This window comes from Stegostoma tigrinum, chromosome X (assembly GCF_030684315.1).
Source record: "Stegostoma tigrinum isolate sSteTig4 chromosome X, sSteTig4.hap1, whole genome shotgun sequence".
NCBI classification, from domain to species: domain Eukaryota; kingdom Metazoa; phylum Chordata; class Chondrichthyes; order Orectolobiformes; family Stegostomatidae; genus Stegostoma; species Stegostoma tigrinum.
Genome location: NC_081404.1, coordinates 12,266,776 through 12,338,864, shown reverse-complemented (window position 1 = coordinate 12,338,864; position 72,089 = coordinate 12,266,776). Strand labels below are relative to the sequence as shown.

The following is a 72,089-nucleotide window of genomic DNA, read 5'->3' as shown; positions in this document are numbered from 1 at the left end:
AACTTTATTCTTGTCAGTTGGCCTAAATCCATTTGTTTTGATTCTTGGATGTTATATAAGTGTTTGCTGTGTTTCTTAACCTATTATCATAGATCTCAGAGATGCCCAAACCAGATTTTATGTCTAAAACGTTGGAAGAGTTGAACATTGGAACATACAAGAACATTGCAGTGGTGAACAAAAACACTCCCATTTATGTGGCTTTGGGAATCTTTGTGGAAAAAAGAGTATCTGCGTTGCCTGTTGTGGATGAATCTGGTAAAATTAAATTCTTATTTTCGTTGGCCATCTCAGCACACTTGGTTGTGCCACTAGCTCACACGAGTAGAGCAGATCACATCAAAGGTTAGCGGTAACTGTCAATCAACACCACAATTTCTCAAGAATAAACAAGTAGGTTTTACTGATGTAGTGAAATTTGGTTTCAATGCCCTTTTTAACTTGTTTCTTTTGTAAATACTTTATTTACAGTTAAACATCACTTGTTGAGTTTGGCTGGTCAGGACAGTAAAACCTGCATCAATATGGATTATCAGTCAAAAGGTGAAAACAGACTGGATGGCCCCAGTGCATTTGACTGCAATTTAGTCAAGTTTATATTTCTCTGCTGGGATAAACAAATCTAGCCTAAATGGATAAATCATAAGAACAGTAACTTTCCTTATGGAAAATCTACATTACACCACTTGAATAGTGAAGACAAGTTCTAGTTCAGAGAGCTTCACTTGCTTACTATTGTGCTAGTGAGTAAAGAGGCCAGATAAATTCTTTCCTCTGTTCAATTTAATTGCACCTAAATATTCTATTTCCAATGTGTTATGTTGACCATGCTCTTGTCTTTCCCTATATCTATAGAGCGAGTCAGGGATATCTATTCTAAATTTGACGTCATTGTAAGTATCTTGCAGCAGCATTTATATATTCAAATAGCCTTCCTTGTTGCTGTGAGACCATTCCCTGATTAATGTTTCTGCTTTAGAACCTTGCTGCAGAAAAGACCTACAACAACCTGGATATTACTGTAACAAAAGCGCTGCTGCACCGCTCTCAGTACTTCGAAGGGGTACTGAAGTGTTACAAGCATGAAACCCTCGAGACGATTATCAACCGTCTTGTGGAGGCAGAGGTACAGGAAAAGGAACTTTTAAAAAGACAACTAATAAATCAGTTACTACTTAAAATGATGGGTTAATGGTATATCGGCCCTGTTCTAAATTGTCTTTTCGTTCACCCACTTGCCGCCTCCCCAGAAAATGCTAATTGTTTTGGAATATAGCCCTGTGACCACTTGACACTTGCAGCTCATCACTCTTCCTGCGTGATTGTAGAAACGGTCATTTGGATAGTGGGTAGTAGTGGAAACCCTGGCTTGTTTCTCACTCCCCCATTCCATCTGGAAGCACTGACAGCAAAATTGGTCACTCGCAACTCCCACAATGCAAACTGGCAATTGAACTTGGGACCTTCCAGGTTTGAATCACTGGGGCAAGCACTGAGCCTTTGCAGTAACCTCCTAAGTGCTGCAGAGAATTTTAAATCGTGCACACCACATCCTCAGCAGCTCTGCTGCCTGCACGTTTTCTTTCTGCAAGAGCTCTTACACTCGAGCGTTTTTGTTTTAACGAGCTAATTCATTATTAAACTGCTACAAGAAAACTGTAAAATTTGGCGCAAATTGAAGCTCGTTGAAGACGACCCGCTGCTTTTGCTGCTGCTGTTGCATTAACCCTTTCCTGCTGGAATCTACAAGCAGGAGCGTCACAAGCATGGTTCCAAATGGAGGTGCTGCTGTGAGGCTTGTGCTTTGACCTTCTGTCCAAAAACTGAAATAGGAAAGCTTTGTCTTTTGTCATGAGTTAATTGCCGTTTTGTGTGTGTTGCAAATGAAGGGTGTCAGCGTGATTGGAAGAAATAACACACAATGGCTGTACTTTATTTAAAGTAAACTGAAAATGGTCCCTCACTATAATATCTGTCAAGCGATAGGACAGATATTCCAGGCATTGGCTTTTCATCAAAACCGATCTGATAAATCACTTTTCATTTTGCAGTTGTTTGGTTTTACTGTGCATTTTTGTCTTGTTATCTGCCTTTAACACACTCTTTAAAATGTAACACACTTGACCAGGCTTTTACTCTTTGGCCCTAGTATCTTTTGGCTTCATATGGAATTTTGACATTTCTGTGAAGTGCATTGAGATATTTTCTCATGTTAAAGGGGATAGGTAAATGCAAGTTGTTTTTGCAGTTTTTGTTTCTTCCTTTTCTGTAAGGAAGTACCCAGTGCACAAAAATAATTAGCTTCTATGATTACATTTCCTTATGTACTTAGCAGTTTTAGTGGATTTATAGGAAATCAAACCTCTGTTTTTTTTTCCCCAATTTTTAATTTGGGTAAGTGAAAGACTGAAACTGTTTAGATGGTGTTTCAATCTCATTTCAACCCCCCCCCCCACCACCCACCTAAAATGTCCCTGAGTACAGGAACAGACAGTCCATAAGGATCCTGTTGATAACGGAATCCCTACGTAAGACAGCACCAGAGGTGGAAAGTCCGTTATTGTTTGAAGCACTGATTAAAAATCAAGTACTCTCTCCACTGTTAGTATTAGGCATAAATATTGCAGTCTCTTTTCCAGATTCTGTTGTGGTAGAAGGGAGATTTATTTTTTGGTTTCTATTTATTTCATTTTCCTTTGTGAAATTTCAGGTTAAATCTTTGAGGCTTTGATGAACTGATAGAGAACGCTTTTGATTTTGTTGGAGTCTTCAACAGAGCAGCCATTCCAGCAGCATAGCAAAAAGAATGCCTTATTAATAATTGAAGTTAAAGCTCATGCATAGGTATCTTTCACCTCATTGAGCAGCAAGTGGTAAAATCTCCAATTTCAAGGCCCCAACATGACAGTAATTTCTTTCTCTTCGAAGATTTGTGATACTGCCTTACACAGATGTATCCATGGGAGGTTACAGCTAGTCAGGAAGCACATCCTTTCCAGCACTGATGAACTGAAAATAAAAACAAAGCAACTTGGTAGCTCCCAAGCTTAGCCATGTTTGTTCCTCCCAGTTTCGACCTGTTGGTTTTCTCCTTGAAAATCTAATATCTGCCCAGTAGCCTCTGCATTGTGGAGGCACACATATGGCTCCTGCCTCCAAAGCACTGCAATGTGTCGCTACCTTGAGGCAATTCAGTGGTGTTGGGGGGGGTGGTGTGGTAGTGGCAGAATAGAGATTGAACTGAACTGTTAAGATTTGGGAAATCTACTTTTATATTTAGTCCAGTGGAAAGAGCTGGTAAACTATTGCTAAAAGCATTAATTTGTCATGAAATTGACTAGTTTTCTTATCTATTTCAGAGATTCTTTACAATAGCTACTTGTTACTTATCAGGTCTTTTCCTGTTTGTAGGTTCATCGGTTGGTGGTAGTTGATGATCATGATGTGGTAAAGGGGATTGTCTCGCTCTCTGATATTCTACAGGCATTGGTGCTAACAGGAGGAGGTATATATTCTCTCTATATTATCCGATTGTTAAATGAAAGCAAGAATGCATTTGTGGCTCTTGATCTCTGAACATAGGTGTATTATCAACCTCTGGAATCGTATTGAGTGTGTCTTCCACCCTGTTGAAGACAGACTCCCCCATACTGAAACCACTCAGTGTGCTCCACTCATTCCTCTCACTGAGGAGCATGGACAGACAGTGCTTGCCCAGATATTGATTGCCGAGGATAATTTTCTTCTTTCAGAAGAAACGTTGTTTGCCTCATGTTTAAGATGTCTTTCTCATTGAGTGGCACAACATAAATCGGTGGTTTCACTTTTGTAAGACCTGTGAAAAGGCACATTCATTTTGGTTCATATTGTTTTTAATGTAATGGAGATATTTGTTAAGCCCTGATCTTGTATGTGTGTGTGTTATATAATAACTGTGGTGGCAGTGACAATTCATGGTATTCGAAGAAAGACGGTTCATAAAGAAATCTTGAGGTGGAACGCATTCATGTGATTTGTTTCATTTAATTTTTTCGAGGATTATATTGATATTGTTGTCTTTGCCATGGTATAATATTGATGTCTAAATAGTTACTGCTATATTAAGTTATATTAACGGATTTGTACAAAACAAAAGTTCTGTCTCGTCATCCTCTATTAAGATCAATTCCGGTGCTGTGGTTAGTTGGCTGTTGAAACACTTCCTCATTTTCTTTCCTGGAATGTGAACCAGTGTACCTGACATTGGTACTTTTTTTCACTGCTTCGCTTTGGTAAAGTTTTAATTAAGACTCCATGGCTCTTAATATACTTAGCATTTAACATGTTGGGCAGTACACAATGACAAAACATGAAGTGTTTCCCTAATTTTCTCTTCAGATAATTCTTCCGAGCTCAGACAGTGAATGATGTCTATCAAGTGCACCTGTAAGATCGTCCCCGCATTGAGTCCTCACCAGCCTGGAAATCTTTTGTCTAAGGATATGCACCCATGGTGGCACAATGTTTTTTCACTGTTGCAACACTTCCATAAAATAGAGAAGGATCCTGGCTACTGCTCACTGTTTCCATTTTGACTGAACTTTGAAATGTTTCTGCACCTTTCTACTTAAAGCCATTGACTTCTGTGCCCACTGAAATGATACTGCAGGTCAGGTCAAAGGAACGGAATCTTTTGTTTTTCTTATCCCATCCTACCTCAGGTGGATAGCTGAGAAGTCTATTAACATGACTGATTATTTCATTATCTGAGCATCAGTTTTTTCTTGTACTTTGATTTAAGTTTGATTATCTGTTCTATTGCTAGATATTGTCCAATTTATATAACTACTCCTGTTATTCAATGCTTGTTTAAGACTCTGAGCGATGCAAACACAGTTACTGAAAAACAGGTTGCATGAATACTGTGTAATTGTCTTTTTGACTGAGGTGTTGGGCAGTCTAGTACCTGATTTGTCAGATACCCGCTTCCAAAAAAAAGCTGTTTTTGATGTATCCTTTCATACTTTGCAATATGTAGCATCATGCACACCAAAAGATTTTAAGTGGTTATCTTTAACAGTTTGGTTTGCACAGTTAAATTATTTTTGCACTTTTGACTAAAACAGTTTGAGAATCTGTGCTTCTCCTTCCTGGAGCCTCCCCCTTTGAACCCAGTTAAGAAACTGCATTTCAATGTAGAGTATTCCTTCCAACAGCAGAATCCCATGAAAATTTCTGCAATGATTTCACTACTTAAAGTCACATGCTATTTAAGGTCGTTTTTAATTTCATTTGGACCTGTTCTGAAATGGGCCTAATAGACAAAATTGAGCTTGGCTTTTCAAAACTACAAACCACTACAAAGAGTGTCCAGCCTAACACCTCCAAAAGTTTTAATACAAAAGCAAATTTGAAATTGGTTGTCATGATGCTTAAATAAATTGTATTTCTTTATTCCTAGGAAAATGATGATTGTAGATGCTATAATTCAGAGCTGGAGTCTCCTCTTTGTCACTGATCCTTTTTTAAAGTCATTTTGTTGCTTGTGGATTTGAGTGTCAGAAATATGTTTTGCTTTTCATTTCTACAAACAAAACCAATTCTGAATGAAGCTTGGTTTTTGATGATAGACTCCTGGAATGCTGGTGCACCAGGTTGAAAGTGTTGTTGATGGTTGGAACATCAGTTTGGAAAATGTTTGCTTTTATTACTTGGATTCTATTTGGACCCAGAGTGCAAACGTGTACAAGCCTCACACTACACCATTTATGAGATGTAGCTTTAATCCACTTGTGTGCAGTGTGTATAGTAGTATTCTGTGCTGATTTTATTTTTCTTTTGATTAGGTGGTAGTTTGCAAATTGGTGGTTGTGGCTGGAATTTTGGACATTCTGATATGGCAACACAGATGTTCCAACAAAGTTGGGTATTTTAGTTTCTTTGTGATGTATTTTGGTAAGTTGCCGATGCCTAAGCAGATAGTCGAGAATTCTGATACAAGATGAAGGCAGAAACCCAAATTGGTTGGACTGATGAGCCAGTGGATTCTGATGATTACAGCTGCAGTTATGAATCAGCTAAATGTAGGATTCATCTGTGCCAAAGGTGCAAGGGAACCTAGTTCTTACAGCTGTACATAGCTTGATGTATGGTGTGCAGTTTTCTCTCTCACCACCAAAGCCCACTGCGCACCCCTTCAAAAAAAAACAAAGCAATATGGTTTCACTCCTCCAAACACTCCGCTGGACTGGGACTCAATCTTGCCATGAGGTAAATTGTACAAAGTTAACTTCGCAATTGTAAGCTGATTGTAATTAATAGGAAAAAAATTATGGATATTTTCTCTGCTGCAGGTGCGAATGTGGGTTGAGTAATGTTGATTGCAGTCATTCTCCTGACACAGTTATATTGTCCTTAAACAGCAATAAATTACTGTAAACATACAATGTGAATGTTGCATCTATATTTTGTTGAGGCGATTGTTGAAAATATCAGAAGGGAAGAAGAACCGCTTTCCTAAAACTGGCCTTTGGTGTAACAAAAAAGCCCCAGGTCCGTCCAATTTTTGTCAATACGTGAGTACTATTTCTTCCCAGTTATCCCCTGCTTTCTACTCCTGACCTCTGAAAATGTTGCCACTTTCTAGAGTGGTGTTGGCAGCCCTTCAGAACTTTGCCCAAGTGACCACTCTTTCAGTGTAAGGTAGTGGTGGGCTTTTAACAGACAAAGCCTTTCCCCTTCCTGCCTAACAGCAATCTGGATGCCTCCACACCCCAAGCACTGCAACAGTTCAAGAAGGCAGCTCAGCACCACTTTCTCCAGAACAATCAGGGACAGGCAGTAAACGCTGGCATCGCCAGCAACAGCCACATCCTGTGCACAAATTTTAAAGAAAAGATGAATCAGTATGAGAGCCCTGAATTTGTCTGTCTCCCTCTCTGAAGAGTGTAAGATCCCTGCTGGGTTTTAACACAGCTTGACTGTTTGTTTGATTCATAAATTTTAAAATTTATAATATGGCCCATTTGTGGCATGATAGAAATGTATCTTGGGAAAGAATATAGTCTCTTTTTTATGTATACCCCAGGCAGATAATCCAGACTGCAGGTTTGACTGCTTAATTCTGAAAAGTCTACACAGCAAGGCTTCTCCAAAGGAAGTTGGCCATGATTGCTGAAACCAGCACATTGTCCGCTGGACTGGACAATCACCAGCAGCAGTTCCACAAGCAACACTGAAAATAATCAGTGTTGGGTTTACAAATGACTGATGACATGTAATTATTGGTACACGCCTTAAATTGGCAGCATTTCACATTGTATTTAACTGTCACGTCTTTGTGATGCTGTCACTAAAGAAGGATAGCCTTTTATAATTGCAGTGTGTCCCAAAATGCTTTATGACTAATTAAGCACTTTTGAAATATCAGTTATAAAATAACCTAGAAAGAGACCCACATCAGACATTGTAGATTTGCCAAATTTCCATGTTGATCTGTTGCTGTTCAGCATTTTATTCCTTGGACACCAAAATGTTTGAACTCTTGAAGGTAGTTGCAGATCAGAAATGAAATGGGGAAAAAAAAATCAATATTTCTAGGTTGAAAGAATTTCTGTTTGCTTCTTGTAATTTGTTTCCCCTCATTTCCTCTCTGTTTTTCGGGCCTTGTGTTGCTGCTGCTTCCCATTGCCACTGGTTCTTGCATTGGCCTCCAGCTGACTGGGCAAGATGAACAAACTTGCCAATCATTGGGTCTAAATCAATGGTGACGCTATTGGTGAATAATGTAAATGTTTTCAAGCTCCATTCAGTGTGGGGTCCAAAGGGACAGCAAGAGAGCACCAAAGTTTAGCAGAAAAGTCCATTGACATGTTTTGAGGGTTGGTGGGAGGGAAGGAAAATCATTTTCTTAATATACCAAGAAAACTCCCTGACATCCTTGTAACATCTGTTTCCTGAAACAAACTTGCCAATCGTGTGCCACTTAAACATTGCTCTGTAGACTGTCTGGAATTCTGTTTTTAAACCATTTTGTGTTTTGGTAAATGGTTTTATATGATGCTGAATGCAGTTTGTTCATTAATGTAAAACAATTGAGTTGCGTTTTAAAAAAGACAATTGTAATGGAATCAATGTGAACTTAAAGTGCAGTGGTTATTTCTTCATAAAGTTGAAATGATATTTATTCCGATCATAGTCCAAACATTTCTCTCGTAGAATAGTCTTTACACTCCTTTTGCATTTCCTTGTGAAGGTTTGAAATCTCACTCGAAGTATTAGTTGTAACGTAGTTAAAGCTAAAATAAAATTCTTTAAAATGTGTCACTTATTTTCTTGATTTTGACTTATCTGTATCCCCTTTGGCTAATAATGCAGTTCATTTTGCTTGATGTCCCTGTTATGATCGAGGTGCCCATTAAAGTTAATTAAAACAAAATCATTCTTCAGATTGCTATCTGAAACTCAGAGGAAATTGAAGTGTCTTTTATTTCTGCAGCTTACTTCTGAATAGCATATGTGTGACTGATTCTTGAATGCTATGTGCATATGGCATTATGAATGTATAGTATTCTCTCAAGTGCTGCACTGGGTTGAACTGTGCACTCAACATTGTGCTAAAACACTAGAGTATCATTTGTTTTTGTTTCTGCACTCCAGTTTAACACTTCCACTTCTGACTGTCACATTGCTGGAGAAACACCACAGAACCAGCAATCCAATATGACTGTTCCATTCTGAAGATATGTTGTACCAGACTCAACATGAGCTCTCTGTCAGTCTCCCTCTCTCTGCCCCCTCTCCTCCTCCTCCTCCTCTTCCCCTCCCCAATGCTGCCAGATCTTGAGTTTCTCTGCTTTGTTTTTTGTTTCACATTTCCAGAATCTGTAGTATCTTGCTTTTCATGCTACAGCAAGCATTGATTTGACACAAAACTGCTAATAGGCACAGGTCTTGGTACAGCAGGAATATTTTTGTGTTCTAAGTGAAGCACTATTGATATAGATTTCATACCAGCTGTCTTGTTGAAATTCCAATGCACTCTGGGCTGACCCTCCGTTGTATCTTCTGTAAGCTTGACATAATTTAATGCTCTGCAGCCCATATCCCAAACTTTCACTAAATCTTATTCACCCATTGCCCCTGTGCTTGAATATTCTTGTGCTCTTTTTCAAATCCTTCTATAATCTTGCCCCTTACCATCTCTGTCTTCCAGCCCTACAATTGTCCAAGATCTTTGCACTCCTCTTATTCTGGCCTCTTGAACATCCCTGATTGTGAGCATTCCTTCAGTTGCCTAGGTCCCAAGGCCCAAGATGCTGTACCTACATCTCTCTGCCTCTACCTCACTTTCTTCCTTTAAGACATTTCTGAAAATGTACTAATTTGACTAAACTTTTAATAATCTGACCTAATATCTTCTCCTTTGAAGCATCTTGTATTAAAAGGTGCTTTTTTTTGGTACATATTAACTAGAAGCAGAAGTAGGCCATTTAGCGCTTCAAGTCTGCTCTGCCATTCAATAAGAATGTAACTGCTTGTGTTCCAAATTTCACCGTCCGATCTCTCCCCCATAACTTTAGATTTTTGTTAGGCAGAGAATCAACCACCACCTTTAAAAACATTTTAATGACCTGTGCACTGTCTTCTGAAGCGCAGACCCAAAGTCTGCCAACCCTCAAAAATTCAAGTTCCCTCATCTCTGTCCCAATTTGGAAAATGGATTTGCCGTGAGAGGGAAAATCCTTTCCAAATCCACCTTGCCAAGACCATTCAGGACTTTTTAAACTTCAAGTAAATTACCACTTCTTCTGCCAACACCACCACCACCACCCAAAAAGCCAACCAACGCATCCTTATAGGACAATCTGCTTGTTCCAGGTATCAACCTAGTAAATCTCCCTTTGAACTAACTCCAACATATTTATATCACCTTTTAAATAAGGTGACCAACACCAGCGCATCATTCAAGATATCTCACCAATGCCCTATATCATGAAGTATAGCATCCCTATTTTTATGTTCAGTTCCTCTCATTAAAAAACAGCGTCCCATTTAGCTGCCTTATTCATGTGTTGTATTTGCAATCCACCTTTTAGTGACTTGTGTACTAGATTCCAGTGCATTTCAGAGTTTTGCAGTTGTTCTCTATTTAAATCATTATTTTTCTTCTACATAATGAGTATGCGATGTTGCATTCTTCCAACTTGGTGTGAATAATGTCAGACAGGGCCTGTTAATTTAAAAATCTCATCAGTTTGGCCTTGTTGCACTTACTGGCCCATTTTTTTTCTTGTTGGCAGCTAAAGAGACACGTTAACGCTCACTTTCCCAGCTTTCCGTAGAGTTCTAGGGTACACCTGATCAGGTCCTGGGGATTTATCCACCGTATGTGTTTTAAGACATCCAGCACCACCACCTTTTGTACTATGGACACTTTTCAAGAAGTCACTGTTTATTTCCCCACATTCTCTATCTTCCATATCCTTCTCCACAGTAAACATCGATGCAAAATACTCGTTTAGTATCTCCCCCGTCTCCTGCAGTTCCACACATAGGTGGCCTTGCTGAGCTTTGAGGGGACCCTATTCTCTCCCTAGTTACTCTTTAGTCCTTTACTGCATTTATAAAATCCCTATGGATTCTCCTTAACCCTGTTTGCCAAAGCTATCACATGTCCCTTTACTCCCTTCCTGATTTCCCTCTTAAGTATACTCCTACTGCTTTATATCCTTCTAAGGATTAATTCGCTCTCTGTCTGCATGCTTCCTTCTTTCTCTTTCATCCACATACTGAAACACAACATTTTCTTATACGCGCTTAGCAAATTCCTCTCTGTCCAAGCCCTTAACATTACACCAGTCCCAGTCTATATTTGGAAAGTTAAAATCCCCTACCACAACCACCCCATTATTCTCATAGATAATGGAGACCTCCTTATAAGTTTGTTTTTCAATTTCCCACTGACTATTGGGGGTCTATAGTACAATACCAATAAGGTGATCATCCCTTTCTTATTTCTCAGTTCACCCAAATAACTTCCCTGACCGTACTCCTCGGAATGTCCTTCCTAAGTACAGCCATAATGTTTTCCCTAATCTTGCCCCCCCAACTTTCTCCTGTCCACCCCCCCCCCCCCCCCCCCATATCCTTTCTGTAGCATCTATGCCTTGGACCATTAAGCTGCCAGTCCTGTCCATTCCTGAGCCACGTCTCTAATTGCTATGATATCCCATGTTCCCAACCATGGCCTCAGTTCACCTGCTTTACCTATTAGGCCTCTTGCATTGAAGTAAATGCAGTTTAATTTATCAGTCCTACCTCATTCTCTGCTTTGTTCCACACAGGTTTCTCCAAGGTCACCTGTGAATCTTGCCTTTTAATTCCTCTCAGATGAACTGCAATGTCCATTCCAAATCAAACAGCAGAAACAGTGGCGGTGCAGATTCACTGCTGGATCAGACAGCAATGTAGGTTTCTTTCTCTGTTTGAATCACTCCCCATGTGGTCACTGCCACTGCCTTTGTCAGTCTTCCTCCTTTTCTAAAGTGCAGTTGTTTTGATCTTTGTTTTGGAACTTTGGAAGAGTAATGCAACAGCTTATAAAACAGTAATTACTGCTCGTAGAATTTGAGGAAATCAACTTCAACACTGAAAATACCTCAAAGGAGCAGCTCTTGCAGCCATAATATTTGCCTGTCCTCCACCTTGAATTCTTTTCTCCCCTCACCCACCCCCCCCCCCAAAAAAAAACCTAGTGGTGATAGAGGGTGTATGTACCAGGGTCGTAAACAGCAAAAAATGAAGAAACCAAGACTTTTTCAATTCTCAATAGAGTGTGACCTGTGTTCCATTCTCACATCAAAGATGACAGCTTTGAAAGTATAAATTTTCAAAAAAAAAATAGTTCATGGGATGTGATTGTGGTTGGTAAGGCCAGCATTTACTGCCTATCCTTTATTGCCTGGAGCACCACCTTGAACCACTTCAGGCCAAATGGTCAGTATATGGAAATTGACGTCCTAAGTTGCATTGAAAACTAACTCCGGTTTGTGTTATTTTTGTTTTCTGCATGTATGTTTTTACTTAACATTAATGTTTCTGAAATGTGTTTTTTGTATGTATCCTTTTGGTTGCTGCAGTAACTGGTAGGTTGCCTAATTTTTTTAATAACTTGTTCCTCATTTAGATTTTATTGTAACTTCTGGTTCTGTGCTGAAGGTACACTTAATGCTGTCTTCAAAGCTGTCAGAATACATTGCAGTGGAAGACAAAAATTGAGCAGCCTTGCATTTCTACTGCAGTCCGATTTAAGCTTTCCTTCCCCATTTATGAACAGAAATTCTGGCTGGCAGGCTGGGCATTCCAGATGACAATGCTGATTTAATAACATGCCTTAACTAGGATTAGATTGTTCCAGTGGGGCTTCACTAACTCTGTAGTGAATAGACTAAAATCCTCATTGTCTATAAAGTGTTACATCTGACAGCCTATGAGATTTTAAAAATGCTGTGTTTATTTCAAATGGTCTAGTATTGCCATTTTGTATGTATTCCCAGTGCTGGGGGCGGCTCAGTGGTTAGCACTGCTGCCTCTCAGCACCAGGGACCCAGGCTCAATTTGACCCTCTGGCAACTGTCCGTGTGAAGTTTGCACATTCTCCCTGTGTCTGCATGGGTTTCCTCCCACTGTCCAAAGATGTGCAAGCAGGGTCGACTAGCCAAAACATTTGTCAACTTATTCCACATGATGTTTTGGGAGGTCAACACCATATTGAAGGAGCAAATAAAACAAATCCCAGACTGACCTTTGTCTCCAGCTGGTTGGTACTGACAGGTTCATAAACATTGAGCTGCGGAAAACTGGCACATGGGCACGAGGACTATATATATTTTTTTAAAAAGAGTCATTGCTGATGTGATAGGCATTGTTATTGAGACTATAACAAAGACCCACGTATGTACGATGTTTATTCCTCTCAGACGGTTGGGAACTGTCTTCCTCAAGAGGTGGTAGAAGCAGAGTCAAAGAATCCCTTCAGTATGGAAGTAGGCCTTTCAGCCCATTAAGTGCACACTGACCCTCTGAAGAGCATCCAATCAGACTCACCCCCTACCCTATCACCCCACATCTCCCATGGCTAGTCGACCCTGCTTGCACATCTTTGGACAGTGGGAGGAAACCCATGCAGACACAGGGAAAATGTGCAAACTTCACACGGACAGTTGCCAGAGGGTCAAATTGAGCCTGGGTCCCTGGTGCTGAGAGGCAGCAGTGCTAACCACTGAGCCGCCCCCAGCACTGGGAATACATACAAAATGGCAATACTAGACCATTTGAAATAAACACAGCATTTTTAAAATCTCATAGGCTGTCAGATTTAATAGCTGTCAGATGTAACACTTTATAGACAATGAGGATTTTAGTCTATTCACTACAGAGTTAGTGAAGCCCCACTGGAACAATCTAATCCTAGTTAAGGCATGTTATTAAATCAGCATTGTCATCTGGAATGCCCAGCCTGCCAGCCAGAATTTCTGTTCATAAATGGGGAAGGAAAGCTTAAATCGGACTGCAGTAGAAATGCAAGGCTGCTCAATTTTTGTCTTCCACTGCAATGTATTCTGACAGCTTTGAAGACAGCATTAAGTATACCTTCAGCACAGAACCTGAAGTTACAATAAAATCTAAATGAGGAACAAGTTATTAAAAAAATTAGGCAACCTACCAGTTACTGCAGCAACCAAAAGGATACAATTGTACAAGAGCAAGCAATACAGACAGAATGGCACATATGTCACAAGAATAGGCTATGCTCCTCCCACAGTCTCATTCATTTAACCCATCAACATTCTGTTCCTTTTTTCTTCTTATCCATCTTTCTCCCTGTCATTTTTTGTTTTGAGGGGTGGGCCATGGACTTCTATAGTCCACCTTTACAGGCAAAGTACTGCAATAGTTTATCATTGCTGACCAGGAAATTGTTCTCCTCACCTACCATCAGGTGCATTGGAAGGGTGATCATCCCATGTGGTCATGTTGTGAACAAAGCTTCTACAGCCAACAAATCCTAGTGTGGGACTCAACTCACTTTGGTCCAGAAGTATGGACTCTACCCCTCCTCCTTCATGTCCTTATCTAATTTCCTGTTTTAATGCATCTGTGGTGTGGGGCGTGCACCTTTTGTTATGATCACAAACTGCCTCAGATGTTACCAGGGGTTTACTGGTTTGGCTTTTCTGTAGCTTTCTAATGGATTAATCACATTGACTTTGATAAATTTGGGGTAGGCCTGTGAGCTCCGCATCTGGTTATTCATGCTTAATTAGGGTCAAAATAAAAATCCCATGTGGAATGTTATCTGGCACTGTGCAAGTCAGAACTGGAATTTTTTTTGTATTGTGTGGAAGCTGATTGAGCTATACCCTATTCTGTGTTACCTGCTAATTAGTTCTCTGCATCATCCACTCACCAAAACACACTCCTCGAGTGGTATAATTTTGGTTCATTCAAAATGTTTAATGCTTCTGGTTAAAATTAATTGAACACTGCTGAAGTTTTGTCAGTACGTCCGTGCAAACACAAGAATGGCTAAGACATTGTCAAATTTCAAATCAGCATTGACCTACCACCTACCTTGAGTCCTCTTGTCCCGCAGAATAAATTGTTGTCATTATTTGAAATTTGGCATTCTTGCATTTGGCCCGATGAGTGGAAAAAGAAAACTCCAGAAATATCATCTCTCTTTTTCAGCAAGATTGAAGCTCTGTACCACAAAGCAATTGTTTAAAATTAACTAATGTAAGTTATATGTTATCTATATTAGGTTTTAAACAAAGATCTATCAACCAGGTTACTTAATAAACAATTAATTGGTTTATTGTCAAAACACATCTTTTGAATAAAGATGCAATAACTGGTGAATATGAACAGTTTGTAATATTGACGTATAAACTTACCTCTAAATATCTGCCAAAGGCACGTACATATGCAAATACTCTCAGCAGGAGAAAAAAAATTCTCTGCAGAGATTGGCTTTCTGAAGAGCAAAACATTGACTAATGGGTTATTTTTGAGGGTGAAATGATAGAGCAAAGGATGCTCTGGAGTCTATTGTTTTGATGTTCTGTGACTTGTGGCCATGTCACTCATTGTGCGCAGTTGTTTCTGGAGTCTTGCAGGCACAGCTTGCTCAGCAACTACAAACTCAAGACGTTACTTCAATTGCTCTTTCAAAACACCAACTAGATTTCACCCTGAACTCAATAAGAGGGTGGTCTTTTCAGAAATGAGATAGATAAGCTGGGCAGCTTGTTCTTTAGCAGGCTTCCCTCCAACTAGACCAGATAAAACCAGCACCTCTCCAAGTCATTCTCTTTAAGACATCCCAACAGGTGTCTATAGGAAAGCAAGATAATAAAATGTGAGGCTGGATGAACATAGCAGGCCAAGCAGCATCTCAGGAGCACAAAAGCTGACGTTTCGGGCCTAGACCCTTCATCAGAGAGGGGGATGGGGGGAGGGAACTGGAATAAATAGGGAGAGAGGGGGAGGCGGACCGAAGATGGAGAGTAAAGAAGATAGGTGGAGAGGGTGTAGGTGGGGAGGTAGGGAGGGGATAGGTCAGTCCAGGGAAGACGGACAGGTCAAGGAGGTGGGATGAGGTTAGTAGGTAGCTGGGGGTGCGGCTTGGGGTGGGAGGAAGGGATGGGTGAGAGGAAGAACCGGTTAGGGAGGCAGAGACAGGTTGGACTGGTTTTGGGATGCAGTGGGTGGGGGGGAAGAGCTGGGCTGGTTGTGTGGTGCAGTGGGGGGAGGGGATGCACTGGGCTGGTTTAGGGATGCAGTAGGGGAAGGGGAGATTTTGAAACTGGTGAAGTCCACATTGATACCATATGGCTGCAGGGTTCCCAGGCGGAATATGAGTTGCTGTTCCTGCAACCTTCGGGTGGCATCATTGTGGCAGTGCAGGAGGCCCATGATGGACATGTCATCAAGAGAATGGGAGGGGGAGTGGAAATGGTTTGCGACTGGGAGGTGCAGTTGTTTGTTGCGAACTGAGCGGAGGTGTTCTGCAAAGCGGTCCCCAAGCCTCCGCTTGGTTTCCCCAATGTAGAGGAAGCCGCACCGGGTACAGTGGATGCAGTATACAACATTGGCAGATGTGCAGGTGAACCTCTGCTTGATGTGGAATGTCATCTTGGGGCCTGGGATGGGGGTGAGGGAGGAGGTGTGGGGACAAATGTAGCATTTCCTGCGGTTGCAGGGGAAGGTGCCGGGTGTGGTGGGGTTGGAGGGCAGTGTGGAGCGAACAAGGGAGTCACGGAGAGAGTGGTCTCTCCGGAACGCAGACAGGGGAGGGGATGGAAAAATGTCTTGGGTGGTGGGGTCGGATTGTAAATGGCGGAAATATCCTCCGACACTTCCGCCATTTACAATCCGACCCCACCACCCAAGACATTTTTCCATCCCCTCCCCTGTCTGCTTTCCGGAGAGACCACTCTCTCCGTGACTCCCTTGTTCGCTCCACACTGCCCTCCAACCCCACCACACCCGGCACCTTCCCCTGCAACCGCAGGAAATGCTACACTTGTCCCCATACCTCCTCCCTCACCCCCATCCCAGGCCCCAAGATGACATTCCACATTAAGCAGAGGTTCACCTGCACATCTGCCAATGTGGTATACTGCATCCACTGTACCCGGTGCGGCTTCCTCTACATTGGGGAAACCAAGCGGAGGCTTGGGGACCGCTTTGCAGAACACCTCCGCTCAGTTCGCAACAAACAACTGCACCTCCCAGTCGCAAACCATTTCCACTCCCCCTCCCATTCTCTTGATGACATGTCCATCATGGGCCTCCTGCACTGCCACAATGATGCCACCCGAAGGTTGCAGGAACAGCAACTCATATTCCGCCTGGGAACCCTGCAGCCATATGGTATCAATGTGGACTTCACCAGTTTCAAAATCTCCCCTTCCCCTACTGCATCCCTAAACCAGCCCAGTGCATCCCCTCCCCCCACTGCACCACACAACCAGCCCAGCTCTTCCCCCCCACCCACTGCATCCCAAAACCAGTCCAACCTGTCTCTGCCTCCCTAACCGGTTCTTCCTCTCACCCATCCCTTCCTCCCACCCCAAGCCGCACCCCCAGCTACCTACTAACCTCATCCCACCTCCTTGACCTGTCCGTCTTCCCTGGACTGACCTATCCCCTCCCTACCTCCCCACCTACACCCTCTCCACCTATCTTCTTTACTCTCCATCTTCGGTCCGCCTCCCCCTCTCTCCCTATTTATTCCAGTTCCCTCCCCCCATCCCCCTCTCTGATGAAGGGTCTAGGCCCGAAACGTCAGCTTTTGTGCTCCTGAGATGCTGCTTGGCCTGCTGTGTTCATCCAGCCTCACATTTTATTATCTTGGAATCTCCAGCATCTGCAGTTCCCATTATCTCTATAGGAAAGCAAGCAGTTTTCAGCTGTCATGTAATTTGCAGGGAGTCTTGTTTTTTTAAAAAAAATCCCAAATATGAACTTTCAATGACCTCTTTTAAAGAAACCACTCGAGATATGCCAAAATACTTAAAATGAATCAGTTTTGCACAATCCTTCAAAATTTAAGTCCTCCAAGCAATATTAAAAATAAAGCATCTTTGTAACAGTACTCCTGAGGCAGCTTGTCACCTTGGTGCGTTGGGAGGAGATGGGGTGCCCTTGATCACAGACAATCACCTGCCTGATTAAGTAACTGGACATCAGACAACCAGTCACTTACCTTTTACTTTCAACCCTTCTGTTTGGAGTTCAGTGAAGGAATATACTTTTTTAAAAAAAGCACTTAGCCTGGCCACAAAACCACCTTCCCAAAAGCCAGTCATGCAGCAAGGCGTTCTAAGTTGTAAGAGAGTGTGGAGTAAGAAGGTTCTATCTTGGATCATTGGACAAAATGCAGAGCAGTTTTGGTTTTGAGCAAAGTAAGGTGACCCACTTAAATATGCATCAATGTTACATATTCCCCTTACTGGTTGAAGCCACTAATGATTTGAATCAAGACTTGCCTCATCTGGTGTTAACTATATTTAGGGAGGTGTCCAGACCAGCTTGTGACAGTTTCAATTGTACTCTTGTAGTTTTCAATATGCAAAGAGTGAAAGAACTGCTCGAATCAACTCAGTTTTTTTTAAATAAAGGCACTTGGACACATGGCAGTGTTGAACATGACTAAATCTGAGAAGGTACCTATGGACTTGTATTTAGATTGACATGTTTGGAACATTAGTTATGATGTGATGATGAGATTTTTATCTGCATACTCAGCTCAAGCTTTCCACAGGCCCTCAAAAATGACTGCTCAGGGTATGGAGGATGCAATTCATTGCGAGAGGAAAATCTGAGGCAAGCAGACAGATCATCTATATTTTTAAAAGTTGCATAAATGAAAATTTTTATTGTTTTAATGTTGCTCTGATACTGTTTTGTGAGTGAATTTCAGTTGTGGAATTAATCCTCATCTTAGCTGATCGACCTTCCTGCTCACTTTGTGCTGAGCTGGCATCTGCTAATCTCTCTGTAAAATCCCGCTCAGCCTCGGTGGAGTTTTTGGACAGCCTGTAAGAAAAAAAAGAGACTTGTTTGTTTGTCAAATCATTAATGCTGCATTCAGGAATTTTATTTTGCCTCTGGCTGGTTTCAGCATCTCTGGTACCAAGAGGTTCTGCCTGCAATTCAAGAGAATGTGCTCACTTAAAAAAAAGAATTGTTTTGTAAGAATAATAATATTCAACAGACTTGAGCTATTGTTTTCACAGGGAGCACATTGCATGTAGTCATTATTTTCTGGATAAAGCTGACCATGAAGACTTGGAAACTAATCATGCTATATCTTTGATGAAGACGCAAATACAGCCATGATTTGAACATTGAACAAAGTTCCAAGTCAGAGTAATAAGGTTGAAAAGAACTATAAGGTGAATTGTTGCTAGTTCTGACTAGAATTTCAAAACTCACCAACAATTATGGTCAAATTTGAAGGAATAAAAGACTTGTATTTTGTGTAATGTCATGGAGACGTACAGCGTGGAAACAGACCCCTCAGTCAAACTTGTCTATGCTGACCAGATATCCTAAATTAATCCAGTCCCATTGTAGTTTCTTTACAATTCCTAGGTGTCAAGTATTTTTTTTGAAGTGTTGTGGAAAACATGGCAGTCAATTTGCTCTTAGCAAGATCTCTCAAATATTAATAGGATAAATGGTCAGATCGTGCCTTTTCTTATTACTCACACTGTCCTTGCCCTGGATATATTTTGCTTTTTTTTGTAACAATTCTCTTTTAAAATTTACGGATTCTGGTCCAACTTTTCTGAAGTTTACACAAGCAGTGAAAGGTCTCCTGGCTTGCAATTTAAAATTTTCCCCTGATTTAAAATCTGGGCCCAAACAAGAGCGATCAAGTCGAAGGAGGTGAAATAGTTTTAATGAAGCAGTTTTGGCAAATGTGTCATTGTACGTAATTCTACAGCACAAAACTATCCTTCCAATTAAAACAAATTAAGCAGTAATGACCCTCTCTTTACAGCACTGAGGGGGATTCAAGTCACCTTCCAAAATATTTAGCTACCAAACGTGCATCCTTTGCATTTTCATACAATCCCTACATGCCAGAAAAATGCCATTTGATCCATTCAGTCTGTACCAACTCTCCAAGCATCCCACCCAGACCCATGCCTGCCCCACTCCCTGTAGCCTTGCATTTGCCATGGCTAATTCAGCTAGCCTACCGTTCCCTTTAGGGGGCAATTTAGCACTGCCAAACCACCTAACCTGCACATCTTTGGTGGGGTTTTGACAATACTACAGCTTTGAGAGGTGTATTTTGTCCTTTAAATTAAGAATGGTTAAGACAGAGATAAGAGTGGTCTGCTCAAAGCCTATAAACAGCTTGTGAGACCTTGGGGCTTTTTATTAAGTTGGAACAATAGAAGCAGCCTGAATGGGTCAAGCTCCCACAGAACCAGGTTTTTTTTTTCCGTTTTAGCCTACAGTCAAAGTTTCTGGGGTCATGAACATGGATGTGGAAGCTCTTATTCCTCTCCCTATTACTGCTAAAAGCTGGGGTTCTCTTTCTGCTGCTAGAATTGCATGTGAGACAATCTGTTTTACTAAATTTGCCTTTGCCAAAGATGTGTTTATGGGATGTTACTATATTGAACCAGTTAATTAGTAGCAGTTTATATATATATATATATATATATATATACACGTGTGAGTGTGAGATTTTGTTAAGCATTTTGATAGAGTTATAGCCAAGCCAATTGTTTTCTCTTATTTCTATTTTGTCTGTATTTTAATACTTTGTATGAATAAAGTGTGTTTTGTTTCAAACCTAGTCATTTGACCAATCAAATTGCATCCCGAACGCAATGCCTTATGCTTACCTATAAAATAAGAAAAAATTAGGCTCTAGATTGTCGTCTTAATATATTTTAAGGTGGTTTGGTCTGGTCCATAATAGGATAAACTGGATCAATTGGCAGAAATCCACACAGACACCAGGGAGAATGTACAAACTCCACAGAGATAGGAGCCCGGGTCATTGGCACTGTTAAGCAGCAGTGCTAACCATTGCTTCTGTTGATTGAAACTCCCTTTAGACCTTCATCTTCTGGATTTCAAAGAAGCCTCAACCACCTAAGATGTCGTCTGTCAACACAAAGTTTGCCCTGCTCCAAATAATGCGTAATCCTAAATGGGGGTTGTTGTAAGCAGTGAGTATTGACTTTGTTGCTGTGGTCTCTGATGGAGACTCGGTTCCTCATCTTGCCCCATGTTTGTGCAGTGACATCCCTCAAACTATACATAAATGACTATATCTCTCCACTGGAGAGAGATGTCTATGGTCCTTGGTGGATACTTTCCAATCAACTCATTCAGAGACATTGTTACATATCTTCAGAACAGTTGGGACTTCAGATCCACAGGTAAGGGCACTGCCACTACAGCACAAGAGCTCCAGTGGATAATTTCTCAAATGCATTACCCCATCAGATAAAGACCTGTACATGTAGTACAGAAAGCAATTTAAATGTAGTGCATCATCATCATTGCACAGAGTAAATTAAATCCATGAAGGATTAACATTACTAACAAAACGATTTATGTTTAATTGGCATCTTAGGACATTTGTGCAGTAATAATATCCCCATATCTGAGCGAGGAGGTTCAGATTCAAGTCCAACCTGCCGCTGGAGGTATCTTATCACAATTCACATTAAAATATATTAATTGATAGTACTGAGTTTCACAACCCTTGTTTACATAAAACATAATGCAGTTTGCGACAGCTTTAACATACCTGTTTATTTATTGCATTGAATTGAGAGTCTAGGCCACTAGAAATCATAACATTGAATGTCAGAAATGGTGCTGTTGGTTCCTGGAGTGTCGTTATTGCTGGTGTGAGCTATTCTAGGGGTGTTGAGACTTGGAGGTATTTAAACACAAATCCCAACCACATGTTGTGCGAACATGAGTTTTATTTCCTCTGTGTACTGTTGTTAGGCACCAGTTAAAGTATTTGCAAAATTGCTGCATGAGCACTATTTATACTAGTGGAATTTTTAGCTAGCTGGTGTTCTAGAAAGAAAACTCTATATTCTCTCTATATTTTACAGTGTAATTGGCACTCAGGCTCAGTTGGCTGTACAACAGGTTTGCAATGCAGAGTGAGGCCAACAGCATGGATTCAATACCTGCACTGGCTGAGGTTACCATTGAAAGACTCTCCTCCTTAGCCTCTCCCCTCACCTGAGGTGTGGTGACTATCAGATTAAACTACCACTAGTTGTTTCTCTCTAATGGGAGAGCAGCAGCTCCATGGTCTGGTAAGATTATGGCACCTTTGCCTTTACCTGCAGTTGCAAAGAAGTATCTAACTTTGACCTTGTGCACTGAAGCGTCTTATGTGGGAGAGTGAGTTGGAGCACCTGTAGAAATTAAAATATTTGAGAATAAAACACGACAGTCTCCACAAGGGAGAACCTGGGGCTAGGGCTTTTGTTCAAGGGAAGTAGATATACACTTCTAAAGGGAAGTCCAGTTACTTTATCAAAGTCACATTTGCTTGATTGCAGCCAACAATCTCCCACTATGACCCTCAGTCAATGTAGCAGCTTGAAATTGCCTGTGATGAGCTTCAGTCAGAGAGATGGCTAGTTTGCACTCGGGCTGTGACCTTAACTATGACGGGAATAATTCTTGTCTCACTCAGAACAAACTCACTAAAACACATCTAAATTTAGGCTAAAAAAACTAAGAATTCTGGAGAAACTCAGCAGGTGTGACGTGTGGAGAGAGAAGCAGTTAATACTTCGTTAAATGCATTTTGTTCAGTTCAAACCAAAAGTTATATTGAACTTGAGACATTAATTGTTTTCTCTCTCCCCAGACCTGCTGAGTTTCTCCAGCATTCTCTGTGTCTGTTTCAGATTTCCAGCACCTACAGTATTTTGCTTTTATCTACATTTAGTTTCCTCTTTTTTCCAAAAACTTGAATCAAAGACAGAGTTATGTTCCTACTTTTGAGAGAAAGGAAAAGAGAGACAGTGGCCATCGCTGTTTTTGCTGTCAACACAAAACGTTGAAGAAGTGCTGATGTTAGCAAGCTGCTTTCACCTCATTACTTCTACATGAAGAGGAATTTATGCAGAATTTGGTGGGAGTGTTTGAACTGGACAGTTCTTTGACATTAATCTGTATAGTTTACAACGATTGAGGCTTAGCAGTAAATTACAAATATTGTCAGTCGCACTCAGGGAGTTGCATCCCACACCACAAAAGGAGTGGAACAAACACTGGACTTTATTAGAGTACATTTTCAAAAACAAACGCCAGGCAGCGAGCTAAAGATTAAGCTGAGAGAAAGTGACACAGCAAGAGTCAGGGAAGACTACACCATACATTGAACAGTTGGTGAGTAAGTTTTTATATATATATTTTATATATGTCTTGGTTTTCAAATGTGATAATGTTCCCATTGTCATGTGTGAAAGTAAGAACCTTGTTCTATGCAGGAGCAACTCCAGGAATATTGAGTCATATTCACGCTGCCTCATTTTTAGTGGAAAAGCCTTAAATGAGGGATGGACTTGACCTTTAGTTTTCAGGTTTCACTGTAATGGCTTGATTCCCTTCTGTCACTTCTTTCCTCCTGGTCTTCCCTCAGAGTAAAAGCAAGACTTGTGTTTCTGTAGTGCCTTTCAGGGCTCCAGGACATCCCAATACACTTTACAGCACAAGGAATGCTTTCTGAAGTAATGTCACTGTTGTAAAGCAGGAACCATGGTGGCCAATTTGTGCACCACAAGATCCCATAAACAGCACTGTGATAGAGTGGCTGTTCCATTTTCTTTTAAAGTGATGTTGATGGAGGGATGAATATTGTTCAGGATATCAGGTAGAATATTCCACTCTCCTTTTGAAACACTGGCCATGGAATCTTTAATATGTCCCTACAAGGGTGGCTGGGGCCTCTGTTTAATGGCTCTTTGAAAAGCAACCCCGCGTCCCGGGGCCACAGTGGGAGTGTCCGCCTCGGTTATGTGCTCATGTCTCTGAGGTGAAGCTGAAACAATGAGCTTCTGACTCTAGTGAGAGTGCTCCCCACTCTGCCACAGCTGTCATGTTTTGTACAAACCTAGAGTTCAGATTCCTGCTTCCATTCCTGAATCTTGTCCTTTGTATTTAGAGACCCCACTCCTGTGAAGCTTTGAGGAAGGGAATTACTGTTGGATAAAGATGAACATCAGTAAATGTGGAATAAATGTAGAAAGCAACATGGTATTAGGCAGTATGATCATATCCAAATGTTTCTTTCTTTTGCTATTGATGCATTTTTCTTCCCTTTCTCGGTGAAAATTAAAAGAGTAAATGAACTCTGAAATGAGGAATTACGGCAGCCATAACACTCTGGGTAAATATGGAATCTTTCCTGGGAGATCCACGTAAGTACCAATTAATCATTTTGACCATCTTGTAAAGGGGAAAAAGTCTGATGATGTTTCTCTAGTCAGTGGCTTATATTTGCCATTTCCTTTAAGTTCCAGTTCTGTCATGGGGCTGGGGCAATAATTTTAGAAGGAAAATTTGGATTAGTATGTGTTGGAGACAGCTCCATATATCATGTAAGTGGTGTATTTTCAGTCCTGACTGAATCAGAACCTGCGTCATCTGTCCTTGTTACACTTGGTTCTCTAACCTTCAAGCTAGCTATATATAGGGCTGTTGGAGGTCACACAACACTCATTCACCTGGCAGACCAAGCTAATGCTGTTCTTGTTGAATGCCCCCACTATATAAATAGCAAATCCATTCGCTCCTTGAATGGTTTACATATGTACTATGAAGAGAAACAGAAAACAATTAGATTGAGTGTGAAGCCATGACTGTCAAAATGAAGGAGCAAACTAAACAACTAATTAATTTGATGTGGTGTGGCATCAGTAAAATTGAAAGTTTATAGCCTGCATAATGCAGAGCCGTTTGTCTTTCTTGACCACAGAATGTTCTGTGTAGTTTCATCTCAACATTAATGATAGAAATCCAGCATCAAAGTTTAATTTGCACAGAATCAGCAGCAACAATGTCTTACAAAGCAGAGATTCTCCGAGTGACTCGGATATTGTGATAGTAATGGTGAGCATTTGCTGCCATTGCTCCACCTGAGCTGATGGCAACGTGTGGAGTTTGCACACAGGAATCTAAAGTTGTTGTTGCTCAGACTAGCATCAGCAAAGCTTATGCTGTGCAAGCTCCCTCTAGACTGCAGTCTCCATTGCAACCAGCATTTGACAAAAATATCAGTGGTATTCAGCTCAAGTTAAGAACCTATGTCAAAGTTTCCATTTATTGTACAAGGATGAGCTGACTGTTTAATGGACTAACTTCCATTTCCTATAAAATACCCTCACTGGCTCTAAAAAGCTGATTTTACATTTTTTGAGGGCTGGCAAGTTTCTACATCATGTACTTTTTAAATAGATTTTTCTTTATTTAAAAATAGCTTGTCTTTATTTTCACTTCCATTTATTCCAATCATCATTTATTTTGTGTGAAAATTTAAATTAAGGGTGAAGGAATTCAGAGTGAATATATAAATGAGTGGCTCCGTGTTGCTGTCAGAGTGGTACTCTTTTCAGTGATAGAATCCACTCTCAGCAAACTCCCCTCACAGTGGAAGGCAGAATCCCAACTTCCCAGCAGAAGGAATTATATGGGTGATATGTGTCTCCTGGTATATGGAGCCACTGAGGCCACTTTACATATAGAAACACGGAAAACAGAAGTAGGAGTGGGCATTTGGCCCTTTGAGTCTGCTCTCCCATTCAATATGATCATGGCTGAGCATTCAACTCTGTCCACTGTTCCCACTTTCTCCCCCATACCCTTTGATCCATTTAGTCCTAAGAACTATGTCTAACTCCTCCTTGAAGCATCCAATGTTCTGGCCTCAAACATATTTTCTGTGGTAGAGAATTCCACAGGCTCACCACTCTCTGGGTGAAGATATTTCTCCTCATCCAAGTCCTAACTGGTCTATTCTGTATCCTTAGGCTGTGACCTCTTGTTCTAGACTCTCCAGTCATCAGGAACATCCTTCCTGTGTTTATCCTGTCTAGTCCTGTTAGAATTTTATAGGTTTCTATGAGATTCCCACAACTCCCATTTTTCTAAACTCCAGTGAATGTAGTCCCAACTGAGCCAATCTCTCTTCATACATCAGCCCTGCTATCCCAGAGATTAGTCTGGTAAACCTCCACTGCACTCTCCATTGCTAGAACATCCTTTCCAGGTAAGGAGGCCAAAATTGCACACAATGCTCCAAGGCCCTGTACAACTGCAGTAAGACATGCCTGCTTCTGTACTCGAACCCTCTCGCTATGAAGGCCACATACCACTTACCTTCTTCACTGCCTGCTGCACCTGCAATGCTTAACTTCAGTGGCTGGTGTACAAGGACTCTCAGGTCTTATTACACCTCCCACTTTCCTAATCTATTGTCATTTGGATAATAATTCGCTTTCCTGTTTTTGTGACCAAAGTGGATTACTTCACATTTATCTACATTATACTTCAATGGCCGTACATTTGCCCCCTTACTCAGCTTGTCCAAATCACACTGAAGCTTCTCTGTATCCTTCGCAAAGTTCACCCTTCCACCCAGCTTTGTGTCATTAGCTAACTTAGCAATATTACATTTAATTCCCTCATAAATCATGAATACATGTTGTGAATAGCTGGAGACCCAGCACTAAACCCTACGGTACCCCACTCGTCACTGGCTACCACTCAGAAGGACCTGTTTATTCCTATTCTTTGTTTCCTGACTGCCATCCAGTTCTCTATCCATGTCAGTACACTACTCCCAATCCCACGTACTTTAATTTTACATGCTAATCTCTGATATGGGACTTTATCAAAATCTTTCTGAAACTCCAAATAAACCACATCTACTGGTTCCGCTTTATCAACTCCACTAGATACATCCTTGAAAAATTCCAGTAGATTTGTCAAACATGATTTCCCTTTCATAAATCCATGCTGACTCTGTCTGATCCTGTCACTGTTTTCTAAGCACTCTGTTATTAAATCGTTTATAATTTCCCTACTACCAATGTCAGGCCAACCAGTTTACAATTCCATTTCCGAAGAAAGGTCCCAATCCAGAATGTCAATATTCCTGCTCCTCTGATGCTGCCTGGCCTACTGTGTTCCTTCAACTCCACACTGTGTTATGTCTGAATCCAGAATCTGCAGTTCTTACCATCTCCACTTTCTCTCCATCTTTTTTTAATGCTTATTTTCAGCGACTGTTAGTTATGATCAGGCCACCTTTCCCATTTTATTTTTGTGCCAGACTGCAATGAACAATTGTTGTAGCTCCTCCATGTGCTTTCTAAATGTTTGCCATTTCCTATCCACCGTCATCCCTTTAAGTAACATTTCCCAATGTTTTAGAGCCAGCACAAGACACAAATCATTGTAACTTCCTTTATTTTGATTCAGGACCTGAGTCTCAGAGTCAACTACATCACTCTCCATCTTAATGAAGAAACTATCATGTTATGATCACTCTTCCCTAAGGAAGATTGCCAATTATTCTATTCTTATAACACAATACTCTGTCTGGGATGGCCTGTTCTCTTGTTGGTTTCGCAACATATTGATCCAGAAAACCATCTCATACACAGTCCAGAAAATCCTCCTCTATGGCATTGCTCCTGATTTGATTTGCCCAATCTACGTTCAGATTAAAGTAACCCATAATTAAAGCTGTACTTTTACTGCTTCTGTCTCTCATTTCCTGTTTAATGTCTTCCCTAACATTACCAATACAGTTTGTGTGTCTATATATACCCCCCTACTATTATTTGCTGCCCTTTGGCGTTTCTAAGCTCTACTTATACAATTGCCATTTCACTAGAGCTAATATCCTTCCTTACTATTGTGTTGTTTCCCTTTTAACCAACAATGCTACCTCACTTCCTCTTCCCTCTGTCTATCCTGAAAACTGAATACCCCTGGATATTCAGTTCCCATCCCTGGTCACCCTGCACCCATGTCTCCATTATATACATCTCTGCTCCACACTGTCTGAAAGCAAGAAACTCCATATCGCTCAATGGTCAAACCTGGAATCTCCTTGATTGTATGCCTTAGAATGACAGGAGATTCTCCATCAACTCACTTAGCTGTTAACAAAGCTTTATATCCATCACATAATAGATGTGTTCATCCTTCTGTTCGAGGCAATGGAGGCTAGGTCTTTAAATGTATTCAAGGTTCAAATGGCTGAATGCTCCAAAGTCCTATGTTTCTTGGCCCCATCACGATTAGAGACTTGTGATAAACAATGAAGACATTGTGAGCCTTAAATCTTTGTCTTAAAACATCTATCTAATAAATTTGCATTTTATTTACTTTGCCCAAAGGAAAAATGCTGATTTATTCTCACTTACAGATATCAGGAGAATCCTACAATACCACCTATGGCCTCAGCAAGCGACTTCAACTCCAGGAGACAGAAGGTGCTGAGGCCGTATATTTTGCAGGATTCCACCAACTGTGGGGCAGTGCAGTCCAGAGACGAGCATGGGGAGGCACGGACACACCAGTGGGAAGCAGTGCCAGCCAGAGAGGCAAAGACTTCCAAGCAAGAGGGGTACTGGAACACAGGAGACTTGGAAATGTGGGAGTCCAAAGATCATCTGGAGATGTGCCATAAAAGGAAGCAAGAGTGTAGAAACCTGGGCAGAGGCTGGAGCTCTTCAGAGCAAGTCAAGAGACCACTAGGACATAAGCCAAAGCCATCCAGATGCCCTCTGCCTCTGCTGTACGAGCCAATCTATGAGGAATGGGAGCCCCTCTATAGAAGGGGGTTGCCACAATGGCCTTCTGTCAGCCAACATGTTGATCACCGACAGGTTGAAGCGTGTCCTTTTAATAAAGAGCAGTCGAAAAGAAACCTCTGGTCACACAAAGAGGCTTCCAAAGTATCGGACCACAGACTGAGAGGTTCATCAGAAATTGTGACGCCACTCCCCCCTAGTAGCTTGGGAGAGAAAGGTTACAAAGACCGTCCCCTGAAACCTCCAAGTTATGACATGTACTTGCAGATGAGAATACAAACGCAACAGGAAAGGAAGAGTGCACAGTTTGAGAAGAGCCAGAGAGGCCAGGTGATCGATCAACAGGTAAAAAGCTTTGCAGAGCAGAAAGAGCTGCCTCCCTCTATCTGCCAACAGCCATTCAGCAGAGAAAGGAGATATCAGGGCACAGGTAATCTCTGTGGGTCTAATGTGCCACCAAGCTTTCAAACCAGTGATTATGATCAGTTTGATAGGGAAAAAGACAGAAGACATCCTCCAGTTTCAAAACTTGGACCTAACCTTCCAACAGATTACTCTTGGAGCACAATTTCTGATGGACGGACTTGGTTGGAAGTTGGTAGAAATGAGAAAATGGACCAAGTAAATCAAAAGAGAAAATATATTGATGCTAAAGGCTTTGGAGAACAGCTGTGTGCTTCCACCAGTCCTAGCAGTTGGCATGCTGTAGATAAGGATCTATGTCCCCGAGAGGCACCACATTTCAGACAGATTGGCCTCCCATTATATCACACCCCTGGAGGAAGCACCAAAAAAAACCATAAGCGATCTGGTCTGAAACATGAAGGTATCAAAGTGCAAAATCCACAGGCTGAATTGGAAACTTGGCCCAGAGAAAAGGATGTGCGGAACAAAATGAAGGGTGAAGTTCTCAGAAGCAAAACTGGTGAAGTTGTCTTCTGTCTAGTCTCCAGAGCCAATAGTTGTCAGTCAACTCAAGATGCTCAGTCACAAACACTCCCCAAAGTTGGAAAGGATTTAAATGTGCCTAGCTGGATCAATGAGCTTGAGCCAAATCTCCTGTCTCAGCAGGATGGGAACTTCTACAAATGGGGGAGTGAATGTAAAATTTTGAAATCAGCCAACGTGGAGGTGGTAAGAGATGTGGATGGTGTCAAAGGTTGTGTCAACGCAAACAGATTGCAGTCTTGTTTGGATTGGCCAAAATATACAAGCATCTACGATGACAGTGAGAATCCTGGAGCCCTGAATATGACTTGTGCTCCAAAGGCTGATCTCCATTTCATGACCGGCCATAGGCAGGAGCTTGGGTCCCCGAGGCAGCTGCTATCTTCTGTTGCTGGTAAGGAGCTTGGGAGCTCCAGAAACCCTGACATTTTGGTAAGCAGAGAGGCATGGAGGGCTCAGCACAGGGGTGCTGGCAATTCCTTAAATGCCCTGCAAGTGACTGAGCAAGAAACTGGTGCACAGAGGCACCTGAGAAATGAAGTGGGGCAAATTACTCTGTCCCCCATTGGTAGGTGCAGGCTGGACTGCTCAACTGCCTGGCATCTCGCTCAACATGCCAAGGCATCCAACTTGCAATGGGATGCACCTAGGAGAGTAGCCCGGGCCAATGGAGCGGGTGTACGGAGAGAGAGAAAACTTCCCGAATGGAAAGAGCCAGCGTGCTCTGCTCTGAAGACAGGACAGCGGGTCAGACAGGGAGCTGAAAGACAGAGCCCAAGTCAGGATGGACTATTTCTTATTGATGCCAGCTCTGCAATAGTTAAGGTGGAGTACATTCTTTCACCAGAGAAAGAACGGGTGAGATTTTCATCACCAATCCAAGTTGAAGATTCATTTGAACATGCTATCCTCCCTGATAGCAGCAAGGACAGTAACTGGAGTGCAGAGAGGCAAGAATTCAGTGAGACAGTGAAATCCTCACTGAGAAACATTGTAAGCACCAGCAGCTGCAGTTCCCATTATCTCTCAAGCACCAGCAGCCATTGTTTTGCGGCCCATGTGTCAGATTCTAAGGTTCTAGAGGTAAGTGGAGACCCATTCCCACCTCCCAGGATGAAGGAGAGAATAAAAGAAAGGACCAGCCGCATACTGGGTCTACCCGGGATACAGCCAAACACAGTGCGAGTGCAGGCCAGGGAGATTGAGCCAGAGGCCAGTGAACTGAATGAACAGAATGAAGCTCAGACAGAGGGCGGACCACGGGATGGTGACAACACAGTGGACAATTCTGAGGAAGTACAGGACTCTATTGCACAGGAGACTGTGAAGCCAGCAATTGCTGGGAGCCTGCCGACTCCCGCTGCTGCTCAAGCTTCATCGCCCCCCGAGGTTACGTGCAGTGAGCCTCAAACGGGAGCCAGTGCGGAGAAATCCGACCAGCCCGAAATCCCACAGGAAACTTCCTCCTCGCTTCCTGAAGGTCGCGGCTCCAGCAGCGGAACTGAGGGAGACTCCGGGTACACAGCTCCTTTGGAACATGCCAGCCCGAATTCATCAGCCGAGGAATTGCACGGTAAGGTGTTGCGATCAGTTTTAAGGCTCCGCCACCACACAGCTCCGGACTCGGAGTCGGATGATGAAGAACAGGGCCGCCTCCTGGCGCCCGGAGTGATAACTGCAGGCAGACTTGCGGTGGGAGAGGCTGGAGATAGTATCTGCAGAGAGCCTTCCCCTCCCGCAACAGCGAGCCCACAGCGGGGAGCAAACACGGAGCCGGTGACCCACTGCTGGCGAGATTCCAGTGAAGCGCTGTCCCCACCGGAGAGCGTTGTGCCGCCTGGTGGCGCTCCAAGCCCGGAATTGTGTGGGCAGCGCAGTGCCAGTGAGAGAATGCAGGAGGAGCTGTCTGAGCAAGCCTGACACCGAAACAAATAGAATTTGCACTGCAGGTTAGTAACCGCCCACCCCACTTCCATGGTGTGCAGGTTTCAGTGAAAGTTTCAAGATCCGCGTTACCAGCGATCATGAATCCTTACCCTTTCGCCAAAACGCCCTATTTTCAGGTAGCCTCACCACCAGCGTATAGTACTTTGGCTTTAGAATATCACTGCCACCAATGCTCCTTTCTCCAGATATTTTTTACCTGTTCAGACATATTATTACTTCCACAAGACCTTTTCCACTCCCCACCCCACTTTGCCTTCTACAAGGACCATTCCCTTTGCCACTCCTTAGTTCATACCACACTCCCCACCAACCGCTCCACTCACCCAGTACCTTCCCCTGTAACCGTAAAAGATGCAACACCTCCCTCACCTCCATTCAGGTCCTTAAACAACCCTTCCAGGTGAGACAGAGCTTCATCTGCATCTCCTCCAATCTAGTCTATTGTATCTGGTGCTCCCGATGTGGTCTTCTGTACATCAGTGAGACCAAACATAGACTAGGTGACCATTTCACTGAACATCTTCGCCCGACCCATAACAGCCAACTTAACCTCCCAGTCACTTCTCTGTCTGAGTCACCTTCCGACATGTCCGGAACACACATTTGTACAACACCTTACCTTCTGCCTGGGTGCTCTACAGACTCAACATTGAATTTTTCAATTTCAAACAGCCTTCCCACCCATCCCTCGGCTCCCTTTCCAGCCCCACCTCCTCCCTTCCATTCCACCTACTGACCCTCCCTTCCAGCCACCAACTGGATTCATCCCTCCCATCGACCAAACAAGTCGTACCTATACCAGTGTCCGCTTATTACCACAGTTCTGCTACTACCCCCTCCTTACCCCAGCATCCAGCCCTGAAGAAGGGTAATACCCAAAACGGTGACTGCTCCTTTCCTCCAGATGCTGCCTGGCTTGCTGTGTTCTTCCAGCCTCCTGTTTGTCTACCTTATTATTACACACACCTGGATCAGGTGGGTCTTGAACCCAGGTCTCTTGGCTCAGAGGTGAAGAACCTACCACTGTACCATAAGAGCCCACAAAGTCATTAGCCTGGATTATTGGTCCAGTGATGTTACCAGTACACCACCATTTCCCCCCACGCACCTACTTTCTCTGTTCAGTCTGGGGCTTGTCTAATTTTCAGTGGTAGAGGATGGACTATTGGTTAGTCAAAACAGAAGAAGCACTTGTCTTATGTAGCAAGGTAGTTTATTGCATGATAGCAATAGGCACAGTTCACATTACTTCACTAGATGGAATTACCAAGGATGCTTAAGAACTGTGAAGAACACATCTGCTCGCTTTGGCAACTGTACACATCTCAACTGTCTCCACCTAAACACCATGTAACCTGATCAGATTGGGTGGAGCTCAATGTAACATGAACATTTATTCCTTCAGAAGCAGTATTGTATACACCCCAAATATTGAAGGAAGGGATCTTTACATTACTTGTAGAAACCTACAGCTATGAGATTGAATGATGTTCATGCCACACAGGTGACAGACAATGACTACTTCCAACAAGTGATAACCTATGGTCATTCAATGGCATTACCAACACAGGATCACCCAACTATCAACATTGTTTGGGTCATCACTGACCAGAAATTGAACTGGACTAGCCTTATAAATACAGTGGCTGCAAGAGCAAGTCAGAGGTTAAGAATCCTGCAGTGTGTAACTCAACTCCTGACTTCCCAAAGCCTGTCCACCAACACTTACAACCCACAAGGCAGGGGTGTGATGGAATACTCCCCTCTTGCCTGGATGGGTGCAACCCCAACAATGCTCAAAAAGTTTGACATCATCCTGGACAAAGCAGCCCGCTTGATTGACACCACACTTACACACATCCACTCCCTCCACCACTGACGCTCAGTCGCAGCAGTGTGTACTATCTACAAGATACACTGCAGAAATTCACCAAAGTTGCACCTTCCAAACCCACGACCACCTCCATCTAGAAGGACACGGCAGCAGATACATGGAAACACCACCTCCTGCAAGTTCTCCCCCCACCCAAGTCATACCCTTCGAAATGTATCGCTGTTCATTTACTGTCGCTGGGTCAAAATCCTGGAACTCGTTCCCTAATGGAATTGTAGATCTACCTGGAGCACATGCACTGCAGTGATTCAAGAAGGCAGCTCACCACCAATTTCACAGCAGCAGGTTTGGTGGACCAAGATCCTTGTCTATTCCCATCCTAACAGGGACTCGGGAAGTTGGGAGGGTGAGCACATGTCTCTTCTAACCCCTGTTATTATTAATAGCAATTGTTAACATTGTGGATAATTGTTGAACAGGTGAAAATAATGCAGAAAACAGTGGCCACATTTTCTAAGAGATGCAGAAGAGACGGAAATCAAGTACAGCATCAGTACCAGAGCTGAAAAAGGCAGACCTCTTGTTTATTGGGACAAAGGATGAGTTAAAGTACTGTAGCGTAAGTTTTGTTTCACCTGCTGAACATATACAATCACAAACTGAAGCTTCTATGAAGTGAAATGTATGTCAGCCTATACAGTGTCTCCCATTGTAAATAATTCTGTACAATGCATCGTTGGGAGGCATGATTCAAAGTATAGATGCACATTAATGATGTTGAGTCTCATTTGTTATGTAATTTCACATACAGATAACATGTACATTTGGAAGATCTCCCTCTGTGGGCTCTTATGGTACAGTGGTAGGTTCTCCACCTCTGAGCCAAGAGACCTGGGTTCAAGACCCACCTGATCTCTCTCTCTCTCGTTCTCGCGCGCGCGGCTCTCTCTCTCTCTCTCGTTCTCGCGCGCGCGGCTCTCTCGCTCTCTCTTGTTCTCGCGCGCGCGGCTCTCTCTCTCTCTCTCGTTCTCGCAGATGGAGATTGAAATATATTGATTAGGTAGCAAAATAGACATGTATTGAATGTTTCAATATGAATGGCATGCGTTCAAGTCACTGCAAATTAGGTCATGTAATTATGGTAAGAAACACACAATGTTGCATTGTGCAGTATCTCTCTCCCTCTTTCATTGTATGGGAACACAATCTCGCGCGCACTTTCTTTCTCGCTGTCTCGGCACGCTCTCTCTCGGGCGCTCTCGGCGCTCGCTCTCGGTCTCTCTCTCGCGTGCGCGCGGCGCTCTCTCTCTCTCTCTCTCTCGCGTGCGCGCGGCCCTCTCTCCCTCTCTCTCTCACTCGCGTGCGCGCAGCTCTCTCTCTCTCTCGCGCACGCGGCTCTCTCTCTCTCTCTCTCGCGCGCGCGCGACTCTCTCTCTCTCTCGCGTGCGCGCGGCTCTCTCTCTCTCTCTCACGTGCGCGCGGCGCGCTGTCTCTCCCTCGCGCTCTCGCGTGCACGTGGCTCTCTCTCTCTCTCTCTCGTGTGCGCGCGGCTCTCTCTCTCTCTCTCGCGTGCGCGCGGCTCTCTCTCTCTCTCTCTCACGTGCGCGCGGCACGCTGTCTCTCCCTCGCGCTCTCGCGTGCACGTGGCTCTCTCTCTCTCTCGCGTGCGCGCGGCGTGCTCTCTCTCTCTCGCGTGCGCGCGGCATGCTCGCTCTCTCTCTCTCGCGCATGCGCGCGGCGCTCTCTCTCTCTCTCTCGTGTGCGCGCGGCTCTCTCTCTCTCCCTCTCTCTCGCGTGTGCGTGGCTCTCTCTCTCTCTCGCGTGCGCACGGCGCTCTCTCTCTCTCTCTCTCGCGTGCGCGCGGCTCTCTCTCTCTCTCTCTATCTCGCGTGCGCGCGGCGCTCTCTCTCTCTTGCGTGCGCGTGGCTCTCTCTCTCTCTCTTGCGTGCGCACGGCGCTCTCTCTCTCTCTCGCGTGCGCGCGGCGCTCTCTCTCTCTCTCTCGCGTGCGCACGGCTCTCTCTCTCTCGTTCTCGTGCGCACGGCTCTCCCTCTCTCTCGTTCTCGCGCGCGCGGCTCTCTCTCTCTCTCTCGTTCTCGCGCGCGCGGCTCTCTCTCTCTCTCTGGTTCTCGCGCGCGCGGCTGTCTCTCTCTCTCTCTCGCGTGCGCGGTGCTCTCTCTCTCTCGCACGTGCGTCTCTCTCTCTCTCTCGTTCTTGTGTGCGCGGCTCTCTCTCTCGCGTGCGCGCGGCTCGCTTTCTCTCTCTCTCGCGTGCGCGCGGCTCTCCCTCGCTCTCTCGCGTGCGCACGGCTCGCTCTCTCTCTCTTGTTCTCGCGCGCGCGGCTCTCTCTCTCTCTCTCTCGTTCTCGCGCGCGTGGCTCTCTCTCGTTCTCGATCTCGCGCGCGCGGCACTCTCTCTCTCTCGTTCTCGCGCGCGCGGCTCTCTCTCTCTCTCGTTCTCGCGCGCGCGGCTCTCTCTCTCTCTCTCGTTCTCGCGCGCGCGGCTCTCTCGCTCTCTCTCGTTCTCGCGCGCGCGGCTCTCTCGCTCTCTCTCGTTCTCGCCGCGCGGCTCTCTCTCTCTCTCGTTCTCGCGCGCGCGGCTCTCTCTCTCTCTCGATCTCGCGCGCGCGGCTCTCTCTCTCTCGATCCCGCGCGCGCGGCTCGCTCTCGTTCTCGATCCCGCGCGCGCGGCTCGCTCTCGTTCTCGATCTCGCGCGCGCGGCTCGCTCTCGTTCTCGATCTCGCGCGCGCGACTCGCTCTCGATCTCGCGCGCGCGACTCGCTCTCTCTCTCTCTCGTTCTCGCGCGCGCGGCTCGCTCTCGCTCTCTCTCTCTCTCGTTCTCGCGCGCGCGGCTCGCTCTCGCTCTCTCTCTCTCGTTCTCGCGCGCGCGGCTCGCTCTCGCTCTCTCTCGATCTCGCGCGCGCGGCTCGCTCTCGCTCTCTCTCTCGTTCTCGCGCGCGCGGCTCGCTCTGTCTCTCTCTCTCTGTCTTGTTCTCGCGCGCGCGGCTCTCTCTCTCTCTTTCTCTCGTTCTCGCGCGCGCGGCTCTCTCTCTCGCGTGCGCGCGGCTCGCTCTCTCTCTCTCGCGTGCGCGCGGCTCGCGCTCTCTTTCTCTCTCTCTCCCTCTCTCTCTCGTTCTCGCGCGCGCGGCTCGCTCTCTCTCTCTCTCTCTCTCTCCCTCTCACGCGTGCGCGCGGCTCGCTCTCTCTCTCTCTGTCTTGTTCTCGCGCGCGTGGCTCTCTCTCTCTCTTTCTCTCCTTCTCGCGCGCGCGGCTCTCTCTCTCTCGCGTGCGCGGCTCGCGCTCTCTCACTCTCGTGCGTGCGGCTCGCTCTCTCTCTCTCTCTCGCGTGCGCGCGGCTCGCTCTCTCTCTCTCGCGTGCGCGCGGCTCGCTCTCTCTCTCTCGCGTGCGCGCGGCTCGCGCTCACTTTCTCTCTCTCTCCCTCTCTCTCTCGTTCTCGCGCGCGCGGCTCTAGCTCTCTCTCGTTCTCGTTCTCGCGCGCGCGGCTCTAGCTCTCTCTCGTTCTCGCGCGCGCGGCTCTCTCTCTCTCGTTCTCGCGCGCGCGGCTCTCTCTCTCGTTCTCGCGCGCGCGGCTCTCTCTCTCTCGTTCTCGCGCGCGCGGCTCTCTCTCTCTCTCTCTCGTTCTCGCGCGCGCGGCTCTCTCTCTCTCTCTCGTTCTCGCGCGCGCGGCTCTCTCTCTCTCTCTCTCTCGTTCTCGCGCGCGCGGCTCTCTCTCTCTCGTTCTCGCACGTGCAGCTCTAGCTCTCTCTCTCTCTCTCTCTCTCTCGTTCTCGCGGCTCTAGCTCTCTCTCTCTCTCTCTCTGTCGTTCTCACGCGCGCGGCTCTCTCTCTCTCTGTTTCTGTCTCGTTCTCGCGCGCGCGGCTCTCTCTCTCTCTCTCGTTCTCGCGCGCGCGGCTCTAGCTCTCTCTCTCTCTCTCTCGTTCTCGTGGCTCTAGCTCTCTCTCTCTCTTTGTCGTTCTCACGCGCGCGGCTCTCTCTCTCTCTGTTTCTCTCTCGTTCTCGCGCGCGCGGCTCTCTCTCTCTCTCGTTCTCGCGCGCGCGGCTCTCTCTCTCTCGTTCTCGCGCGCGCGGCTCTCTCTCTCTCTCGTTCTCGCGCGCGCGGCTCTCTCTCTCTCTCTCTCTCTCGTTCTCGCGCACGCGGCTCTCTCTCTCTCTCGTTCTCGCGCGCGCGTCTCTCTCTCTCGTTCTCGCGCGCGCGGCTCTAGCTCTCTCTCTCGTTCTCGCGCACGCGGCTCTCTCTCTCGTTCTCGCGCGCGTGGCTCTCTCTTTCTCTCGTTCTCGCGCGCGCGGCTCTCTCTCTCTCTGTTTCTCTTTCGTTCTCGCGTGCGCGGCTCTCTCTCTCTTTCGTTCTCGCGCGCGTGGCTCTCTCTCTCTCTCGTTCTCGCGCGTGCGGCTCTCTCTCTCTCTCTCGTTCTCGCGCGCGCGGCTCTCTCTCTCTCTCTCTCATTCTCGCGCGCGCGGCTCTCTCTCTCTCTCTCGTTCTCGCGCGCGCGGCTCTCTCTCTCTCGTTCTCGCGCGCGCGGCTCTCTCTCTCTCTCGTTCTCGCGCGCGCGGCTCTCTCTCTCTCTCTCTCGTTCTCGCGCGCGCGGCTCTCTCTCTCTCTCTCGTTCTCGCACGCGTGGCTCTCTCTCTCTCTCGCGTGCGCGCGCGGCTCTCGCTCTCGCACGCGCAGCTCTTTCTTTCTTTCTTTCTTTCTTTCTTTCTTTTTCTCTCTCTCTCTCTGTGTCTCGCTCGCGCGCGGCGCGCTCTCTCGCTCTCTTTCACACTCTCACACACGCGGTCTCTCTCACTTCCTCCCTTTGTCACAGTCTTTCTCACTCCCATACACAATGATGAAATGTGCATTATATGCTGAATTGCACACATCAAGATTACGTCGTCTGTTTAGAAGAAGTAATTTTAACAGAGACAAATTGTTTGCAACTTCTGAAAGTTTAGATGAGCTGGGACAAAACCATTTTTCCTTTTATGATGTCGAGGGGGTTGATGTAGCACCTGAACAGAGTTTCTTGTTAATACGTACTTCAATTGACAAAGTTTCTCAGCCCTGGTGTACGATAGCACTGTTTAAAAAAGAGAATTTGTAGGATTTAAAGTACCTTGATTTCATGTTTTCATAAAGTTCTTTTTCCCAATAAATTGCATAATTCTGAACTGTCTGCTACATTTCTGCAGCTTAGTGATCATTTGAGACCCTGCATGCCCAGAATTAATCTAGTGAGTAAAATAGGCCAAATGCAATGTGTGCTATCCGTTCACTGAAGACAGCTACTGCAACCATTTTGGTTCTTGTACTGAGTGCCTACTGCTGAAAACAAGGGATGGAACAAAATAAAGATATTAATACAAATTTACAGATGCATGATTAACATATTTATCAAGTTGCAGTTTTGCTTTTTAAATTTCGTGTGACAATGATTTCAGCACAGAGCATGTGAGAAACCTCCGCAGTAAAATAATCACGGATTCTAAGTCTCATCACTGATACCCAAGAAGATTGAAACTAAGGGTGGCACGGTGGCTCAGTGGTTAGCACTGCAGCCTCACAGCACCAGGGACCCGGGTTCAATTCTAGCCTTGGGCACCTGTCTGTGTGAAGTTTGCACATTCTCCCCGTGTATGCGTGGGTTTCCACCGGGTGCTCCGGTTTCCTCCCACAGTCCAAAGATATGCAGGCTAGGAGGATCGGCCATGTTAAATGGCCCATAATGTTCAGGGGTGTGTGGGTTATAGGGGGACGAGTCTGGGTGGGATACTTCAAGGGGTGGTGTGGACTTGTTGGGCCGAAGGGCCTGTTTCCACACTGTAGGAAATCTAATCTAATCTAGTCGGCGACAATTCTCAGTATGCACATCTGAAGACAACACCTGAAGCAATTTTTTTACCAGCCAACCTCACCACTCAGATTTAAATTTACTTTTTGTAAGCTCGCTCTCTTTCTATGTTCTGATAAATCATTGGGAATTTGCTAAGACTGAGAATGCCCGAGAAAACAGTTTTAGGAGAAAGTAACCAGAACTCTCTTCATTTAAAACATTGAACATTAGACATGATCTCTTCAAAACGTTCCAAGCGATGTTTCAGAAAGAAAGACATTAAAAGGTATCACTTACAACTATGAGTGACCATATAAGCTTTCAACAATCCCCAACTTCTAATGGTTATCTTTATATTTTGTAACATAAATGCTTATTTCTCTTCTAGCTCATGTTGCTTAAGTACCATTCTAGCATACAGGTTTAGAGTGCAAGTCTGGCACTTAGCATAGCTAAGCAGAACCAGTCAGGTAAGTACAGTTGGCAAAGAGGCAGATAAGAAAATATTAACTGGAATGTAAAGTCACACACTGCATAAGTGGACGTTAGAAGTGGAAAAAAAAGCTGTAACTTCTGGATGTGAATTTGCTCGCTGAGCTGGAAGGTTAGTTTTCAGACGTTTTGTCACCATTCTAGGTAACATCATCAGTGAGCCTCCGAAGCGCTGGTGTTATGTCCCGCTTTCTATTTATCTGTTTGGGTTTCCTCGGGTTGGTGATGTCATTTCCTGCGTTGGTGATGTCATTTCCGGTTCTTCTTCTCAGAGGGTGGTAGATGGGCTCCAAATCAATGTGTTTGTTGATGGAGTTCCGGTTCGAATGCCATGCTTCTAGGAATTCTCGTGCGTGTCTCTGTTTGGCTTGTCCTAGGATGGATGTGTTGTCCCAATCAAAGTGGTGTCCTTCCACATCTGTATGTAAGGATACGAGTGATAGTGGGTCATGTCGTTTTGTGGCTAGTTGATGTTCATGTATCCTGGTGGCTAGCTTTCTGCCAGTTTGTCCAATGTAGTGTTTGTCACAGTTCTTGCAAGGTATTTTGTAAATGACGTTCGTTTTATTTGTTGTCTGTATAGGGTCTTTTAAGTTCATGAGCTGCTAGTTTAGTGTGTTGGTGGGTTTGTGGGCTACCCTGATGCCAAGCGGTCCGAGTAGTCTGGCAGTCATTTCGGAAATGTCTTTGATGTAGGGGAGAGTGGTTATGGTTTCTGAGCCCGTTTTGTCTGTTTGTTTGGGTTTATTGCTGAGGAATCAGCGGACTGTGTTCATAGGGTACCCGTTCTTCTGGAATACACTGTATAGGTGATTTTCTTCTGCTCTTCATAGTTCCTCTGTGCTGCAGTGTGTGGTGGCTCGTTGGAATAATGTTCTAATGCAGCTTTGTTTGTGGGTGTTGGGATGGTTGCTCCTGTAGTTCAGTATTTGGTCCGTATGTGTTGTTTTCCTGTAGACGCTGGTTTGAAGTTCCCCATTGGCTGTTCGCTCTACTGTGACATCTAGGAATGGCAGTTTGTTGTTGTTTTCCTCCTCTTTTGTGAATGTTATGCCAGTAAAGGGTATTATTGATGGTCTTGAATGTTTCCTCTAATTTGTTTTGTTTAGTGATGACAAAGGTGTCATCCACGTAGCGGACCCCAAGTTTGGGTTGGATGATTGGCAGAGCTGTTTGTTCGAGTCTCTGCATTACTGCCTCTGCTAAGAACCCTGATATCGGAGATCCCATGGGTGTACCGTTGGTTTGTCTGTAGGTTTTGTTATTGAAAGTGAAGTGGGTGGTGAGGCATAGGTCCACTAGCTTGATGATGTTGTCCTTGCTGATGAGGTTGGTGGTGTCTGGTGTATGTGTCTTCGGTTCGTCTAATAGTGTAGTCAGTGTTTCTTTGGCCGTCATTAGTAAGGATCTCTGACAAATATATCTCCAGATCCATGGTAACTAACGACCATTCTGACAACTAACAATTTGTGAAGCATTTGCTGTGAGGAATCGATATGAGCCAATTCAAACTACTTGAGCTTTGAGCTCCATTTGAAAATACTAGGTGAAACCTTGAAATAATTAAAACTAATCAATTATAGAGACTGCATTTTATGCTCTTAATAATCCATAATTTTTGAGGCTATTGTGGTAGTGTGACATTTTGCATGATGTGAAGTTAAGTCTGAAATTATGTCTTAAACTTGATTATTAAATGCAGTCTTTCCTGAAGCATTTCAGATTCATGTAGACTCAATTTCTGGATTGTTACGCTGATGTGATATTTCAGCGTATGTAAAACAGAGCAAGTTAAAGTGCTCTGTAGATTCAAATGGTACTGGAGATATATGAATGTTTGTGTTGATAAAATAGTTCACTCATACTTGACAAGGAAGGTTAAAGAGACAACTAGACTTCTCCCCATGACTCAAGAGGTGAATGCTTCATTTAGTATAATAACTGGTGATTCTGAAGGTGCTGGGGTTTCATCCTCTATCTGTACCACATTAGTTGCCCTGAGTAGTAGTGATGACTATACAATTGATGGACTCTCTTTGAACTAGGCAGGTGACAAATCAGTTTGGATCCTGGTGACTATCTATTAACCCTTGCTGCAATCTGTATGTATGAACATGAAGGGACATTAGGATTCTGCTGCATTGTAACATCCTTTCACTAACCATTCATCTGTTTGACTTGGCTGTGTGTAGGTAGTTGAAACTCCATCCTATAAATTTTGTACTCCAATGAACTACTCCCAAGGGGGTGGGAAGCTGACAGCCACAAGTAAGGTTGTGAGTTCATATTTTGGGGTTACAGATTCCAAGACAGTACCATGGAGCTTTGAGTGAGTTATAACAACTACATTCCTAGTCTAATAGGCCTCAATTCTCTCACACCTCCACCCTCGTAGTTCTCACACACATCTGCCCTCATAGTTCTCACGAGATCAGGGCCCCTTAAAGATCAGCAAGGCCACCTATGTGTGAAACCGCAGGAGATGGGTGAGAGACTAAACGAGTATTTTACATTGGTGGTTTACTGTGGGAAAGGATATGAAAGATAGAGAATGTGGGGAAATAAATAGCAACATCCTGAAAAATGTCCATATTACAGAGGAGGAGGTGCTGGATGTACTAAAACACAAAGGTGGATAAATCCCCAGGACCTGATCAGGTGTACCCTAGAACTCTGTGGGAAGCTGGGGAAGTGATTGCTGGGCCCTTTGCTGAGATATTTGTGTCATTGATAGCCACAGGTGAGGTGCCAGAAGACTGGAGGTTGGCAGACATAGTGCCACTATTTAAGGAAGGTGGTAAGGGAAAACCAGGAAACTGTAGACCACTGAGCCTGACATCACTGGTGGGAAAGTCATTGGATGGAATCCTGAGGGACAGGATTTACATGTATTTGGAAAGGCAAAGACTGATTAGGGACAGTCAACATGGCTTTGCGCATGTACCTCAGTAAGGCATTCAAGGTTCCTCATTGTAGAGTGATTAGCAAGATTACATCATATGGAACACAGGGAGAACTAGCTATTTGGATACAGAACTGGCTCGAAGGTAGGAGACAGTGGGTGGTGGTGGAGGGTTGCTTTAAGACTGGAGGCCTGTGACCAGCAGTGTGCCACAAGGATCGGTGCTATGTTCACTGCTTTTGGTCATTTATATAAATGATTTGGATGTGAACATAGGAGGGATGGTGAGTACATCTTCAGATGACACAAAAATGGGAGGTGTAGTGGATAGTGAAGAAGGTTACCTCACAGTACAACAGGATCTTGATCAGATGGGGCAATGGGCTGAAGAGTGGCAGATGGAGTTTAATTTAGATAAATGTGAGGTGCTGCATTTTGGAAAGGCAAATCAGGGCAGGACTTATACCCTTAATGGTCAGGTCCTGGGGAGTGTTGCTGAACAAACAGACCTTGGAGTGCAGGTTTATAGTTCCCTGAAAGTGCAGTCACAGGTAGATAGGATGGTGAAGAAGGTGTTTTGGTATGTTCGCCTTTATTGGTCAGTGCATTGAGTATAAGAGTTGGAATGTCATGTTGCAGCTGTACAGGACATTGATGAGGCCACTTTTGGAATACCATGTTCAATTCTAGTCTCCCTGCTATAGGAAGGATGTTGTGAAACTTGGAAGGGTTCAGAAAAGATTCACGAGGCTGTTGCCAGGGTTGGAGGGTTTGAGCTACAGGAAGAGGCTGAAAAGACTGGGGCTATTTTCCCTGGAGGATCAAGAGCTGACGAGCAACCTTCAAGAGGTTTATAAAATCACGAGGAGCACAGATTGGGTAAGTAGATGAGGTCTTTTCCCCAGGGTGGGGGAGTCCAAAACTAGAGGGCACAGGTTTAAGGTGAGAAGGGAAAGATTTAAAAGGGACCTAAGGGCAAGTTGTTCACACAGAGGGTGGTGCGTGTATGGAATGAGCTGCCAGAGGAAGTGATGGAGGTTGGTACAATTGCAACATTAAGAGGCATCTGGATGGGTACATGAATAGGAAGAGTTTAGAGGGATATGGGTCAAATCCTGGCAAATGGGGCTTGATTTATTTAGGATATCTGGTTGGCATGGATGGATTGGACTGAAGGATTTGTTTCCCTGTGTATAACTCTATGACTAAGAAAGGTCATGACAAATTTTAAGTCTCAAATTAAGGTCACGGTGGGAAAAAGTTTGTGAAGCACTGAACTATTCATACATGCATATAAAAGATAATTTCGTGTAACAATACATCTTCTCCCCAAAATATCTTGTGGAGTCCATTTGTTGACTTCATCAATCAGATGGTGATAGGATTCCTGGGGCTGAAACATTAGAAAAGATTGGAAAGCCAATCATTTCATTCTACCCTAGAACTGACAATTTATAAGCAATTGAAACACTTTGGAGTATCGTGAGGTGGCGAAAGGGGCTATGTAAGTGCAAATTTGTCAAAAGGGTCAGGGTGACTTGACAAGGAGGAGGAATGGAACATCCAATATGACAGAATATAGTTTTTTAAAAATAATTTTGCCCAAAAGAACGATGGAGAGAGGTCAATGCCTTCTAGTTAGAATTAGATGTAATAAGTCGTTGACATATTTAGAGCTAAAAGTTAAATAGTGCTGACTTTATCAAACAGCATTCACAGTATCATAGTGTGATACAACACAAAGCCATGCAACTTGCTTTACCGGTTCTTTGCTGGGGATGCCCAATGGGCCCACTCCTTTTTTTTTGCATAAGTCTTCCAGTACCTGCATGTATTTAATTCCTTTTGGATACTCCCATAGAATTTGTTTTCCTTTCAGCCAGTGCATTCCAGATCACAAAATACTGTGTTTTATTTTTTAAAAAGGGTTTAGCCTGTGTCCCCTCTGTAACTTTTGCCAATTGCCTTGAATCTGTGTTCTCTCACTTTTGATCCTTTTAGCATGATAAACAGCTTCTCCTCATTTTCACTGTCCAAACCCTTCATAATTTTGAATATCTCTGACATTTCTTTCTCCACTCTAATGAGAACAGTCACAACCTTGCAGACAGAATCTGAGGTAGTTACCATTCCAGAGGCATTTTTATCAACCTCTGTTTGGGAGGAGGAGGTGATTAAAACCAGTTAAAATGCCGAGAGGAAGGGTCACCAGACCCGAAACGTTAACTCAGTTTTCTCCTTCACAGATGCTGCCAGACCTGCTGAGCTTTTCCAGTAACTTTTTGTTTTTGTGCCAAATATGTTGTCGTTAAAGGGTTTAAAGTTGTAACAATTACAACAGATGGCGATGTTGCACTGCCAGACGCAAACAGCGAAGAATTGATTTCTATTGCCATCTACTGGTAGAATGAGAACTACAGTTAGTCATTGAGATAAGGTGTGGAGCTGGATGAACACAGCAGGTCAAGCAGCATTAGAGGTGCAGGAAGGCTGACGTTTTGGGATGAGCCCCTTCTTCAGAAATGGGGTAATTGTTATCTCAGATTCTCCAGTATCTGCAGCTCCTACGATCTCTGATACAGTTAGTCATTGCCAGCTTTGTGGGTATGTTATTGTTGGTAATTGTGTAAAGCAAAAGGATTTTTTTGTAAATATGAAAATTACTAATATCGATATATCTTTCCAAATTATTTTTCTTCTGTAGACAACTAGACTTTGACTTAAATGATTGAGAACAAGCCCTAGGGGATGAATGGCCTCGCTCTGCCCCAGATAGTTCCTTTTGTGGGATCTGATTCATCAGGAGAGGTTGGTAGTGTCCCTACCACTGGGTTAGAAGGCTCAGGCTCAAGCTGCTTCAGGGGTGTACCACAACACACAGAATCCCTACATGTGGAAGCAAGCCATTTGACCCATCAAATCTCTCCAAAGAGCAATTCATACAGATCCAACCCCCTACCCTTAATCCTGCATTTCCAATGGCTAATCCACCTATCCTGCACATCCCTGGCTACTACAGGAAACTTAGCATAGCCAATCTGCCTAACCCCCATATTTTTGGGCTGTGGGATGAAACCCCTTGAAGGCACAGGGAGAGCATGCAAACTCTACATAGTCACTCACCTGAGGCTGGAATTGAACCTAGGTCCCTAGTGCTGTGAAACAGCAGTGCTACTCAGTGCTTCTAAACAGAAATATGATTCCTTTGGTGATGGAAATCCTCCTGAAACTCATGCAAGGAGCTGTGCTTCCCATGTGTGTTTTGACCTGGAAGGTCAGATCGCAGAATTGTGCTGGATTCAGAAGCTTCAAGCATTGGGAACACATTCTATGAGTTTGGGATTATCTAGTTGCAGGACTTTTATGAAGTGTGGGGCTATGGCCATACCTACTTTGTCAAGCAGGAGGCAATATTCAGAACAGTGGATGTCTGTCTACTTCACATCTCAATCTCACATCCAGACTAATTACTGGAGCCTTGGTTCATTATAAATTCAAACCAACTGTTCCTGGCGGTTGGGAAGTCTGGGGCTAGAGGTCAGAGTCTTTAAAACTTAGAGCCAGACCCATCAGGAGTGGAATTAGGAGACATTTCCACACTCGGATCAAAAGTGGTTGCTGTTTGGAATTCTTCCACAAATAGCAATTGCTGGATCAATTGTCAGTTTTACATCTGAGAGTGATAGATTTTTGCTGACTAAATGTATTAGTGGATTTGGGATGAAGGTGAGTTTATGGAGTCAGGTTGGCAATCAACTACAATCCCCTTGAATAGTGGAACAGGCATGGGGTACATGATTGCCTGCTGTTCCTTGGCTGCCTGTTTAGTTAAAGGATGTTAGATGATAATATTGCATTATATTATTACAATAAGAAACAGAAATAGCTGGAGAAATAGCAGTATCTGTGGAGAGAAAGCAGAGTCAAAGTTTTGGGTCCAGTGACCCTCCTTCTGAATAGAAGAGCTTCTGAGTTTTTCCAGCTATTTCTGTTTTCATTTCAGATTTCCTGCATCTGCAGTTGTTTATTTTTGTTTTTGTTTTGTATTATTCTCTGACTGAAGCTTAGTATTCATATCATTTAGGGCTTTTGAATAATTTGATGAGCTTGATTTAGAAGTTATTAAAGAACAGTTCTCTGGGTATTACCTCTGCAGCATTTTTAGAAAGCACACAAATACATTTAATACAGGGCAATGGAGTACAGTGGGGTGGTCATTGCTATACATGGGTGGGTTACTTAGTAACTTTAGCTTCATTATTAATGAGCTGCCACAGTGAGCTCCTATTCATGGGATTCTTTTCAACACTCCTGCTGTTAAGGTCAGTCCACTTGACTGATCTAATGAAAGTAAATTGTAGCCAGCAGTGCTCTTGGGTAGAGTTTTTAGACCCATGGCACACACATTAGAAGCAAATGACTCTGAAAATTCTTGTCAGGTGCCATGTTTAAAGAGCAGTGGCTCAAGGAAAGGACACAGAAAGGAACCAATGTCATGTTAATGAACCCATTGACATCTGTATTTTTCTTGTGTTGTGTAGAGCCTTTAGCAAACACTTCTTGCACAATAATAAGGATTTTAAAGCTGAGATCAGAACTATTCAGGCCACAGTAACCACAAGCATCTTCCAACCTTAAGTGATGTCCAAATAGTCTGCCAGACAGAGCCCTGTAGACTTGTTGAACTGAGATGTAGCAACTGTTAGTTTGTACTTTAAAGGTAATTCATTTTCATTCTTGACAAATATGCGGTCCAAATTACAACTTTTTATACTCTGTCATTTTGGGAATGGAGATTTTTGTGGCTCTCCCTCTCCTCTTGCCTGTCAGCTGGGGACAAAATAGAATAACATTTATCCAATGCGCCCATTTCCCCTTAGTGGTTAAGAGACAGATGCTGCGGAATATTTGCTCATAGGTCTGTGCTTGGTCAAGCTGCCAAACCTTCATCTTTTGGAACCGGAATAGTTTCCGTCTGCAAAAGGGGCGTAGGGTGAATTATTCCGAAGAAGCAAGTAAATGGCCTGGGCCAACCACTTGAATTCCTCCCTCAAAATAGGTTTTGCTGCTTCTGCTGAAAGTGCTGCCATCTGCTGGGATGCAGCCCATATGTGAGGAATGAGGCCAATTATACCAACCCTACCACCATGGCTAATGTGTCCAACGCATTGTCAATTCTCAGGCACAGTTCACCAGCCTGACCTCTCCATCGAGAGAGAGGGCAGATATTTTGAAAAGAATTAGAATGGAAATAAATAGTAATTAAGGAACCACTGCATCTTTCAAAGAACATTCTATTCCTCACCATGTTTTTAAAGAAATGCTGAGAAAATGAGTAGGCCATTGAGCCCCTTGCTTATACACTATTCAATATGACCGTGGCTGACCTTCCTCACCTCCACATGACTGCACTGTCCTTGTATCCCTCAATTCCCTTAATAACAATCTCTGCTTTGAGCATACTCAACATCTGGGCCTGGGCAGATAATTCCAAAGACTCACTATCCTCTGAGTGAAGAATTTCCTTCTCATGTCAGTCTGAAATGGCTGACTCCTTATTCTGAGACACAGACCCCTCATTTTAGACTCTCTTTGTGCTCAGCACCTCCAACAGATTTTCAAAAAAGCAAATTTATTCCTTTTTCTCAATGCCCACCTTTCCTCTGAAGTTGTGAATTCTCACTAGGATACAGTCACATTCAGTGCAAACAAGTCACAAGATTGGTGTCAGTCATGACTGTTGTGGGCTCAAGTCCCACTTCAGGACCTGACCCAAAAAAATTTAGGCTGACCCTCACAGTGCAGCACTAAGAAAATGCTCCACTGTTGTAGATGCTATCTTTTGAATGAGAGATTAGAAAGAGGCCCAAGTGGATGCAGACAATCCAATGGCACTGTTTCAGAGATGAATTGTTGTTGATACCCTGTCAATATTTATCCTCCATCAACGGCACTAAAAATAGGTTATCTGGCCATTTGTAGAGTCCCTCCAGTGCAGAAGAAGGCCAAACGGCCCATCAAGTCTACACTGACCCACCAAAGTGCATTCCACCAAGTTCCAGCCTCTCCACCCTAACCCCATAATGCCACATTTCCCATAGCTAATTCCACCTAGCCTGCACATCCCCGGACACCATGGGGCAATTTAGCACGGCCAATCCGCCTAACCTGCACATTTTTAAACTTTGGGAGGAAACTGGAGCACCCGGAAGAAACCCATGCAGACACGGGGAGAATGTGCAAACTCCACACAGACAGTCACCTGAGAGTGGAATCGAATCTGGGGCCCTGGCAGCAATACTAACATCCCCTCTCCTTGCCAGCAGCTGTAGTTTTACAACAAGCTTTTTTAAAACACAAGCAAACTTCTCTTGACTTTGTTTATGGTAAGATGGACAATCCATTGTCATCAGGCAAGGTTCAATACACCAAGATACATTAATCTGCAAAACTGCAACTGTGTGCACCCAGAAAGATATGGGATTGAATTGCTCTATATGCCTGATGCCAATTAGAGGTAAATTGCTCTGCCACAGACCTGAGATCAGTTAAAGACATATTCCTCCAAAACACATCCCAAGGTCAGTCGTGGCAAATGGTTCTGAAACACATTCTGAGGTCAGTTAGAGGCAAATTGTTTTGAAACATATATTGAGGTCAGTTAGATGCCAATTGCTCCAAAACATGTCATGAGGTTAGTTAGAGGAGAAATGTTCTAAAATAGATCTTGTGTTCAACTGGAGCTTAGAGACAACAGTTTGGTGTTGGTCTGAAAGCACATGTAACCAGTCCTGTAAGATGGCATAATTCCTTCCCTAAAGGGATATCAGAGAAGCACATGGGTAGTTCCAATGGTTTCATAAAGCTAGCTTTTAATTCCAGTAGTGGGATGTGATCCCACATCCTCGGAGCACTTGCTGGGGACAATTGGATTATGAAGCTAGTAATACTGCCACTAAGCCATCATCTTCCCCGCATAAGTTAGATAAGAATATCTAACTTATGAACAGAGCTCCAAAATCATGATTGAAGAAAGGCAAAGATTAATTGAGAGGAGTTCAAGACAGTTTCACCTTCCAAATGGCAACTGACTTTTTGAATGCTTTTCTGTACAGCTATACCCAAGAAATAGTTAAATTAGAGGAAAGTTGCAGATGACAGAAGAGAATCTAGTTTATACACAATGTTCCTCAATTCGTTCCCAGTGCAAACTAATGTTTATCCCTGCATCTACAAATTAATAACAAGTTTCAAATTGGATGCTTTCCAGTTGCTTCGAGTAGCCAATATTTTTTGTGGAAATCTGTGTTTTATTTTAATTTCTCTCCACCAGAATGCATGGTTCTCTTCAAGGTCATCTTAAACCTCTTCCACTGCTTAATCTCAAAAAGGAACTGTTATAAGTACACAGAGGTCAATCCCTCTCTGATAACTAAAACCAAAACACACAGAGAGGCACTCCTCACTTGTTAAGTTGTTATGAAAATGTGTAAAAAGTGGTATAACCTGCCTCTCACCTCTTAATCTATTATAAAGGAGAGGTTAAATGAAATGAACTCCTGACTGTCGCTCTATAATCAACATGCAACAATTTGTTTATCTAACTCAAACAGTGAACAAATTAACAGAACGACTAACAAACCAAACAATTTCCCCTCAACTACAAATTATTTCCAAATAAAACAAAATTCTAATGGTATACTGTTCCAATAAATACAGATGCCACTTTAAAACAAACAAAATTATAAAAAATTAAAAATTAATCTCAAAATTACAACCAGGATAAGTCTTCTGGAATGTTCTTTGCCTTCTCCACTATTCTTCAGCCAGGAATGCCTTTCTACATCAAATTCTTCTGTCAGGAATATTAGCTAAGTGTGCCGCTATATCTTTAGTTTAGATGATGGTTTTCTGAGAGCTTAGAGAATTCTGAGAGACCTAGTAATTCTCTCTTTTATAGCTGAGAGCTGTTATCTTGGCAGATAACAGTTGACCCTCACATTTTCAAATGCTGTCCTCTTTCATATCCTTGATGACCTATTAATTTCTTACAATAGGATTTGTCCTCGGTTGTCAAAGCTATCAGATTTAATTTTTTTTAGTCTCTAAGTGTCTGGTTTAAATTAATTGGCTGATAGGCCAACTGGTTGCTTTGATAACAAAACAAGCCACTGCCTGGTTTGTTAACCACATGGCCTTTTGATACAATGTTTCAATTTCAGGAACTCTTCATCTGATGCTGCCTGCAAACATTTTTTTGGAATCTTCAAGCCTAAAAAAACACATCATCTTTTCAAGGGACCGTATACTTTTTCCTCCCCCACCCCTGACCACCATTTTACAAACATCAAATACCCTACTCCAGTCTACAACACCTTCTCCCTTAATGAAAAAATGAACCACCATGATGAAAAGATGGCTTCATTTTAAAAATCTAAACCTTAACACCATTATTACTTGATTCATAGGTCATTAATCCAGAGTTACACATTTCGTACTAATTCTATGTACATATATAACATTGAACATTGCCGTTTCTATGTCACGTATATATTTTCCTTTTAAACCCACAATAACACATCCACAATAACGTTTTCATGACCCACAACATGTACAATCTGTAAATTAAATGCCTGGAACACAAGAGCACCAGACTATTTCATTAGAATCTTATCTTTACATCTTGCCAATAATATCAAACGTTTATCATCAGTGTATACAACTGACTCTGATACATTGTTTGCACGGTGGCTCAGTGGTTAGCACTGCAGCCTCACAGTGCCAGGGACCCAGGTTTGATTCCAGCCTAGGTGACTGTGCGGAGTTTGCACATTCTCCCTGTATCAGGTGCTCCAGCTTCCTCCCACGGTCCAAAGATGTGCAGGCTAGGTGGATCAGCCATGCTAAATTGCCCATAGTGTTCAGGGATGTGTGGGTTATACAGGGATGGGTCTGGGTGAGATGCTGCAGCAAGGGGCGGTGTGGACTTGTTGGGCCGAAAGGCCTGTTTCCACACGGTAGGGAATCTAATCTTAAAAAAAATAAACATTAAAATGTTGTCATGCCAATACCAAACCCAATAACTCTTTTTCAGTGGTTGAATATTTTCTCTGGTGGCTATTGAGTTTCTTTGAAAAATAATCAAATGACCTTTCAATTCCACAATCATCCCGTAGCAACACAGCTCCCACCCTACATCACTTGCATCAATAATGACTTTAAAGAGCTTCAAGAACTTTGGTGTGGCTAAAATTGGTGTGGTGGTTAACACTGCTTTTAAATTCTCAAATGCCCCCTGTCACTGGTCCATCCACTGGAATTTTGTTTTCTTCTTCAACAAATCCGTCAGTGGTGCCACCATGCTACTAAAGTTTGGTACAAATTTCCATTCTGTCTCAAAAATTGTAGCACTTTCTTCTTCGAGGATGGTCTTAGAAATTCCTCAATGGGCTTCATCTTCACGTTTCTTGATATCATCTGTCTGAGTCAGATGATGTGTCTTAAGAATGTTACTTCCAACTTCGCAAATTCTGTCTTTGCCAAGTTTGTTATTGATGCAAGTGATGTAGGGGTGGGAGCTATGTTGCTACAGGAGGATGATTGTGGAATTGAAAGGCCATTTGGTAGTCTCTCAAAGAGCTCTGCCAGATGCACTGTGTGATCTGTCCACGAATGGCTGAAGATCTCTAAGTCATCTATATAGACAGCACATTTAGCCAAACCTGCCACAACTCTGTTCATAAGTCTTTGAAATGTGGCTTACATGTTCTTCATTCCAAAGGGCATTACTTCAAATTGATACAGCCCATTTGGGATTACAAAAGCAGAAACTTCTTTCACGCTACCCAACAAAGGTACTTGCCAGTAACCATGAAGTAAGTCCAACTTTGTGATGTAAGTGGCTTGTCCTACCTTTTCCACGCAGTCCTCCAGCTTTGGAATTGGGTATGAGTCTGGTTTAGTCACAGTGTTGACATTCCAACAATCTACGCAGAATCATTGAGTTTAGAAACTAACACAATCAGTGAACTCCACTCATTTTGACTCGGGTCAATGATGTCTTCTTGGAGCATTGCTTCAACTTCCATCTGTACCTGTGCTGCTTTGACAGTATTAAGCCTTGCGGGGTGTTGCTTTATTGGAACAGCATTCCCTATGCCAACCTCATGTACTATGGTATTAGTCTTCCCCATTCTATTTCTATATATGTTATCATAGTGCTGCACCAAGCCTTTCAATTCAATTCTCTCTTCCTGTGAGATAGCTCACTACCCTATCCCATTCTTTAAGGACTTCCTCATTATTCAATTTATTCTGAGGCACATCAAAATCTGAGTCATCTGGATTTGATTCCTCACTCTGAGTGTCAGTAACTAATACCTGTTCCTCTCGTTCCTTTTCTTTGTCACAGTAATGTTTCAGCATGTTCACATGACGTACCCAAGAATTTTTTTTTCATATCTGGCACCATTACCAGATCATTCACCTGACTTAACTTCTTCTCAATCAGATAGGGACCAGTAAACCTTGCTTTGGAGGGATGTCCTACCACTGGTGACAACACTAATACTTTATTGCAATGGGCAAACATGCGAATTTTAGATTTCTTTTCTGCTTCGTGTTTCATTAGATGTTGTGTCACCTTCAAATGTTGTCTAACTAATTCACCTACTCTGTTTAATCTTTCTCTCACCTCAGATACATAATCTAACTGTAAGATCTCTGACTTTGGACCTATCAACTTTTCCTTAATTAATTTTAAAGGCCCTCTTACTTCATGTCCAAATATCAATTCAAATGGAGTAAACTGAATCAATTTATTTGGGGCATCTCTAATAGCAAACAATATAAATGGGATACCTTATCCCAATCATTTGGGTAATCCTGGCAATAAGTTCTTAGCATGGTCTTTAGGGTCTGATGCCACCTTTCCAATGCTCCCTGGGATTCAGGATGGTACGCATTTGATTTAAAGTGTTAGATCCCTAAACTATCCGTGACCTCCTTGTATAGTTTGGCAGAAAAATTGGACACTTGGTCTGATTGCATCTCCCTGGGTAAGGCCTTAACAGGGAAAGAAAGTAAGCAATTCCTCCACAACCTTTTTTTAAAACCTTGACACTCCGTAATGAAATTGCCTCCAGAAACCTTGCAGACACATCCATTATGGTTAGCAAATACGAGTTTCCACTTTTGGTTTTACATAATCATTCATGATCCCCATGAAAGGTTCTTCAAATATGGGAATTGGCATCAAAGTCATTGGTTTTATTAGTCCGTGGCTTTCCTACCATCTGATGTGTATGACAGGTACAGCAAAGCTCAACCACGTCTTCATGTAATCTAGGCCAATAGAAATGCTTCTGTATCTTAGCCTGAGTCTTCCTCACTCTTAGATGACCTCCTACAGGTAATTTGTGTGCTACCCACAATACTTCCTGTCTGCACGCTACCAGCAACACAATCTGGTGAATTTCCGCCCATTTCTCCTCTGCAGTAACTTGCCAAGGTCTCCATTTGTGGCTAAAGATTTTATCCTTAATGTAATAACATTCTGGAATACATTCTGGTTTCTCTTACAAGTAGGCTTTATGATATAAACCTTTTATTTGTTTGTTGTATATCTGTTTGTTGAACTCCATTAGTCTTTCAGAACTAAACACCTCTGCCTGATCCTCTACTTGTTTGAGTTTTTCCTTCACCATTTCCTCAAAAAGTGTATCAGCTAACTGGATCTCAATTCCCTGTTCTTTCTCTTTAGTTTTTCCTTCTTGCTTTAACTTATGACTGTGGAATCTTGTCACCATACAGTCTGGAAAAATTCCAGGGTATTTTTCTTTTAACTCTTCACTTCTCTGGTTCTCTTTTGGTTTCTCCACTACAATGAGCATCACTCCCACTTTTGTTCCTGCTAGGTTGTTTCCAAGAACAAGAACAGACTGTATTCCTGGAATAGACACTCCCACTGTCACTTCCCCAATTTTGATTGGACTTTCTAGCCTTGTCTTACACAGGGAATGCTAAATCTATCTCCACTTCTTCCACAGATTATCACAATCTGAGGTAACTTTTTAGAAGGAGTGCAAATACTTTCATCTCTTACTATTAGAGACTGACCAGCTCCGGTATCTCTCATTATTTTAACTTCTTTACCTTCTCCACCTGTTCTACCTGAGTCAACCTTACCAGCAGAGGTGAAGTCCTTGAAGAGATCAGGTACTATCTAACTCTCCAGCCTGCGACTAGGCTGCAGCTCCTCAATTTCTCTTGAGATTTTCTTCACTACCTCAACTGATCCCACTGGTTTATCCTTTTTTACCACATCCTTTCCCCCAGTACCTTTCTTCAACCACAAGCACTGTGACTTTGTGCATCCCAACTTATTGCAGTGAAAACACCTGAGGCCTTTCACCTCTTTTCCACCCTCTTGGGTTTCTTTTTTCACATGTGGTAAACTATTTCCAGTATGATCTACTTTTTGTTTTTCATTGAAGGATCTCCTTCTTTCCCAATTTCTTTCTCTCACGGAATGAAATTGCTGTCAGAAGCTAGATTTTGAATTATGCACTATTGTGTCTTCATCCACCATCTTGCTGTTTTAACTTTCTGTTCCTCACCATGAGTTCTTATCATTTCTGGAAGTGTGTTTTTGAACTCCTCCAGCAGAATAATCTCTCCAAGAGCCTCATATGTCTTTTCTATCTTTAATGCTCTCAACTATTTATCAAAGTTGCTATGTTTAATTCTTTCAAACTCAACACAAGTCTGACCTGGTTCCTTTCTTATATTTCTGAACCATTGTCTATGTGCTTCTAATACTAATTCATAGGCACTCAAAATAACCTGTTTTACTTCTTCATATTCACTTGACACCTCATCTGACAGTGCTGCAAATACCTCACTAGCCCTGCCTAACAACTTGGTCTGAATTAATATTACCCACACAGTCTGTGGTCAGTTCATCTGTTTAGCCAATTTCTCAAAGGAAATGAAAAAGTCTTCTACATCCTTTTCATCAAATTTTGATATTGTTTAAACACATTTGTATATATCCCTTTCAGATTTTTGGCTACAATGGGTTCGCTTATTATCACTCTCTTCATCACTAAGCTGACCTTCTACTTTTATTTCCATCCTTTTACATTGGTTATCCTGTTTAATTTGCAATATGCGAAGTTCAAACTCTCTTTTTGTTTTTATCTTTCCTATCCTTGTAACTGCAATTCAAACTGTTTCAGTTCTCTTTCTTCCTCATCTGCCCTGGCTCTTCTTTCCTTTTTTTTAATCTTCTGACTTCAAAGGTCCAATTTTTAATTTCATTTTTTTCTAACTCTACTGCACTTGCCTGTTTCTCTGGTATGCCTAAATGCTTGACTAACTCTTTTACAATTTCAGCTTTCTTGTTATCCCTAGTTAAACCCAAATCTAACCTGTTTGCTAAGACTAAAAACATATCCTTCCTCTGTCTTTCTAAACTTTCTTTGCAAATTTGTGAAGCATCTTCAAACCCCAGCACCTCTTTAGCAACGTTAAGGGCCATTTCCCCCACTTTTGATTTAACTAACCACAAGTAACCAAAATTAAACAGATTTTCTACTTCTCATCTAAGTTTTATTTAAAGATCTAGGACATTAATCCTCAAGTCTGTTTAGATCTGTTGGGACCTTTCGTACCCTAAATCTGTTCAAATCTGTCCAAATCCATTCATATCTTTTCTGATCCCGTACACGAACAAATCTGATCCCAGACTCCAGCCCCCAATCTGTTATAAAGTGGTGGTTGACCCTCCCCCAAAATAACTAAAACCGAAACACACAGAGAAGCTCTCCTCACCTCATAATCTGTTATGAAGAAGTGTCAAAAATGGTATAACCTGCCTCTCACCTCCCAATCTGCTATAAAGGAAAAGTTAAACAAAATGAACTCCTGACAATCACTCTACAATCAACAAGTAACAATTCATTTATCTAACTCTAACAGTGAACAAATTAACAGAACTAATAACAAACCAAACACTTCCCCTTAACTACTTACTATTCTCAAATAATATAAAAATGTCATGGTATGCTGTTCCAATAGATCTAAATCCCATTTCTCTAAACCAAAATTATGAAAAAAATAAAACTTAATCTCTCAAAATTACAGACAGGATGACTCTTCTGGAATGTTCTTTGCCTTTTCCAGTGCTCTTCAGTCAGGAATGCTTTTCTATGTCAAATTCTTCTGTCAGGAATATTAGTTAAATGTGCTGCTGTACCTTTAGTTCAGATGATGGTTTTCAGAGAGCTTAGAGAATTCTGTGACAGCCAGTGATTCATTCTTTTATAGCAAGAGCTGTTCTCAAACCCCAGCACCTCTTTAGCAACGTTAAGGGCCATTTCCCCCACTTTTGATTTAACTGACCACAAGTAACCAAAATTAAACAGATTTTCTACTTCTCATCTAAGTTTTATTTAAAGATCTAGGACATTAATCCTCAAGTCAGATGACAGTTGACCCTCACAGTGATTTTCAAATGTCCTCTTCTTTTATACCCTTGATGACCCATTAATTTCTTACAATAGGATTTGTCCTAGGTTGTCAAAACCATGATATCTAAACTTAATTGTTTTTAGTCTCTAAGTGCCTGGTTTAAATTAATTGGTTGATATTCCAACTGGTTGCCTTGTTAACAAAACAAACTACTGCATGGGTTGTTAACCACACAGCCTTTTCATACAATGTTTTCATCTCAGGAATTCTCTGTGCACCTGCTTTTTGCTTCAGATTTTTAAAAAATCTTGAAGCCTAAAAGCAAATAATCTTTTAAAGAGTTCATGCACTCTTTCCATTTTCATTTTACAAACATCAAATACTCTGCCCCACTTCACAACACAAGAACATAAAAAGACTTGAGTAGGAGGAAGCCATTTAGCCCTTCATTCCTGCTCTGCCATTCAATCAGATTATAGCTGATTGTCCTTTTCAGCTCCACTTTCCCTGCCTGTCTCCATATCCCTTGATTCCCTGAGAAAATATAAGTCTATTGAATATAACTGTACATCCATAATTCTCTTGGACTGAGAACTTGAATTATTTCATAACTCTAAGTAGAGACGTTTCTTATCTCAATCCAAAATCGCAACCCTGTTATCCTGAGACTGTGCCATCGTGTTCTAGATTCCCCTGCTAGGTGAAAACAATTTCTTAGTATTGACCTCATGAAGCTTCCTTTATTTTAAGTTTCAATGAGATCCAGAGAAAATAGATGTTCCTTTCTATCACTCCCCATCGGACAATCCTCTCAAAGGTGAGTCATACTTCATTGTTTATCGAAAATTTTGACTGAAACTATGCTCAGTTTTTGTCATTTGCCTCTATCTATTAGCTCATGTGCGACATCTTCAATTGATTTAACAGTAGAAATTCAATTATGAAAATGCTTTGTCAATTAAGTATTAGTTTCAAACTTTTAAAGTAGATGTTATTTGAATGTGTTGCAGGATATATGTGAACATGAGTGGAAGTACTATCTCAGAGGGTGAACACACTCAAGATGATGCGCTCCTGTGTCTAACAAGTGAAAAGGTCCCAGACCCAGTCTTTTGCCTGTCTTGATTTCAGCTGATGTGGTGGCTGTGTTTGTACTTTAGGTTGTCCTGGTTAATAAGGGGAAGTTGGAAAGTTGAATAGGGAAGAATTGGTCCTGGTTTTATGTTCTTGTTTGCGATGTGAAAAGGGCAAAAGTGCAGTGTTTCCACTAAGGATAGGATTGGGCTTCGCTCTCAGTCAATGCTATCTGGGACCAATGATGATGAATAGCCATTGGATAAGGTTGTAAAAATCAAAGGCCTCCTGACCCCGAGCATCAAGTACTGCATTTGGAAGAGGAGGGGAGAGAAAAACTAAGGATGGTAATGAACTGAATTTGAGAGAGACATTTTTTTTGTGTGTTCAACAAAGAGAAGAACGCCATTGTTGGAAAAGAGAATGTGATTCAACTTTTACAATTGAATATTACATGCCTCATAAAGCTCAAATGTTGTGCCTTCACCCAAACTACAAGCTTGCTCACCCCCCACCCAATGCCACCAGTGAGTTATTCCATTTTTCAGACAAAGCATCTTTTTGTCATCCATGTTCAAGGATATTGTATTTTCAGTTAATTCAGTCAGATCCATACCAGAGATAATGGGAACTGCAGATGCTGGAGAATCCGAGATAACAAAGTGTGGAGCTGGATGAACACAGCAGGCCAAGCACCATCTTAGGAGCACAAAAGCTGACGTTTCGGGCCTAGACCCTTCATCAGAAAAGGGGGATGGGGAGAAGATTCTGAAATAAATAGAGACAGAGGGGGAGGTGTACCGAAGATGGATAGAGGAGAAGGTAGGTGGAGAGGAGAGTATGGGGGGGGGGGGTGGTAGGGAGGGGATAGGTCAGTCTGGGGAGGACGGACAGGTCAAGGAGACAGGGTGAGATTAGTAGGTAGGATCAGCCCAGCTCATCCCCGCCTGCCTAACCTGTTCTTCCTCTCATCAATCCCCTCCTCCCACCTCAATCCGCATCTCCATTTCCCACCTACTAACCTCATCCCGCCCCCTTGACCTGTCTGACCTCCCTGGACTGACCTATCCCCTCCCCACACTCTCCTCTTCACCTATCTTCTCATCTATCCATCTTTGATCTATCTCCCCCACTCTCCCTATTTATTTCAGAATCCTCTCCCCATCCCCCTTTTCTGAAGAAGGGTCTCGGCCCGAAACGTCAGCTTTTGTGCTCCTAAGATGCTGCTTGGCCTGCTGTGTTCATCCAGCTCCACACTTTGTTATCTCGGATTCTCCAGCATCTGCAGTTCCCATTATCTCTCCAAACTCAATTCAGGTGGAGTGTGTGCCACCTATCTTATTTTGCCATTCTTTGCGTCTGATCTCATTATTGAGCCCTGCTTTCTAAAGCTGTACTTTAAAGTATTATCATCACTAAAGCTCAGACAGTGCATTTGCATGACTAATGGATCAAGGGCAGGGTAGAATAATGGTAATGTGACTGGATGAGTAATCTAGACATCTGAACTAATGGTCTAAAGATACAACTTCAAATCCCACCATGGCAGCTAGGGAATTTGAATACAATGAATTAACCAAGACAAAAAAGCTTGTACCAGATTGTTGTTAAAAACCAATCTGGATCACTAATGCCTTTCTGGGGAGGAAATCTACTGTCTTTACCTGGTCTGCCTACATGTGATTTGAGCTAGATACCAATGTTGTTGACACTTAGCTGCTTCTTCATTGCCCTAGCAGGTCACTCCATTGTATTGAACGACTACAGAAAAAAGTGTCCCTACCATACGTGGACTGCAGTCACCCTTGGGGACAATTCAGACGAGCAATAAAGGCAGGCCTTAATGATACTCAGCCCATTATGACAATATTATGGCTTTAAAAGGTGAATTTTGTCCTGGTTGTTTGTTTGACAAGACTTTTTAAGACAGAGGTGAGAGCTGAGTATTTGAACTCAATAGGGCCTTGGGTTTTTTTTAAGTTGGAACAATAGAAACAGCCTGAATGGGTGGAGTCAAGCTCCCCCAGAGCCAGGATTTTTAGTTTTAGTTTTTCAGTAACAGTTGCTTCTGGAGTCTTAAAACTTAGTTTGGAAGCTGCAGTACATCTCTCCTTGCTACACTCTCTCTCTGTCTCTCACTCTCAGAGTTTTCTCTTGATGTTTTTTCCTCCTGGACTGGAGAATCACCTGAAAGACAATGTATTTTTCTGAATTTGCCTTTGCCAAGGGTGTATTTATGGAATATTACTTTATTGGAAGAGTTATTGTTTAGTAGCTAAATGATCTATTATTCTGTTAAGTTTTCCAGTGGAGTTGTTTATTCTAATTTCTTCTTTCTTTTGTTGTATTTTAACTATAAGCTATAAATAAAGTACTTCATTGCTTCAAATCGGGTAGTTTGACCAATTAATTTGCATCCAGAACACAATGCCTGGCACTTTCCTTTAAAATAAGGAAAAGTTAGGGTTGTTTCAATATATTTTGAGGGTTTGGTCTAGTCCATAACACCATGAACAAAGGAACAAAAAGGAAAATGCTGCAGCAACATTTTGAATCTTAGTACCATAGAAAATAAAACATGTTTTCCCCCATGTTAAAACCAACTCTCAAACATTCAGGTGACTGATAGGTCAGAAATTAATCTTTCTGCTCTTCAAAAATTATTCCTCAATAAAAGACTGAACCACTGGTCAGAATTAGCAACATAAATTAGCAATCTGTACCCATGTGCCATGCAGTGAGATCATCTGTCACAGCCAATTGCAAAACCACAGCACAAATATGAGATTTAGGAACATGTCCCTTGACTTGAAGCATGTGCTGGAACCAAACCACCCTGTCAGACCTCAATAACTAGTTTTAACTGGTTTTGATTTGTACCCCTGTATTTTATTCAGCAATATAAATTGTTACTTTTGCTGGTTTTTCAGCTCTGAGCAGACACAGGCTGACAAAATTTGTCTGAAAAATACATGAATGTTTTACTAAATGCAATTAAATGTTGATTATTCTGGAGTGGGTTTGGTCCCTTCATACGGCAGTGATGTATTATGGTGGGACACAGGAGATTTTCATTCTTTGCACAACTTGAATACTGAATAACTTCCAGTCCCCAGTGAGATTTGCTGTGGATGGAACATGATGCTGATGCATCAGATTCAGTGAGGTTTTTATTATTTAGCAGCTATTTGTGCACTTTTGTCCTGTAGTGTCCCCATGCAATTTAATTTGGGCAATGCAAGTACAGTATATTCAAGTCCAAAATAAATATTAAAATCTAGGACTAATGCAAAAATACTGGAACTGCACAAAGCGTAATCAGTATATGAAAGAGAAGGAATATTAGCTGAAGGATTTGTCCTGAAACAGGAATTTATTAATATTTGTTTAAATCAGCATCCTCAAGGACCCACCCAAACTGTTAACTTTTTCACATTCTCCCTGTGTCCGCGTGGGTTTACTCCGGGTGCTCCAGTTTCCTCCCACAGTCCAAAGATGTGCAGGTTAGGTGGATTAGGCATGGGAAATGCAGGGTTAGAAGGATAAGGTAGGAGGGGCGTCTGGGTGGTATGTTCTTTGGGTGGCTGATGTGGACATGATGGGCCAAATGGCCTGCTTCCACATTGTAGGGATTCTATCAACCTTTGAGCCATATGTTTAGCTCTATAATCTTGTTGACCCTGTGCCAATCTGCTTGTGGCTCAGGTAGTAATCCAGAGATTATTACCTTTTTGGTTCTGCTTTTTAATTTAGCCCCTAGCTACACCCTCAATAGAACCCCTTTCCTTGTTCTACCCACATCATTGGTACCTACATGGACCACAACAACTGGATCTTCCCCCTCCCACTCCAAATTCCTCTGTAGCCCAGATGAAATATCTTGAACCCAAGCTCCAGGCAAACAACACTGCCTTTGGGACTCTCGAACCTGACCACAGAATAGCACTTATTACCATGGCTATACTACCTGCTGTGTCCCTCTATCTGCATTGCTCATAATCACACCCTTCTATTCCTGACGGAATGTGAGGTAGCTAATCTAAGGGGTGTGACTGCCTCCTAAAACAAAGCATCCAGGTAATTCTCCCCCTCCGTGATGTGATAGTGTTCGAAACTCAGAATCAAGCTCATCAACTCTAGAGTTCCTCAAGCAACCAACGCTTATTACAGATGTGGTCACTAACTAACCATGATGGGGACCACCAACTCCCACATCATGCAATTACAACACATTGCCTGGCCCAGCATCTCTATTTTATTTAATTAGTTCTTAACATGAGTCAAAAATATGTACTGGTCTTTTCCTTTGTCGCCTCTAAATACTTCCCCTATTTACCTTCAATCTGAAAGTAACCTAAAATATATGTCATCACATTGGTAGCTATCACCAACAAATGAACTTACAGTTTACCTGTGATGTCACGTTTGTGCTGACCCCCTGATCCTGGGCTTCAATTTATCCTGTTTAAGAAAAAACCATAACAAACTGTGAGCCAAAAACGGCAAGCAAAAACTATTACTTCTCCCGCTGCACTTTATTTCCACACTGTCTGTGACTATAGAACATAGAACAGTACAGCACAGTACAGGCCCTTCGGCCCAAGATGTTGTGCTGAACTTTTACCCGAAACCTAAGGGTCGATCTAACCTCCACCCCTACCTTATAGAGTGTAGGGAAAACAGGAACATGAAGGCTCGGGAAAGCCCCTTGATTACCAGCCTGAGTCTGTGATTCAATGTGTAAAGTACACCTCGTGATATCTTCCCTATTCATGTGAATTTTATGTGAATCAAAATGGTAGCAGCTACACCCATGATGATGCACTCCGAGGGGCAACTGCTTAAGCTCATCACCACCTTCAAAAGCAACTATAGGGACACGCAATTAATGCCAGCCAGCCAGCGACACCCACATCTGTCGTGTGAATGAAACAAAATCAGACACTTCCACAGTACAGATTGAAGTAATCCGTAAACATTGTAACTTGCATGTGAAATGTATGCAGTTTTATGTTGTGTGGGATCAAATCATCATCATAAGTAATCTTGACCCGTGTCATTGGTCATTACAGACTGAAGTTAGTCAACTCTGTGAAGCAAAAATAATCATGGATGACTTCAAAAGTGGCCATGGTCTGTAGACCATCTAAACTCTTGTAGGCAGGGAGCTGATTTTTTTTCCTCACTACAAACTGTAAGAATGCATCAACATGCTCTTATAAATGATGCTGTCTTTCTTGTCTGATGTGGAGTATACTGGGGAGAAGGTATCAGTATCCAACACCACCTGCAATATTCTACTGTATTTGCGCAACACAACTTGAGTCATATTCATTGGCAGAAGCTCCATATGTCAAAGGTCCATGAACAGCATACCATGGCCCTCCTTGTCAGAGTCATTCATGTTGATTGTGTGGAGGTGTATCCTAAACCATCAATGGCCAGATGCCTTACAAGAATATTTAGCAGGACACAAGAGTTACCCTTTACACTCACGCTGATGACTCTGTTGTGCAATTCCCAAACTGAGAGACAATGGTACCCATTCTTCAGCTAGTGCACATTGTGGAACAGACAGTAGATCCGATGAGGATGAGGTTCCAGTCTGTAATGGTCTTGCAGTACACATCAGACAGAGTGCACCGCATAATTCTAGTGTGTTGTGCTCTGCACTACTGAAACTGGCAAAGAGGGGATGTGATGGATGTTGAAGGGGTGGGAGAGTATCAAGCAATCTTCCAAGAAAAACATGCTAACAGAGGCATCACTTCTATCATGACTAATATCCTTTAGGGAAGGAAACTGCCATCCTTATCCAGTTTGGCCTACATGTGACTCCAGACCCACAGCAATGTGGTTGACTCTTAACTGTCCTCTGGCTAATTAGGGATGGGCAATAAATGCTGGCCTAGTCAGTGATGCTCTCATCCTGCAAATGAATGAAGAAAAAAAAATGACAAAGTGGTGCAGTGTCGGGTGCGAGAAACCAGGCAATTCTTAATTCACATCCGGTTCTAATAGAAAAAAGAACAAAGAACATGTAGTACAGGAACAGGCCTTTAGCCCATCAAGCCTGCACCAACACATGATGCCTTTCTAAAGTGAAAATTTTTGCCTCTACATGGTCTGTATCCCTCTATTCATTTATATATGTCAAGATGCCCCTTAATGTTCATATTGTATCTGCTTCTATCATTTCTACTGGCAGCGCATTCTGGGCACTTACCACCCTCTGTGTTAAAAACCTACCTCTCATATCTCCTTTGAATTTTCTCCCTTTTATCTTAAACCTGCGTTCCCCAGGAATTGACATTTCTACCCTGGCAAAAAGACACTAACTATCCTTTCTATCCATGCCTCTCATAATTTTGTATCAGGTTACTCCTCATCTTATGATGTTGAAGTGAAATCAAACCATGTTTGCCCATTCTCTCTGCACAGTTGATACCTTCCACGTTAGGTCAACCCTTTCTGTATCCTCTTCAAAGCCTCCACATCCTTCTGATAGCATGACAACCAGAACTGTCTGCATTATTCCAAACGTGGCCTAGCTAAAGCTCTATACTGCAACGTGACTTGGAAATTTTTATATTCTATACTCCAACCGATAAAGGCAAGCATGCCATATGCCTTCTTGACCACCATATCCATTTATGTTTGCACTTTCAGGGAACTGCAGACCTGTGCACCGGATCCCTCTGTAGGCTAATGCCTGTAAGGGTTCTGCCATCTAATGTAAACCTACCTCCTGCATTTGAAAATGCATCACCTGGCTTTATCCAGATTAAATTCCATCTGCCATTTCTCCAGCCTATCTATGCCTTGCTGTATCCTCTGGCAATCCTCCTCACTATCTGCAGCTGCTCCAACCATTGTGGCATCTGCAAATTTACTAATAGAGAGCACCTACATAGTTATCCAATGGACATGATTTCCTTGTTGACCTTTCAAAATTTACCCATGTAACTGGTTCCAGGGATGAAGAACATTTTTTCTGCTCTCTCTTGAATGCCTTTGCATCTTTCCCAAAGTGTGGTGCTCAGAACTGGACACAATATTAGATGGAAAGGAGTTCCAAGAAATTGACCCAATGATGCTGGAGGAATGGCTATGTATTTCCAAGTCAGGATGGTGAGTGGTGTGGAAGGAAACTTTCAGGTCGTGGTGTTCCCATGTATCTGCTGATCTTGTCCTTCTAGATGGAAGCAGTCGCAGGTTTGGAAGGTGCTGTCTAAGGAGCTTTGGTGAATTTCTGCAGTGTATCTCATAGATGGTACACACTGCTGCTCCTGTGCGTTGCTGGTGGAGGGAGTGTATGTTTGTAGACATGGTGCCAATCAGTTGGGCTACTATGTCCTGGATGATGACAAGCTTTTTGAGTGTTGTTAGAGTTGCACCTATCCAGGCAAGTGAGCAGTACTCTATCACAGTCCTGACTTGTGCCTTGATGGACAAGCCTTGGGGAATCAGAAAGTCAAGTCAGACACTGCAGGATTCTGACCTGCTGTTGTAGCCACTGTATTAAATGGCTAGTCCAGTTCAATTTCTGTCAATGGTAACCTTCATGATGTTGATAGTGGAGGATTCAGTGATGGTAACACTATTGAATGTCAAGCGGTGACAGTTAGATTGTCTCTTATTGGAGATAGTCGTTGCCTGCTGTTAGTATGGTACAAATGTTACTTGCCAGTTTTCAGCACAAGCCTGGATATTGTCTCAGGTCTGGTTGCATTTGGATCTGTACTGTTTCAGTATCTGACAACTTCAAGATGGTTGGGCCGAGGACAGTATTGTGTGGAACTCCTGCTGAGATGTTCTGCAGCTGAGATGAGGTAGACAGGTGGTTAAGAAGGCATTTAGCACACTTGCCTTCATTGCTCAAACCTTTGAGTATAGGAGTTGGGATGTCATGTTGAGGTTGTACAGGACGTTGGTGAAGCCTCTTATGGAGTACTGTGTGCAGTTCTGGTTGTCCTGTAATGGAAGGATATTATTAAACTGGAGAGGGTTCAGAAAAGATTTACCAGGATGTTGCTGGACATGGAAGGTTTGAGTTATAAAAATAGGCTAGGATTTTTTTTATTGGCATTTGGGAGGTTGAGAGGTGGCCTTATTGAGGTTTATAAAATCATGAGGGGCATGGATAAGGTGAATAGCAAGGGTCTTTTCTCTAAGGTTGGAGAGTTTAAAATGAAGGGGGCATATTTTTCCGGTGAGAGAAAGATTTAAAACGGACATGAAGGGCAATTTTTTTTTACAGAGTGGTTAGTGTGTGGCGGGAACTAGCACAGGAAGTGGTGAATGCAGATACAGTTACAACATTTAAAAGACATATGGATAAGTACATGAATAGGAAAGGTTTAGAGGGATATGAGCCAAATGCAGGCAGGTGGGACTAGTTTGTTTTGAGAATATGGTTGGCATGGACTAGTTAGACAGAAGGGTCTGCTTCCATGCTTTTTGAGTGCCTGACCTCTAACAACCATAACCATCTTCCTGTGTGCCTATTAGCACAGAGTTTGCCCCCAATACCCATTGATTCCAGTTTTGCAAAGGCTCCTTGATGCCACACTCAGTCAAACGTGGCTTTTATGTCAAGGGCTGTCACTGTCACCACACCTCGACAGGCGCAATGTTGATAAATATTGCAAGAATCTACTGACGTAGGAACAAACATGACCGTTTTAGTTGGAAACACTGTACAGATCAAGTTTTCACTTCTGCCACTACATTACAAGCGAAAACCGTTTTCTACGAATTATGTGATCTTATATCGCTTCCGTATGACAATCTTTCTTCTTTAACTTCACGCTATAGAAACATGTTATTGGGAGTATTACGTTTTTACTCCCTTTGGCCTGGAAATGCTTCATATTCGCAATTTCAATACAATAATTATCGAGTGCAATCCATTCTGCTAGACTGCTCAAGGTGTGAAGATGAAAATTGTGTTGCATTTCATGCCTCATTGGAGGAGTGCAAAATCTGCACGGAAACAAATCTGAAATATTTACCATTGATTGGACTTCAAGTGTGGTCCAGATACAGCACGATGGCCACAGCAGCACTGAGCTAAAGTGAGGGTTTTAGGTGAATTCAGTGGAAGTAGCAGAATGTAAATAAAATAACAATAGTAATCACTAGAATAAATTCCATCTGATGTAATTCGCAATGTAGAGCGCATTGTTTTCCTGCTTGGAGGAGATAGTAAGGAAATCTGTGCCGGATAAAGGAATGTCACTCAAAAAGAGCGCTTCAAAAGAGTTGGCATGGGCTTGGTGGGCCGAGAAGCCTTCTGTTTTATTAGAATACTCTTAAAAACCTGGAAGACCACATTTTTGTTTTTTTTTAAAATGAGCCGGATCCTGCCAGCACCGTGTCTCCTTGTTCGGAAGCAATCCACTGTGGTTTTCGCGCCATTTAGCTTTCTTCCCGCTTTGCCCATGGATTTGAAGGTTAAAGCATTCTTCTGCTGTCGGACTGAGGTGGTGTGATGTTAAACAGAGTTTCTTTACAGTCATTCCTGAGGGGTCGTTTTTTGAATAATGGGGCCTTGCCGTTGGAAAACCTGCCAATTTTCCCGCCAGTGAAAGAAAGACGAACAGCCACACCGACGAGTCACGTGAGCAGCTTCTGGCGGGTCGCGTGAGATTTCTGGATCACAAGAGTCAAACCCTTTCATGAGGGGATCGTCTCCAATTGTTGTGTTTTCTTGCCTCACAACTGGCTCCTAATCACGGTTTTGTCTGCACTACTTTATGTGGCAGGTTTGTAACTGTTTAACCCGTTGACCTCAGATTGCCAGAAAACTTGGAGAAAAGGGATAGTTCCTAAAAAAACATGCTTTCTAGAATAGTTCCCAATGAACTGGTACCGTGCTTGTAGGAAACCGTTACGAGATTGGTGCATCGGAGATAGCAAGAACTGCAGATGCTGAAGTCAGAGACAACTGTGTGGAGCTAGAGTATGTTGGTGCATCCTTGTAGACAACTTCTTATAATTTAGCTGGTTGCTAACCCCGCGTTGTACACGTGTAAACCGAAAATGTAAATCTGAAATCGGCAAAACAAAGCTCAACTTGTTCCAGTTTTAGTTTGGATGCTATGTCTTTCACTTGCAAATAACTCAAGTTCTGCCTTTTACAGCAGATACTTGCTGTGTTTTTTTTATTATAAACACGTGATTTTTTTTAATTGTAAAGTTTAGTTATTTCTCGGAGATGGGTCAATTGAATCATCTGACTATCCGACAAATCTCAAGATCATAAAGTAGTTAAAAGATGAAGATTAATTGGCCCAGCTTTCCTAATGTACATAAAAGACATGGCAGTTCCCTTATGCTTGCCTAATATTCAGCTGTTACTTCAAAGTTTTTGATCTTATAATCCTACAAGGAATGCTATTGCACATACTTGCTATTCTTCTTATGAAGAGAAATTTCCTTAATTCTGGCATCTCCTTTCATTAATATAAACATTTAAAAATGATTTTTCCATGCAATGTGGGCATTGCTGGTAGGGCCACGCTTTGCTGCCCATTCCTAAATATGTTTGAGAAGATGGCAATGAGCTGCTGTCTTCAGGGTGTAGGTAGACCCACAGTGCTGTTAGGGCAGGGGTTCCAGGATTTTGACCCAGGGATGCTGAAAGAACGACGATATATTTCCACGTAGGGATAGTGTGGGTGTGTTGGAAGGAAACTTATTGATGGTCTTGTTACCAAGCATCTACCTCTTTTTTCCTTCTAGGTGGTGGTGGTCACAAGTTTGGAAAGTGCTGCCACAGGAGGCTTGCTGTGTTGTTGCATTGCATCTTGTTGCAGATGATACACACTTCCACAGTGGATGGATGGGGTGTCAATCAAGCGGGCTGCTTTGTCCTGATGGTATCAAGCTTCTTGAGTGTTGTTGGAGCTGCAGTCGTCCAGGCAAGTGGAGAGTATTCCACCACACCTCAGACTGGTGCCTTGTAAATGATGGAAAGGCTTTGGGGAGGCAGGAGGAGATTTACTTTCTGCCTCAACTAGTGAATTATTAGCCTCTGACCTAGTCTTACCCCTGTGATATTTATATGGCTGGTCCAGTTGAGTTTCTGGTCAGGAGTTAACGCTAGGATGTTGATAGTGGGGGATTCAGAAATAGTAATGTCATTGAATGTCAAGTGGCAGTGGTTAGATCGTCTCTTATTGGAGATGATCATTACCTAACCACTTGCTTTTGTAGTTAGTGTATGTATATGGCAGGACAAGTGCAGTTTCTGGTCAATAGTAACTCCCAGGACGTGATTTGAGATCATCATTGAGTCTTCTGTTTTCACAGTGGGAAGTCTTAAGCTTCTTTTGTCTTTTCTCACAACGTAGATCTGTGGCAGTGTCATAGCTGATGAGGTTTAACCTAGATTTTTGACGTTGAGGATCTGTCTTTTAGCCCTTCTAAGCAATGCTTGCTGTATTTGAGTGTCTCCCTTGTGTTTGGATGACCAGAACTGGACACAGTACTGAAGGTAAGAGATAACAAGGTATAGAGCTGGATGAACACAGCAGGCCAAGCAGCATCAGAGGAGCAGGAAGACTGACATTTCGGGTCTAGACCCTTCTTCAGAAATTATCCCATTTCTGAAGAAGGGTCTAGTCCTGAAAAGCCAGCCTTCCTGCTCCTCTGATGCTGCTTGGCCTGCTGTGTTCATCCAGCTCTACACCTTGTTATCTCAGATTCTCCAGCATCTGCGGTTCCTACTATCTCTGAAACAGTACTGAAGGTGCAGTCTGTGCAGTGTAAACATTACTTTCTGTGGTATATATTCTTCTGTTTTGATGCTGTAGCTCAATGTTCTGTTTGTTTTGTTAATTTGACCGCATAGAATCTTCTAATATGCACGGATCCCTTTCCATTTTGGTAATATTGATAATATAGATATTGCATTTTGTTTACTTCCTAAATACTTTGCACTTGTCCATGTTCAATTTCATCCTGTGCCCTTGATATATTTTATCTAAAGAATTTAGGAGGCTCCCAATTGTTTCTTCCCTGCATGTGTACATTTTGGTATCACTTATGACTGTCAAATAATCTGCATTGATCTTCTGAACTTATGTTAGTAATGTAAATTAGAACAAGCACAGAATGGGAAGTACAGAACAGCCTACCAAACAATCCTAACATCTGACTCCATTAAATACTTGTTGCTTCCTACCCTTCGGCCAGTCTCCTTGTCCATTCCTAGCCTTTGCCAGGAATGCCCACTACTTGAAGCTGGGAAGCCCAGGTACTTTATTTGTTTGCAAAAGTTTGGTATCACTATCTAGACCATCATTTATTGCCCATCTCTAAGTGCCCAGAGTTCAGTAAAGCATCAACCATATTGCTGTAGGTCTAGAAACACGTGTAGGCCAGGCCAGGTAAGGATGGCAGATTTCCTTCCCCACAGGACAATAGTGAACCTGATGCATCTTTTCAATAATTGACTGTGGTTACATGGTTATCTTTTAATTCCAGATTTTTATTCAACTCAGTTCATTGTTGTCAGATTCAAAGTCATGTCCCAGGAATAGTAGCCTGTAGTTCTGGATTGTTAGTGACACTGCCACTAACCCACTGTCTCCTCATATGGTACACCATAACCTATGGCTCTCCATTGTCCATTTGGCATGTCACAAGTATACGTTGGTCAGAGATCATTACTTTTTGAATCCATGTTGGCTGTTGCTTGATAATCTGATACGAAGCAATTCTCAAGGATGCTTCCAATAAACAGTTCTAGATCTTCATTCAGTATTGATGGAAAGCTATCACTGCATGGGTCCACTCATCTTTTTGAAAATGCTTACTATACTCCCTTCCTTGCAACTAGTAAACCTCCTCCAGTTTCTTTAACATCTTCAAAACGATATGTCAGTACTTTGCAAGTCTCACCCTGTGTCACTGTCCGTGAGTTAGTGAGACATCCCCTCTATCCTTCACAATTTATTTGTTTTGAGCCTTTTAGTCTATTAAGCATTTTATGCCAATGTCAATCCTACCTTTTCTTCAAGTGTGGGTGATGCTTTACCCGTTAGATACTTCTGCTAAGTATTCACTAACTAATAAGTTCATCATTTTCTGTTTATCCTTGGTTTTGACCCTTTTTATGTCCATGATGAGCCTTTTTTGAACTGCATTCATATGGAAACCTTTTTGGATTTTGTTCATACCTACAGCATTGCACATTTCTATTTTCCCAATTTGACCAACCTTTAAATATGTGTCTGACTTCTTACATTCATATCAGGGCTCTTTTGAACATTCCCATTCATATGATCTGTATTTTTCCATACCTTTTGATCCACTTATGGTCACACTTGTTTCATTGCTTACTAATCTAGATATGTGTTTGTCCTTCATGCTCAAAAATATAGTTTTAGGTTTTGAGAGTGGGTTTTAAATGTAATTGTCATTATGATGAGAAATGGCACACAACCTGCATACAGCAAACTCCCAAAAACACCAATATGATAATGATGAGATATTTTTGTTGGTTACGGGACAAACATTGGTCAGGACACTGGGGAGCATTTACTTGCTTTTCTTCAAAATGTTGCCATGTATCTTTTAGTAGTGCCCGAGAGGGCATACAAGGCATCAGTTTAATGCCTCATCCCTAAAGATGACACCTCCAACAGTACAATGCTTCCATCAGGATGGTACTAGAGTGCCCATCTGATTGTCATGCTTAAGCCCTAGAATGGGACTTGAACCCATAACCTCCTGACTGAGGCAAGAGCTGACGCACTGGCTGAAGAAAAAGGAGGCCCTTTCTTGATTTCTCTCACCTTAAAAATGTTTCCCATAGTCTTGAAATCCCCCATCCTCGGGAAAAGGCAACTACCATTAATTCTACTTATATCTCTCGTTAGTTTATAAACTTCTATCAGGTCACCTCTCGACCTCCTACACTCCAGTGAGAAAAGTCCCAGTTTATCCAGCCTTTCTTTATAACTCAAACCTTTCATTACCCAACAATATCCTGGTAAATCTCTTCTGACCCCTCTCCAGCTTGATAATATCCTTCCTATAACTTTGCGACCAGAACTGGACACAGTATTCCAGAAGAGGCCTCACCAATGTCCTGCACAACTTCAACATAATGTCCCAACCCCTGTCCTGACAGGACTGAGCAATGAAGGCAACCATGCCAAATGCCTGTTCAACCATGTTTTCTTTCTGTG

The 72,089-nt window shown here is 42.8% G+C and overlaps 2 protein-coding genes across 4 annotated transcripts in view; both read left to right on the top strand.

Annotated features, from left to right (window-relative positions):
* LOC125448260 (5'-AMP-activated protein kinase subunit gamma-1) overlaps positions 1-8,419 on the top strand; it is a 54,550-nt gene extending 46,131 nt beyond the window's left edge. For all 3 annotated transcript variants that reach the window (XM_048523415.2, XM_048523416.2, XM_048523417.2), the window contains 5 exons: positions 93-258; positions 856-893; positions 980-1,126; positions 3,412-3,505; positions 4,378-8,419. In XM_048523415.2, coding sequence (XP_048379372.1) covers positions 93-258; positions 856-893; positions 980-1,126; positions 3,412-3,505; positions 4,378-4,403 — 471 coding nt within the window. In that variant the 3' untranslated portion in view covers positions 4,404-8,419. The remainder of the gene's footprint in view (positions 1-92; positions 259-855; positions 894-979; positions 1,127-3,411; positions 3,506-4,377) is intronic.
* A 14,440-nt stretch (positions 8,420-22,859) lies between these two features.
* On the top strand, positions 22,860-58,512 carry LOC125448206 (uncharacterized). Its single transcript, XM_048523321.2, has 4 exons — positions 22,860-22,947; positions 23,900-23,978; positions 27,995-31,279; positions 57,825-58,512. Exons 2-3 carry the CDS (start codon positions 23,905-23,907, stop codon positions 31,248-31,250), a joined length of 3,330 nt encoding a protein of 1,109 aa, XP_048379278.2. The 5' UTR covers positions 22,860-22,947; positions 23,900-23,904; the 3' UTR covers positions 31,251-31,279; positions 57,825-58,512.
* The last annotated feature ends 13,577 nt before the right edge of the window (positions 58,513-72,089 follow it).

Coding starts and splice junctions, on each gene's coding strand:
- LOC125448206 (XM_048523321.2), top strand. CDS start 23,905: ATGAACTCTGAAATGAGGAATTACGGCAGCCATAACACTCTGGGTAAA. Junction 23,979..27,994: donor ATCTTTCCTGGGAGATCCAC/GTAAGTACCAAT, acceptor TCTCACTTACAG/ATATCAGGAGAATCCTACAA.